This window comes from Rattus norvegicus, chromosome 1, assembly GCF_036323735.1.
Source record: "Rattus norvegicus strain BN/NHsdMcwi chromosome 1, GRCr8, whole genome shotgun sequence".
Classification (NCBI taxonomy): domain Eukaryota; kingdom Metazoa; phylum Chordata; class Mammalia; order Rodentia; family Muridae; genus Rattus; species Rattus norvegicus.
In genome coordinates this window covers 181,410,499-181,482,587 of record NC_086019.1, presented here as the reverse complement: position 1 = coordinate 181,482,587, position 72,089 = coordinate 181,410,499, and the positions used below count along the sequence as shown (strand labels likewise).

Genomic DNA, 72,089 nt, shown 5'->3' with positions numbered 1-72,089 from the left:
AGATTTTGCTTATGGTCCTGGACAGTCACCAGTCACCTCACTTATGCTAGTCCCTGAGATCTTTGCAGCATCTGAACGCCTCTGCTGTCATGTGTATGAAGAACAGAGAGGAGGAGTCTCCTGACCAGGGTCACTCCACTAATGAAGGCACATCACTCATCACGTGGGAGAACTGTGCTGCAGAACTCTGCACAACGGCTGAGAGCGGATCTGGAGCTGCACTTACCTCTAATTTGCATGGAGGTTTCAGTAGTCAAAGTCCCAATACAAAGCACGACTTCTGGGTGCTATATTTAGGCCTCTGTGAAGGCGCCTCAAGTGGGAATAAGGATCATGTTCATTGTGTAAGAAAAAAAACCTTTTTTTTTTTCCTCCTGAGATTCAACACCTGGACTTTCACTCACTCTCTATGTCACGATGGATGTTTCTTTCACAGCTCCTTCGTTTAACCTGCACTGGGAGACCAGCTACCCTGCCAGTTGCTGCTTTGGGCACCAGTATGATAATGAACAGAAGGGAGTGAGTCCCTGCCCATAAGGAGTGGACATTTGACTGGGTTAGTGAGGTGACAAGCTGGTGAGTAAGGTCATGAGCTGTTCAGACAACGGTAAGTGTCAAATCTACCCTTTGACTTGTGACCTGACACCCAAATCCCAGGATGTCAATAAAAACAAGATAGCATTCCCTAGGCATGGAGGGAAACCCAGCTCTAGAAACAGTGCCTTGATATCACAAATCGAGCATGACATCGTCTTCCTGCGACCCTCGGGTCCATGTTGAGCAGGGCACATCCCATCTTCACATCCTGCTTTCCCCAGTAGAACATCTGGAGGGTAGACAAGATGGCTACTCATCACTGTGGTAAGTGTGACTGTGTTTGAAACCATCATGGCAGCTTCACCAGGCATGTAGGGAGGGGATTTCCGAAGAGGCGAATCTGAGAAGGAAAAACCCTCCTGGAGTATGGGTGGTATCATCCCAGGTCTGGGGTCCTGGACTGACTGAAAAGGAGAGAGGAGAAAGAGAACGAAGTCCTTGCATCAACCTCTCTGCTTTTAGTGGATGCAGTGAGACCAGCCTCCTCACATCCCTGCTGCTGCAGTTAGCGGCCATCTCACCACACCTTCCTCACCTGTAGCTGAGTCTTCAAAGTGGGAGTCTGAAGAAAGCTTCCCTTCCTTAAGGTGCTTCTTATCAAGGTTTGGTCACAGCAACAAGATAGTAAAGAGCAGAGTGACCTATGAGGGACACCTACAGGGTGGCCTCCTCGGTGGAAACCAGCAGACTTCCTCTACAGAAGTAGATATAGTAACTTAGCTTTTAAATATATATTTTATTATTATTATTTTTTTTTTGGTTCTTTTTTTCGGAGCTGGGGACCGAACCCAGGGCCTTGCGCTTCCTAGGTAAGCGCTCTACCATATTTTATTATTTTTTATGCGTATGTGCGTATACACATAGTTACAAGTGGTTGTGAGTCACCTGATAAGGGCACTGAGAGCCAAGCTCTGGTCTGCTGGAAGAACACTGCTCCCTTAGCTGCCAGGCTACACCTCCAACCCAGTAGTTTAATGTTTGTGTTACTGAGTCTCTGTGGCAACCTCTCAGCTCTGTGATCATAACACAAACTCATCTCACATGATATGTAAATGTGCTGATATGGTGGAGTTCTAGCCAATCATTACTCCTGGTCTTGGACATTAAATTTCATGGAGTTTTCAAATTAGAAAAGAGTAATTTTTTAACAATTAAAAAATATAAAAATAAGTGGACTGGGATGATGGCTGAGTGGGTAAGGACCCCTCCTGTGCAAGCCTGAGGACCTGAATTTGAAAACCCAGAACCCAGCAGACCAAGTAGCATGTAATCCCAGCATTCCTACAGTGAGATGGGAGAATCTCTGAAAGCCTGTGGACTAGCTAGTCCGGAGTATGCAGCCATAAAAAAGAGACCCTTACCAAATGAAGTGGAAGGTAGGGTTGACACACAAGGTTGTCCTCTGGCCTCCACATAGGCACTGTGTGGTACATGTGCATCTGTTCACATCTATGAACATACACACAGCAGTCTAGGTTAAGGATGTGGCTCAGAGGCAGAGTAGTACTTACCTGGCATAGTCAGATCCCTCACTCCCATCCCCAGCATCACAAAAACAAAACAATATGACATGTGTGGTACATAAGTTAGTGAGATTACTATCTGGCTTCTGTGGAACTGGCGCCTGGCTCTGGCAATGTTTAGCATCCCTCCCAGCATGGGTTCCATTTGTGTGTGTGTGTGTGTGTGTGTGTGTGTGTGTGTGTGTGTATGTGTGTATGTGTGCATGTGTGTGTGTGTGTGTGTGTGTGTGTGTGCATGTGTGCATGTGCCTGTATGCCTGTGCCTGCGCGCGTACGTGTGCATGTGTGTGTGTGTATTTCAGGAGTACATGTACCTTCCTGTGTGAGAGTGTCGGATACACATGCATATGGAGGTCAGAGGACACCCTCTATGTCTATTGTTGGTTTTTACCTTGCCTGAGACAGGGTCCTCCTTGTGCTTTGCTGCATACACTGGCTAGCTGGCCTGTGTGCTTTTGGGCATTCTGCTGTCTTCACCTCCCACCTCAGTGTTGGAGCAGAGATTACAGATCCATGCTAATGCCTTCAGCTTTTATGTGGGTTGTGGCGTGGACTCAAATCCTCCCACTTAAGTGGCAAGCATTTTAGCCACTGCACCATCTCCCTGGCCCCAGCGCATTAATTATTTTAAAATATATCTATAGCATCGTACGCACCAGCTTATGCTTCAGCACACACGTCTGAGAAAGTCTGAACATTTCTACCCTGATTCGATGATTAAAGGATTAACAGGGGTTCCTTAATCTCATTAACAACCAGACATTGCTCAGATTTTCCTTACTTTCTTTCACAGTTGATTTCTTTAAATCTAGGTCAAATAAGATCCACGAATGACCTTAGTATGGTTCTTAAGCTTTGTTATTAAATATCAGGCATATTGAAGTATAACTGTCATTCAGCAAATCGTACCTATTTAAGTTGTATGTTTATCATATGTATATAACCTTGAAACCACATATGTACATATTCTCCACCCCAAACATGTCTCTGTAGCCCTTAGTAGTTCCTTCCCCCAGGTCTCACCTACAGCTTCTGTCACCCCAGATCACTTTGCCTTTTGCAGAGTATACAAAGATGAATCATCCAGCAGGAGTGATTTTTTTAACCTGGCCTTCTTTCATGGTCATAATTACTTTGAGATTAATTCTCGTTAGGTGTATAAATAGCTTGTTCTTTTAGCTGTTGAATAGATTCTGTTGGATAGGCACATCACAACTCGTTTGTCTAGTCATCTATCGATGACTGTTTGGATGGCTCACTGCATTGAACTCTAATAAGTAAGACTATTAAAGAATAAAAATAGTAAGCTATGGCCTGGGGGAAAAATATTTGCAAAGCATAGCGCAACCAAAGACAAATTCAGAGTACATGAAGAGATGCTCAAATGTCAATGATAAGAAAACTAACAACTTGATTAAAAATGGCTGCCCAAAGATTTAAGTAGATACTGTCTTAGTTACTTTCCTCCCTTCTCTGACAAAATACTTTGACAAAAGCAGCTTTAGGGAAAGAGTTCCAGTTCGGTGTACAGCCATCATGGTGGGGAAGTCAGGGCAGCAAGGGCTTGAAGCAGTCAACCAGATTGTGTCCACAGTCAGGAAGAAGAGAACAAGGAATGTTTTTTAGTGCTCAGCTCATGTTCCTTATTTTATAAATCCCAGGATCCTCTCTTGAGGGAATGATCTCACCTACAGTCAAGATAGCTTCCTACATCAGTTAACACAACCAGTCCCCCATAGGCATGCCAAGAGACTGATCTCCTGGGTTTTTCTAGATTCAAGTTGGCAATTAACACTATCACAACCACACCACCAAGGAGATGCAGTTTGCAAATGACCATAAGAAAAGATACCCAGTGTCTTTGCTTAAAAACAAGGTAGTATGGAAGGTGGCTCAGTGGTCAAGAGCACTACTCACTGCTCTTCTTAAGGTCCTGAATTCAAGTCCCAGTAACTACATGGCAGCTCCAACCTGTCTGATGTCACCTTCTGGTGTGTAGATGTACAGGCTGACAAAGTACCCATATGCATGAAATATATAAATAAATAAATCTTTAAAAGATAAGGTAGCATAAAAACTGAAATAGGGTCTACTGTTTATCTGTCGGAAGGGCTGAAGTTAATAAATCTGGCCAACTGAATATTGATGAAGACCTGGAACCACTTAGAATACTCATGCATGTGAGTCGGGATGGAAAATGGTATAGCCACTTTGGAAAACAGTTTGGTACATTTTCAAAAAGTTAAACACAATAGTTGGCAGAGTAATGCTGCTCCCCTAAGATACCTAAATGCAGGTCCTTTGGTTACTTTACGAAGTATTAGTTTATTTTTTTTTCTGTGACAGAATACATTTAAGGAAGAAGGGCATCATGGCTCATGGTCTGAGGTATACATTCCACTGTGGCACACACAGTCATGTTTATGGGAACATGAAGTAGCTGGTCATATTGCATCCACAGTCAGGAAGCAAAGGGTACTCAATCCGGGACCCTAGCCCACAGGAAGGTGCTGTTCACTTTCAGGGTGAAACTTCTCTTCTCTTTCAGTTAAACCCATTTGGAAAAATCTTTTTGAACATACCCAGATGTATGTCTTCTGGATGAATCTTCTAACCTCAGTCAAGCTGACAATAAAGATGACACGCAGCAAAGGGACATAGCCAATGTCCAATTTTTGAGACAGTAGAAGCTACTGTGGCTCCTTCTTATGGTCCTATATAATTACAAGGATCCTTGTAAGAAGGAGATGGGCCAGAAGTGGCAGCACACATGTTTAATCCCAACACTTGGGAAATGGAGGTTGATGGATCTCTATGAAGTTGAAGCTACAATTGACTGCAGAGTAAGTTCCAGGGCAGCCAGGGCTAGGTAGCAAGACCCCTGTCTCAAGGAAAGAGAAGGACAGAGACAGAGAGACAGAGAGTGGGGAATTAGAGAGAAGATATTACACTGTTGGCTTTGAATAAGATAAGAATGTATGGTAACAAAAAAAAAATAAAAAAAAAAAAAAGAATAAATCTAATAATCCATCCCATAAAAAAAAAAAAAAAAAAAGAATGTATGGTAACAGCATATGAAAGTCTCCAGATGTTTGGACATGAAGAGTATATATTCGTCCCTGGAATTTCCCATCTGAATGTGCCTCTGCCAACATCTTGATTTCATTTCAGTAAGATATAAGATATATTCTAAACTCCTCGTCTCAAAAATTGTAGGGTAAGAAATTTGTGTTGTGTTAGCCATTAAACTCATAGTAATTTCTTACAGCATCAACGAGTTAATTCATATACCCACACGGTTACCTTTCTTAATGCTATGGACCAATTGACAGAAGCAATTTAAGGGATGAAGGATTTCTAGTGGTTCATAACTTGAGAAAGCACAATCCCCTGTGGTGGAGAAGGCATGACTAAGTTCATGATGGCATCAGGGATTTCTCAACTTGTCACTGGGAAATAAGCAAGAGAGAGCTTCAGTCAAAAGCAGGATGGGGTTATAACCTTCAGTGCCCAACCTCAGGACCCACTTCATCTAGCTAGTGTTGCTTTCAATCAACCTGCATGTATATATCTTGGTGTAGTGCACATCATTCTGCCAACTATTGTGTTTAACTTTCTGAAAATGTGCTAAGCTGTTTTCCAAAGTGGCTACACTACCTTACATCCCTACTCAGATATGTGAGCATTCTAGATCTAGAAAAGCTAAAAGCTAGTACCACAACCTTCCCACAGCTGAGAATCAAGCATTCAAACTCATGTGCATATGGGAGACATTTTAGATTCAGAGACCCTCATTGCCCGACAGCTTCCAATCAGCGGAAGCTGTGAGATGATAAATGTTAATCTTTTACACAGCAATAGATAACTAGTACACATTGCTACCATGTTGAGTAAAGGTTTGCTTTCCTCTTCTGATGGAGGAGGGAGACAGATACCATTGTGTATCCTAACCATCCCATTTCTAGCTATTTATCCCAAAGAAAAAGAGAATGCACGTACACGTGTATACAAATATCACCAAATCTCTTTTAATCTGCAAGAATTTCCCTTCCTGGATTTCTGCCATTTATAACAAATCTTTATTGATTTCCCTCATATCCCTGATCCTCCTCTTAGAGATGTGCAGTAAATGTTAGTATTTATCTTGCTTTATGAGATGTATGCTTACATACCCTGGCATTCCTTACTGACTTCCAGATTAAAGAAACTGAGCTCCTGCAAACCATTTTTATGTGCATGTAAATACTATTTTAAGGGACTTTTTCTAGGATCCTTCAAATTCCTTGGGTAAAGATGACCCTATTTTAATGCAGGGCACCAATCTCAACTCACTGTCTTATGTACAGAAAGTGTCTGGCATTCATTTGATAAATACTATGTACTGGGGACTTGAATCGTGCCTTTGGTGAGGTTGCAGTATGATGGGTGGGATGATGCAATGAGAAATTAAGGGTATGTTATAAGTTGATAAAAGTATTCAAGGTTGTGGGGGGAAGGGTGCTAGAATGAGGTATATATTGATACATCCACATTGATGTAGCTCCCCCCAACCCAAAGAGGCTGTTTTGAAAGAATGACATTAGTATAGACACTGAACTAGATTGCTCTCTCTACCTCTTCTTGGATGCTTTTGGTAGTCTCTAATAAGATCCTGGACAGTGGGATTTCTATACATTTGTCAGGTTCCCTCTTATTAGCCTGAAATGACCCAGAGGGCAGACACCAGTGGATCCAGCAACTGCTCTTCATTTGACTCAACAGTTATTTCAGGGACACCTACTATGTCCCTTCATGAGTTCCCATATTGGGTCACAATTAATAATTGTGCATTTAGGGGGACATGTCTATTACAAGAATGGATATCCAGAAGGAAACCAGGATTTGTATGTGTGTATGTGAGTGTGTACATGCTCCTATATAAGCTTGCTTTCTCATGTATGGTAAGCACATATGATCTTGCCTGGCTTGATACATGGGTGCTGGGACTCTGGACTCTTGTCCTTTTGATTGTAGAGCCAGCACTTTGCCCATTGAGCCATCGACCTAGCACCTGCCTGTGGCTCTTGATTATTGTACTTGGGGACTGGATCTCCCTACTGCGATTCTGCTCTTGGTGTTTTTTAACTCCTTGTATGACATTTGTTGGCGACATCTTACAAGTTTGTCAAGCCACCTATGTGTATTCTTGAAGCATTTCTTTCCCCCTTCTACCCATTTCTTTCTCTTTCCAAGCTTCTCGCAGAAGATTGATCTTTCCTCTCATGTCTCAAGACAGTGTCCTCACCAGGCATATCCACATGTGACTTGTCAGCCAAGCCCCTCGTCGTCAAAGGCTCTGTACAGTTATCAGTTCAAAGGATTATGCCACAACAAGTTTCTCTTTAAACAAAATAAAATGTCACCACAAAAATTTTTCAGTTCAATATTTTAATTGGGAAAATGTCCATGTGTTTCTGTGGCCCAGGGTTACATTCAAACACAAGTTCATATCGCTTTAGTGGCTGAAGCCCAGGCTTCTTTGTCATAGATAATGTCATTCTGCTGCTGTTGTGCAATGTGTCTGGATAAGGATGGTTGCATTTCTTTTAAGTAGTGTAAAATTTTCGGCCCCCATCCCACAAGAACTTCCTTTGGATTGAGATGCAAAAGAGAAGCTGGGGACAAAACTTCCAGTAAAATTTTCTTTGACTCATTCTCCCGTAATGTCAACCAATTTGATGTGGCCTTGATGCATTCAGTGCTTTAAAGGGTATGTCAACACAATAAATTTTATGCCCTTCATAAAACTTGTGAGTGAGCTCAGTGAGAAATTCCAAGGTCTGGGAAGGCAATTAACGTTTGAAATATATATTGAGTTGTTTACTGCGACATTTTATGTGGTCATAGAGCTGTACCCTGGGATGTCACTGGGGAAGAATTTCCCTAGGAAATGCAAGGTTTGCTGTTCAAATCACATTAGCTTGTTGGATTTCTCCCCTAGAGCAGAGGAACCAGGAAAAGCCAAGGAATTTTTCTCTCCATGTTGAGGTGACTTTCCTTGGTTTCTGTTGTGATTGACAATGACCTGAGGGAATCTTTATGGTATAATTTTCCCTGACCATTTATGTATTTTGAAGATTTAAATGTAGAGAACACTTTATTATTTCATTTGACTTGAGTTTTAACCCTCGACTCTATCAATGTGGAACTTCTATCAGTCATGTTATATATCTGGGCTCCCTTCCTTCCTTTCCTTTCCTCTTAAAAACACTTTTTATTATTCTTTTTGAATGTCACATCATGTACCCCAATCCCACTCATATGACAAATGTGACATATCTGCCCTCCACTCTTGTAACCTCCCCATAAAAGAAAACAAACAAATGGTGGTGTGTCATGGTGTGTCACATCATATATCCTTTTGCCCAAACAATTTTTCTCACCAATGTTCATTGCAATGAGTCATTGGTCTGGTTGGAGGCCTCTGGCTTCTGTTACACTATCAATACTGGATCCTCACTGGAACTCCTATAGGATTTCCTCTTGTTGCCCTGCATTGTGGAGCTCCAACAGCTTTGCATCTGTAGGACTGACCCCTTACACACTCCAGAATTTCATAGTTTGGATAGATGTTAGAGTGGGCCAACGCAAAGCCCTGGATCTGAGACTGGGTGGTAGCTAAACTTATGTCAGCCTGACAGCTCTCTCACACTCATACCATTGGGGACAGTTCTCCTTTTTTTGTGCCCTTGAGACAGTTATCTCATGTCTAGACCATCAGAGCCTACTGTGCTACCCAGGAGAGGTGCAGGATCTAGTCTGCAGAGTGCCGCGGTTCAGCTCTTTTAAGTGCGATAGCCAGTGAGGGGTGGTGCCAGTTCTGCACAGCCCTCAGACATCAATATGGCCTCAGGTAGCTGCCTAGACCAGGTATGTGCACATAGCCTGGGTGGAACATGGTCCATGGACATTGAAACAGACCCCCAGTGCTTCAGGACCACAGGCCCAGACAAGGCCCCTAGAGGCAGCTTGGGTCAGGACCTCACCACAGCCTCCGGTGGCATCACAGGCTACTCACAGAAGACTGTTCCCTGCTACCTTTGAATCTCCAGTTCTGCCTCTCTTCATTGTGCACACATCCTTCTGCTTCTCTTTCTCTTCCATCTCTAGACCCTTTACCTGGCTTGTCTTAGGGGTGCCCAGGGCCTCTGGGTGTCTTCCACATGGCACTGGTGGGAGTCATATCTGGTGTGCTCCTGGTCTTTATTTATTATACTGATAATTGATCAACATAGCAAACTCTTGATTTCCATTTCTTATAATGTATTTATAGTTAAGGAGATCATTATTGATCGCTTGGAGGTATGAGGAGTCTCTGAGGAACATGCTGATGCATAGGATGTGAGAAGATCCTGATGCGTCTTTTTGTGTTAGTCAGTTGTTCTTGTGTCAGTGGTGTATGGCAAACAGTGCCAGCATCTCGTTTATTTTTACAACTGTGTCTTAATTCTGTAATATAAATTTACTTCTGTGTTTATTTTTGGGTCGTGGATCTATGAGTTGAATCTGCTTCGGGCTGTAGCTGGATTTAGATATTCTCTCTCAATCTCCCGAGGCATGGTATTTCATAAGCAGTGATGGCAGTGTGAGATGCCTCTGCCTCCAAAGCTCCAAACCCACATACAGTCACATATGATCATATTCTGTTGGCCAGAGCCAGTCATATTTCCAAACTCAGTGTCCTGGGACTGGGAAGTATATTTCATTAACAGAGATTAATGACAAAAGGAAACTTTGGGAAAGCAACATTGTATGCCAAACACTGTCTATAGAAGTAAAAAAAATCAGGGGCCACGGTATTATACAAACAAAGGGCCCCTGTCTTAGCTGGGGTTTCTACTGCTGTGAAAAGACACCATGACCATGGCAACTTTTTTTTTTCATCTTTATTAACTTGAGTATTTCTTATTTACATTTCAATTGTTATTACCCTTCCCGGTTTCAAGGCCAACGTCCCCCTAATCCCTCCCCCTCCCCTCCTGTGTGGGTGTTCCCCTCCCCATCCTCCCCCCATTGCCGCCCTCCCCCAAAACAATCACGTTCACTGGGGGTTCAGTCTTGGCAGGACCCAGGGCTTCCCCTTCCCTGGTGCTCTTACTAGGCTATTGATTGCTACCTATGAGGTCAGAGTCCAGGGTCAGTCCATGTATAGTCTTTAGGTAGTGGCTTAGTCCCTGGAAGCTCTGGTTGCTTGGCATTGTTGTACATATGGGGTTTCAAGCCCCTTCAAGCTCTTCCAGTCCTTTCTCTGATTCCTTCAACGGGGGTCCCATTCTCAGTTCAGTGGATTGCTGCTGGCATTCACCTATATGTATTTGCTATTTTCTGGCTGTATCTCTCAGGAGAGATTTATATCCAGTTGCTGTTGGCCTGCACTTCTTTGCTTCATCCATCTTATCTAGTTTGGTGACTGTATATGTATGGGCCACATGTGGGGCAGGCTCTGAATGGGTGTTCCTTCTGCCTCTGTTCTAAACTTTGCCTCCCTATTCCCTGCCAAGGGTATTCTTCTTCCCCTTTTAAAGGAGGAGTGAAGCGTTCGCATTTTGGTCATCCTTCTTGAGTTTCATGTGTTCTGTGCATCTAGGGTAATTCAAGCATTTGGGCTAATAGCCACTTATCAATGAGTGCATACCATGTGTGTTTTTCTATGATTGGGTTACCTCACTCAGGATGATGTTTTGCAGTTCCATCCATTTGCCTATGAATTTCATAAAGTCATTGACAATTTTCATAAAGTCATTGACAATTATATTTTTGATAGCTGAGTAATATTCCATTGTGTAGATGTATCACATTTTCTGTATCCATTCCTCTGTTGAAGGGCATCTGGGTTCTGGCTATTATAAATAAGGCTGCTATGAACATAGTGGAGCACGTGTCTTTGTTAGACCATGGCCACTTTTACAATGAAGCATTTAATTGGGGCTGCCTTATAGTTTCAAAGGTTTAGTCCATTGTCATGGAGGGAAGCATGCAGCATCCAAGCAGACATGGTGCTCGAAAGGAGCTGAGAGTTCAACATGTGGATCAGCAAGCAGCAGGAAGAGAGAGTGACAGTGGGTCCAGCTTGAGCTTCTGAAACCTCAAAGCGACATCCTTCCTCGGACAAGGTCACACCTCCTAATAGTGCCGCTCCCTATGAACCTATGGGGGCCATTTTCATCTAAACCACCACAGTTCCTAAGAAGTGAATGATTTCTCCACCATTCAAATCAATCTCCAAATAAAATGTAAGTTCTTTCTTTTCCTAGTATTTTATCAATAACGGTTCTGTTCTAGCAGTGGCTCGTTTTCTCCTAACAGAGGTGTGTGCTTAGTATTCAGGGTGCCCAGAAAGTCCTGGGCTGACCACAGGATGTCTACTACATGGAATTGCCTTTAACTGTCAGTGACCAGTCAAGGTATTGATAGTAAAAGACTTATGTGTTTATTCAGCTGATCAAATTGAGGTAGACTGTGGTGAGGGTGACAGTGGGCTGCAGGAAGAATCCTAAGGTTCTAGTTCATACTCCACCACTAAATGTGCTTGGATGAGGGATGTTCTCTGGGGATAATTATGAGAACAGAGCTGGGGATGCTCTGGGGGAAGTTATTTAATGCTAACAACCATTCATCCTTCATCATCTCTCTGTGCAGAAGTCATTGTCTAAATAAGCATTCCCATTCAACTGCAGTCTAGTGATTTTGTCTCAAAGTTGGCAGATGTGGCTGGCCCCAGGGTGAAGAACAATTTACAGAAGATGCTTCAAATGTAGCGTTTTTAAAAAAATCTAAAACAATTATACAGGTTCTTTAAAAATAAGTTTGTACGTCAATTTCAATGGATTTTACTCATTACATGCTTGTTTTCCCCATTGTTGATCTGCTAATTTTTCTTCTGAGAGAATAATCAGAGACAAGGAAATAGTTTATGAACAGGATGTTTGCCATGGCATTCTTGAAAAAAAATTAAGATAAAAAATTGGACAGAACTTAAATGTTCAATAATAAGGTTCCAATTGAGTAAATTATTCTAACACTCTTTAATGAACAATCGCACAGATGTTAAAATAATGTTGATGGTTTTTAATAATTATGATGACTTGAGAGTGTTTTCATGGTCTAATATTAGATGAAATATGTTAAAACTAGAAAACCACACTACTTTATAATCATTGGTTCTAAAAAGCAATAAGATTGGAGAGCGAGTCGAGAGTGTGAACATCTAAAGATAGTTCATTCAGGATGTAAATTATTATGATCTCTCTGCATTTCTTTCTTCACGTTTTTCTGTGTTTTCTACCTTTGATTGCATATTATTACATTTGATTGTTTAGTAAAATAATACATGTTTGAACCTAAAACAGACTGGACTCTTCATATTTTTTCCTCAGTCATTACTTTGGCCATTCCTTTCCACACACCTCTAATATGCTTAGACACTTATTATCTTTTTCTTGTTTGGGAAATTACCTATTGGCTTTTGATTAGCAAAGTAAAGGCGTTATCTCTTTCAGCTCTTCTTAAATTATCTTTCCTGGTTTATCTTCCAGTCCTTTATTGTCTCAATCCAGTATGTCTCAATTTAACAATATCAAAATTCTTGATTAAGTCAATGATAAAATTCCTGTTATAAATAAACGTATCGGCCATCTTTGAACTGTGTACTTAGATTTTCCTGCATGCATGTATTTTTAATTTCTCTAACATTGTATTCCTGGGGACAGAGATGTGACATTAAGAAGCCCTGGATAAACAAGTTAGCTTCTGCACATGTCCATTTTCTTAAAAAAATGCTTTCAATAATTTTCTAAATATATGGACATAACTCCAAACATTTTTCAGATTCCATTCTTCTTTTATGTAATAGTAACTACCTGACAACTTTTACTGGTGGTCACTCTAAGCTCATTATTGTTCTGAGACTTACCATTGTTGGTCCTCCATATTAGATTTCTTAGAACCTGTGTTCCTCATGGGGTTTTTTTTTTTTTTTTGCTCTCTTAATTTTGGTGGCATCTATTCATCATTCATCTCTCCATCCACACACCTATCTATCCATCCACACAGCAATCCATCCATCCATCCATCCATCCATCCATCCATCCATCCATCCGTCTGTCCATCCATCCACCTGTTTGTTCATCCATCCATCCATACACCCACCCATCCTTCCATCCATTCACCCATTCATCCATCTATCTATCCTTCCATTTACATATACATCCAGTAATTTTCAAAAAAATTAGTTCCTGAGAGTAAAAATATTTCACATTATTGTGAGCTTTTAAATGTCTTGATTTAGACTACCATTTGATGGATGATTTGGTTGAATATAGACCTGACCGAGAAATTTCAAGAATGTCCTATCTCCTAGTATATCTTGTTGCTGTCCTTAGTTATAGCAATGGGTTCTGACCATCATCACGCAGATTGATTTGAATAAACATAAGGAGCTTGGGTCATAGTCAAGATAGAAGGGAGTGAGGAGATGTTAGAGGAACATTAAAAATCACAAGTCACAGAGGTCAAATTCCAATTGGCTGTAGGGATGGAAGAATCAGGCAGGGAGTGCTATGAGACAAGCTTTGCAAGGGAACTCAGGAAAACAGCTCTGAGGTGCCCCACAGTTTCTGCATGCTGGGTTTCTGTGTGAGAGAAGCAAGAGTGACAGGGGACAAGGCATCTGAGATGGCCCTTCTTCTGATCAGGGACCTGGGCTACTTGTCTGCTTCGAGCTGGACACAGGTTTATACTGTGCAGCCTAGGGATGTTCCCAGAGGCTGTAAGCTTTTGGTGGAGCTGCTGAGCTTCTGAATGAGACAGACAGGCTGAGCTCTCGAGACCCAAATGCAGGCCCAGAATCTAGGTGTTTAAAAAATCACTACATTCCTCTCTTCCCAGTCCTGTCCTCCTGAGTTCTACTTGGAGACAGACAAAACAAACCAAAACCATTGTCTGCAGACTCTAGCTTCTTTTGTTCCTCTCCCCTCTCCCCTCTCCCCTCTCTTCCCTCCCTCCTCCTCCTCCTCCTTCTTCCTCTCTCTCTCTCTCTCTCTCTCTCTCTCTCTCTTTCTCTCTCTCTCTTTTTCTCTCTCTCTCCAATCCACCTTCCTTTGAGACAGAATTTCTCACTGTTTGAGAACTCACCAAGGAGACTAAACTGGCTGACCAATGAGCTCCAAGGCTCTGCCAGTCTCTGCTTCTCTAATACTTGGATTGCAACGTACCCCACTGCACACCACTGCTTCTCACGTGGAATCTAGGGGTTAAGTTCATATCTCATGCTTGTCTGACATTTGCTCACTCTCCAACCCCAGCCCAAGAGTATAACTCATACTCTGCTATTTGTGCCATTGGGGTTCAGTCAGAGGGCTGTGCACCATTCTCTGGTGGCAAAGGTTATACACATCTTGAAGTCACCATTTTCATCTTACCAATGCAGTTGTGTCCCCAGGACCTGTAAACCAGCCCAGTGTGCAGTGACACAGGAGAGAAGAACAGGCTTGGGTCTGAGGCCGTGGTGATTTTCTTACTGAAAGCAGAGTGATTTGGGTGGAAAAGAAACAACTTAACCCCCACCCCCGTTGTCTTCTTGTCCTCAAAGGACTTCAACAGAGCATGCAGGAAGTACAAGGCCCCCTTTTCAAACACAGACCTGCTTTCAAATTAGCTTCCCCAGAAGTTTGAACAAGGAATCAATGGGAAAAGAAAATGATTCCGGAGCGCAGTGGAAAGGCTAGTGATTCTCCAGTGTTTTATTGTCTTGAAGAGTAGCTACGCTTGGCTGGAGTCAGCAGCTGTCTGCAGCCAGGACCTCAAGTGCGGGAAGTGAGCACTTCTGTCTTGCCAGGGCTTGTTTTATTCTATCACTCACAGTGCTGCCAAGGTCGTGGTCACCATTTGGAGAATGATGAGGCGGTGCAGTGCTAAAGGCTCCCCTGTACATAAGTAACCACGGAGGAACTGTTTTCACTGTCCAGCTTCAACTAGCTTTGAAGATAAACCCAGGCCCCTGTGCACTATGAGAGGTACTTTAAGGTCACACAATTCAATTCCAAGTCCCTGTTGTGTACTAATTACCTAGCAGGTCTGCGCTTCCTGCGATGGCCTTGATACACAGCAATGGCTCACTTCCCGGCGCACATAGAAGCCAATACTGCCATTTAAATTTATTATTTAAATTATATTTATTTGCTTGTGAGGTAGGGCTGAATGCGTGCTGTAGCATGCATATGGGGGTCAGAGGACAATTTGTGGGAGTCAGTTCTCTCCTCTACTGTATGGGTCCTGTGAATCAAGCTCAGGTTAATTGACAAGGTCAGGAGCCATGGGCTCAGATCTGTTCCCAGGATGGGTCTGTAGGATTATCTTCAGTTCTCCTGGGCAGGGGATGGAAGCTGCCTTCTGACAGGCATAAGAAGGCAGGTGTCAGAGTTTGTTTGTTCAGGGTGGAGTTACTGTTTGTCTTCAATAGGCCTGTGTTTCTTTGAGGGAGGAATTATCGTGTTCAGTGTAAGTCACGTGAAGCTTGTGTTATGAGCAGGTTACACATGCACAGGCTCCTCCCATGCATGTCAGTTTGAAAAGCAATCCACCTGTGTTAATTGCGGTTACTAACGCATGCGTGTTCTGAACTACCATTCTGCATTCTACATAGATAAGTTATTTGTCAATTAAAAACAACGGAGAAATGGTTTCAGTCTGTGAATTCTGAAGGTTTCCCTGGGAAATAGGGTTTGTATTTTGTTAACTAAGGAGTTTGTGCCCAGGGTGTATGAGTTGAGTCGTAGAGGTTAGAAGTTGGCCTATAGGAGCACAAAGCTGAGGTGAGGGACTGGGATGTGTTGCTGGGGCTGTCCACCATCACTGTAGCTGTTACGGTTGAGCTCTTCCTCCTGGTGCTACTGAGAATGGACTATAACCAAGTAGTGTGACTTAGGATGGAGTCCATCTCAGTGACAGAGCTCTCGCTGAGTGTGTACAGACCATGCTAGTACACTAACTTTGCCAATGGGAAATAGTGATGGCTAGAGAGTCAGGGAGTATTCCCATGCCCATCCTTAAAATGTAAAGAACCACATGAAAGATTACCAGGAGATCTGAGAAAAGGGGAAAAGCAGGTTTTGTGGAGGCCCATTCAGAGAATGCTAGTTCCTCCTGGTAAAGCATGGGCATTTTAGTAACTTCATTGTTTTTGTCTCTTACTTCAATTCTTTTCATCTGTTCTGTTATGTGTTAACTGGTCCAAAGATGGGATACAATTTGAAGCTCTGGCCCTGGGTGGAGACTTGACATTCTGAATGGTCCAAAAGATCACAAGATTGCTGTCAAGCAGGAGGCTTTGTAGTGAAGAACAAAGACATTCCATTTTTCTCTCCTGTAAAAGTCAACCCAATGGGACTGTCAATCACTGGACAGGAAAACGCCTCCCAGGAAGGCTGTGTGTTTCAGAGACTTTAGAAATAGCATAAACCCTACATGAACATGTAAGGCAACACAGTGGTCACTCTGGCCACTGAGCATGCTCTCCACAATGGACCTTTGGCCATGGTCTGCTCTTACCCTTGAGAGTGCCTTGCTTTACCTCCAAAGATACTGTCTGTCTGTGCTCTGTGTCTCCTTTGAATTCTTTTGATGAGGATCACAGGGACTGCGGAGCTCATGGGAGATGAAAGTGGAGTCCTGGCAATATCCTTCCTTCCCAAACATTTCTGGTAATGCTGGCTTTTGTAACACACACACACACACACACACACACACACACACACACACACACACTCACAAATATGTACATACATAGGCACAGGTGTACCTACAAACAAATATAAACAAATACACATGTACAGACATATGTATGCACATTTGAATGACACACAAAAAATCACTTACACATACACACATCACACATGTATACACATACATACACACATATACATATGCACATAGACACAGACTCACATAAACATACACGTAGACACACAACACACACACATACACATATGTACAGACACAAAGACCCACACACATATACATGCATACATACATGTAAGCACAGACCCCTCCACATATACCCACACATGGCAGAAGTCTTATCTTCCTGGTGACTGAAATTTCCACATAAGAAAGCATGAAGAGTGAACAACTCATTCTCTCACTTTTTTCCCTTCTCCCTCTCTCTCTCCCTCTCCCTGCCTCCTCTCTCTCTCCCTCTCTCTCTCTCCCTCTCTCTCTCCACAATCCCTATTTCTCTCTCTCTCCCTCCCCTATTCTCTCTGTTCTCTGTCTCTGCCTCTCCCTTCCTTCCTTCTCCCCCACCTTCTTCCCTCTCTCCTCCCCTCTGTGATCCCCTATCTCTGATACACGCATGGGGTAGGGAGCCTTTGATTAAGCACACAGCTACACTTACCTGACCCATTTTTGTTTTAAAAGGGACACAAGCTCATGCCCTAGATTTGGGGGAAGACAGAAAAGCCCCCATTTATCTTTCTGTACATTGTTCTTATTCTAAACCCCAAAGTCAAGCTGACAATTTTTCTTCTTAATGGCCCTGGCAAAGGAAACCTGCAGGCTTCCATCTGCCTCTCCCTTCCCCCTCTCTGTCCTCTTAGCACTTTCATATAATCCATTTACTGCCAAGCAGAGCCCATAAAAAGGATGCCTGTTAATGATTCTGTTTGATAAATATGCCAAATGTGTGTCTAATAATACTGGCTGAGACTGTACTGCACATCAGACTAGACTCTTCACACTCAAAAGGCTACCCATCCCTGCTGCTGCCTACATGACAGCATTGCTATCTTGCTAGAGAATCAGATCTGAAACCTCAGGGTCTAGTCAAGTCACTAGTTAAGTCAGTTAAGTCACTAGTTAAGTCACTAGTCTGGTGTCATGAACGTTGATGCACCAGAATTAGGACATGGCTATATTTTTTAGAAAGGCAAGGATGATTTGCAGGGCATAGATTTGTGTGTGCATGGAGAGAACATACAAGTGAATGAGACTTGTTGTCTTACTCAAAGATGCTCAACATGGGAACCAAATATGGTGAGAAGGGCCAAGGTACAGATAACAGAGAGAATAGGTAGGGAACCCGGCATAACAGGAGACTAATAAGCATTGGGGACGCTGGGCTGTCTGGGGACAGACAGGGTAGCTAATTCACTGTAAAGTCTGCCAACTCCAGGTCTGGCCAGGAAGCTGATTCCCTCTATATGAAGGAACTGTTTCTTTAACCCTATAAATAAAGATGTTCTAAGAAAATGACTCCCTCTCCTTGTCAAAGGGTCTTAGCCATGAGAAGAGACAGTCTGTGGCGAAGAGATGGTGTCAGTCATCTTTCTGTCATCACAATTAACTACCTGAGGAGATGACTATGAAGAGGCAAAAGGTTCCTATTGGCCCGTGGCTCTTGAGGTTCTACTCCAAAACGGAGATGCTTTTGACCATTAGCACGGTGGATGTCATGAAAGAATTGGAAAGTAGAAAGGACGAGGAGAGATGAGCGCTTCACACTCCTCACGGACATATTCCCAATGACCTTTCTTTCCACTCGGCCCTACTTCCCAAGTATCCTCTCAATAATGATGCCCCAGTAATGAAGCCTTCCTCATAAAGACCCACTGTGCCATGTCTGTGTGTGCCTCTGTCTGGGTGTGTGTGTACACCTGATTTTCAGGCATTATAACTTCTAAGAGAGAAAGTTGCACAGAAGCATAGATAATAACTCCAGGTTCCTCACTTCCTCTGTGTGTGGGATTTGAGAAAGTGCATCTTCTGATTCCTTCCTCCTACAGCCGCCTGTCCTGTGACCCATTAACTGTCCACTCCATTCTTCACTGCTTTTGCACTAATTGCTGCTAACTGGCCCATCACAGTAGAAGCCTTTGACATTAGAAACTCACAGCCAATTCCAAACGTTCTCTTCTCTCCCTGGTTCCTTCCCATGTTTTCCGGCCTCAGATCAGAACAGAGGTTTTCTTATATCTCATCAACCATGAGGAGCACAGTGTGTGAGGGACCTTTGTAGCCTTGTAGCAAGTGGGGATAATCCCAGGGCTGGAGCCATGCCTAGGTGGGAACGTGTGGCTCTTAGACTTGTGCACCGAGCCATAGACATATCAGAACTCTGCCTTGTCAGTAACTGGGCCAAGGCACAGCAAGCAACATGCCTTTGTGTGTCAGCTTCGAGGGACTTTGGCATGACCGCTGCCTTCTGAGACTTTAAACTTTGAGACAAGGTTTCTTACTGGCCTGGAGCTTTTTGGATAGGCTGAGAGGCTGACCAGTGAGCCCCAGTGATCCTTCTGTTTCTGCTTCTCTGGTCTTGGAATTATATGTGCACGCTACTGTCACTGATTCTTTTCAAGGGTACTGGGAATCGAACTCATGTTCTCATGCTTGCATGGCCATCACTTTACTGGCTGAGCCATCTCTTCAGTTTCTAGAACTTCTTTAAAATTTCACATTTATAATAGAGTTATGCCTCCTCCATTCATTTATTCACTCAATACTGTGTGCTAGTCCTGAACAAACAAATCATGCAAGATTTCAGTAGTGTTTTGAGCTAAGAGTGAAGAGAAAAAGGCAGCCAGTAGTATCAGCTGGAGAGTATTTGTTTTTCTACAATTATTTGTCTCTGTCAGGGTATATGCACATGTGCAGGCCATTGCCTAATTGCATGGAGCTGGTGTTACAGGTAGTTGTGAGCTGATCTATGTAGGAGCAGGGAACCAAAATGGAGTCTTCTACAAGAGCAGTGCACACCCATAACCTCAGACTATGCCCTCAGCTCTGTCCAGTGATGATTTTTAATAGAATTGTTATTTATACTTTAAGCCTTTGAGCAATGAGCAGTAGCTCCTAGTTCAGATTCAGGTACACACACACACACACACACACACACACACACACACACACACCTCTGCTTACTTACTTATTTAATTTTTATTTATTTTTTAAAGTACAGGTCCCCCTCCACCCCTTTAAGACAGTCTTACCATGAAGCTCAAGCTGGCATCAAACTTGCAATTCTCCCGTCCCAGTGTCTTTAGTATTGAGATGACAGATAAGTACACCATGCATACCTTGAGCTGGGATTTGTGTACTTTGGTGGCAACAGATATCAATGTGAGTGGGTACTCTGAACTGTGAGATCCAGGTGATTCTTTGATGGACTGCATCTAGCAATGCATTCTGGGATATCACTCTCCTCCAGGAGTCTTTGTCCCCTTCAGGATTGTCATGGACTGTTGCCTCGTCTGACAGACAAAACTGAGACTTTATTCTTTTAAAAATTAGATCTGAAGAGACTTCCTGTCTGCCCTGGGGATAACACCATCCATTCACAGGACTCTGCCTTAGGTCCCATCCATACACATGTGGGGACACTGTGAGACCTCTGAGGTGAATTTGTTCTGTGTGAGCCAAGTGTGCCATGGTGATGGGTGTGAAAACTGACAATTCTGAAGTTTAGCAAAAGCCAGCAGAGTGGAAAGACTGTGGCTACCCAGGCTGTCACACCCTGCCACTCTTCTTGCTGAAATTTTGTGACTGTACCTTGTTCAAGATTAACTAAACCTGATGAAAACCCTTCACGGGGCTCTTGTTCCAAGATGTGCTGTAGAACATCTTAATGACTAAACAAAATTATGGTGCAATTTCACTTGATTAAAGATAAAACTAAAGAACCTGTGCAGTTTCCAGTGTGCCTGTTAAGACAAAGGCTTAAAATATCTTTAAAAAAAGTACAGAATCTGGATCCTGCTGGAGAGAAGCATCAACAACGGGTGTGGGGCACTGTTCATGGCATTAGTTTACTGTCTCTGTAACACTACTCTTGAGATAAACAACTTGGAAGGAGAAAGGTTTTGTGGGCATGACTGTGCACTCAGGAGATCCCGGCACATAGGGGAAGTGTGAGCATAAGGCCAACCTAAGCTGCAAAGTGGGATAGTGAGAGTCTGTCTCCAAGGTAGAAGAATGGTATATTGAGGCTCATGGGTGCAGAGTTTCAATCCCTGGTAGCCTGGCACATCGTTTTAGGCCTGAAGTGAGGCCGAACATCATGACGGAAGCATGGGACAGATACATGTGTTCACATCATGGCAGCCAGATAGCATAATAGGAGAGGGGAGAGAGAGATAGTAATTGTTTCCTGAGCGCATGCCTCTCTTCCCTCAAGTGAACTTCCCCCAACTAACCACATCCCTAAATGTCAAGCCATCTCAACATTGGCTGGGTACCATGTCTTCAACACATGGTCCAACTCATGACCTTTGTAGAGTTCTTCTGGCTGACCAGGGTTCTTTCATCCCACACCCCTGGATTCATTCAGTGCTTTTTTGTCTCTAGAGTTGAAGGGAAGCACCACAAATCCTACGTATTGTAGATAGTAGTGCTATATTTCTAGCTGTTCTCTGGCCTTCCCTGAGGACAGATTTGTTGCATTTGTCTGCCATTTCCATCATCAGATTCCTCCCAGGGATTCAGAAAGCTCTCCCTCCTAACATCCCAGCACAACTCATGGATAAGACAGTGTGCCATGATTTCTTACACAAGTCTTAGTTTCTTTCCTGGTGCTGTGATAAAATACCCAACAAAAGTAACTTAAGGGAGAAAAGGTTTATGTGGTGCCCAAGTCTGTGCTGCTGTCTATCATTGCTGGGAAGTTAAGAGCAGGGGCTTGAATCATCTAATCACATCATATCCATAGTCAAGAGCAGAGAGCACTGAGTTAGTGAGTGTGTGCTTGCATTCCATTCCTTCTGTACTCAGGATCCCCTGCCCACAGAATAAGGTCACCCACAGTTAAGTGAATCTTTCTACCTCAGCTCATGTGCTCAAGATAATTCCCCCAAGATGAGCCCACAGGCCAATTTAATCTAAACAATTCCTCACTGAGACTATCGACAGATGATTATAGATGCTATCGAAATGACAGTTAAATCTGTGGTGGTCTGACTAAGAGTAACTCTACTCCCTAGGCTCATAGTCACCAGGAATTGGCACTATTAGGAGGTGTGGCTTTATTGAAATAGGTGTAGCCTTGGTGGAGGAACTGTGTCACTGGGAGTGGGATTTGAGATTTCAATTACTCAAGCCAGGCCCAGTCTCTCTTCCTGCTGCCTGATGATCCAGATGTAGAACTGTTAGCTATCTCTCTAGCACTGTGTCTGTCTGTGTGCTTCCATGCCTCCTACTATGACCACAATGGAATCAACCTCTAAATTTAAGCAAGCACAAATTAAATGCTTTCTTTTAGAAGAGCTGCCATGGTCATGGCATCTCTTTACAACCATAGAACACTGACTAAGACACTAACCATCACACCGAGTAGAGAGCCCCAGCTTGCAATAACTTTATCTTGCTCAGTGTTGCCTATTATGAGAAAAGACAGCTTGATTTAAGCAGGATCTTCTAAAAATGGATGTTTGATTAGGACTAGACTAGAGTCCCTGGGTGATAGACCAGGACTGGTGACACACAATGGGTGGATTTTGAGGAAAGACATCAAAAGTTGCATTGTAAACTGTATTTTGTATCAAGGAATGGAGGGGTCTTTTGTGATTTCTGGTATGAACATTGGCTTACCTGGCCTGCTGATTACTGGACAAAGAAAGTCATGTTGACAGAGAAGATAGGGGATAACACAAGATCATAATCACAGTTGAGTTTTGGTTCCCTGTGTCCATGCTGAAGGTGGAGAGATGGTTTCCCTTCTTTACCTGGATATAGTCTGGAGTGTAATCCATACAAACTGACCTGGTTTCTGTCTTCTATTCTCTCAAATCCCCCCTCATTTTCACCTTGCGTCCTGCAGTCCAACTCCCTACCCTGGCCTGCCTTTGTTCATTCCTCCATCTCACGTCAGAGCCTTTTCACACACGGTATTCTGTGCCTGGATCCCCTGTCTGCTGTAACTTGTCTCGCTGATAGTTATTTATGAGGCTCAAATGTCACCTCTTCAGGGAAAGCCCACTCATCTCTAAGTCTAGTTGCTGTCACCTGCCCCGACTGTTACTCCTTACGTCTTCTTCAGAGCACCGATCTCAACAGTAATGAAATAGGTTTGGAACTAGCTATTTCGCTTCTTGCCATGAAGCCTAGAAGAGTGACATGCAGATATTAGAAGACTCAGTGACTACTGAAGAATAAATGTCAGCAAACGTGGCATGTGTCACCTTCAGTTTGATAGGTATCTTTTGGCTTTATTGAGATTGCATGTGGACTTGGATGTAGTTCAGCCATAGAGTGCTTGCTAGCTGGGGAAATTCTCCATCGTCCAGCCCAACTGTTAGGAGCTAGACATACATATGTGAAAGTCTTAACATTCAATATGTCAGAATATGGATGCATTTAGAGACAGTCTTTAGGGGGTAATTAAGTTAGGGTGAAGTTTTTACAGATGTTAATCCAGTGCGATCAGCATGCTTTTGATAAGCTAGGCACATTGGATCTGTGAAATGCCAGAGAAGGAGATGGCTGGAAAGATTCTACCACTACGTCTAGAGAGAGGCCCCAGAAGAAATTGACATCCCAAACATTTTAATTTGGACTTCTTGTCTGCAGAGCTGGGTGGAAATGAAGTTTGTATTGCTTAAGTCTGTGCCGTTTCGTTACAGGATTTCCAGAAGATGTCTAGATCCAGTTTAAACTGGCTAGGGAGTCTCTTCTTGTGGAAATGGGCTTCTGCTGCTATTCTAAAGAGAGATGGAGCTCACTTCCTTGTGCCTGGCATGTAGGAAGCATTGTGCCTGTGCCTGTGCCTGTGCATGCGTGCGTAATGACTGAGTGTATGTCAGTACTGCTGTGCCAGACTCATTGCCACTGTCAGGCACTAGCCTTGTTTCTGTATGCAAAGTATACTTTTTAAAGCCCTCGTTCCTCACAGAGCCCATATCATGCTGGGCTAGAGGGATATAACAAGGGCGATGAGTAACTCACACATCAGCCTGGTCTACCAGAAGACACTAGGCTCTGACATTAGGTGTAAAATCTGAGGCTGTGTCAAAATGTGTGTATTAGGATAAATATTTTGGTGCATGGGGAATTGGACTCAGGATTCCCATATTCTAGGCAAGTAATTTTCCCCTAAGCAAATTATACCCTAAATCAAGACAAATAGTACCTTAATAAAGACAGTTAAATTAGCGATAAAGAGAAATAAATAAAACTAGTGGTGGCAACAGGGAATAGAAGTGTTAACTAGAGAAGCCCCCAGAAGTGCGTGTGAGCAGAGTCCTGGAGCAAGGGATGAGTGACCTATGCAAATGTCTAGTGACAGACTTTCTAGAGAGAAGGCATCGGGTGAAAAAAAAGCCTACTTTAAAAGGAGGGCACCAAGGACAGGATAGGGTTAGAGACCAGGAGGGCATGAGTGGCCCAACTCTCCAACACAGAGAGAAATGCTTTACTGTAGCTCTTCTGCATCTTCTCATTTGCTTATGCTCAAACACACAGAAGCCAGGAGAAGTGATGACTTGACTGTGGAGTGCCTTCCTCCTCTCTGTGAGCGTCACACTTAGGCTAGCAGTTCCTTCAGCTCAAAGGGTCCTTAGCCCTGCCCTCTGATTCTCGACACTGGAGCACTGTTTTCTATTCTAAATGGAAGAGTACTTTGACGGACACCCACCCTCTTCATAATAGACTCAGAGCTGATAGTAGAAAGCACATTTCAGCAGCGTCTCCCTCATTAAAGTGGCTGGGAAGATAAGTAGATCTGAATTGAATTTTGATGTTTTGCCTGTGTACTTCTAGAACAACTGCTTTTGGTCTGATGAACATTATAGTGTAGCATTATACACTCTAAAAGCTTACAGATAGCAGCAGGTGAGGAGGGGTAAAAACAAGCCAGTAGAAAGTGTTGGCTACTGGGGTGAAAGCGAGAGGACCAGGAAGTACAAGAGCACCCGCAACAGGGGCAACCAGGATTGCAGAATGCTGGGGCTGGGGATCAGGGAAGCAAGACCTTTTGGCACTCAATCAAACCAGAAATCTGGATCCTTAAGTAAATATATCTCTTTTTTCCCTTTGGTGAGTGTATGTATTTGTGTGTGTGTGTGTGTGTGTGTGTGTGTGTGTGTGCAGGGGGAGTAACATGCACTTGTGTGCAAATGCATATAGAGGCCATAGGGCAACCTTGGATGTTGTTCTCAGGACCCATCAGCCTTAATTTTTGAGATGGGGTCTCTCATTGAAGTTCAGTGACTCAGCTAGGCTGGCTGGACAGGGAGCTCAGGAATTTGTCTATCCTACTTCCCCGTTATTGGAATTATATGTGTATGTATGTGTGAATATTCATATAAGTGCTAGGAACTGAGCTTAGACCTCCATGCCTGCATGACCAGCACTTTACCAACTAAGCCATCTCCCCATGTCCCTAAATGTATCCATTGCAATCTGTGTTTCTCTAAAGCCATTCATGTTCCCTAGATATAGTATGTGGGTCGTCAGACACTGGTCTCTATCCCTGGGCTGAATCTACTTTCTGCACAGACTCATTCAGCACAAAATCACTAGAAATGGACCTACGGAATCCTGGACAGGTCAGCATTATAGCAGGAGACTGCTTAGCTGGTGGTTCTGGGGGCTCGAGGGCATGCATCTTAATTTTGACTCTGTGACACTGAACAGAATGCCTGACAGAGGCAACTTAAGGGAGAAACCTTCTATTTTGCCTGCCGTGGATTGAACCTGGAGCCTCATCCATGTAGGATAAGAGCGCTACCTCAGAGCTTCTTCCTCCAGATCTGTTGCTCGTTTATTTTATTCTGTGTGTTTGTGAGACAGGACTTACTATACATCCCAGTGTTCCCTTGAGTTTGTGACCTTCCTGCGTCTCCTATCACGGAAGGGAAGGTGTCATATTCAGTTCATGGCAGGGGAATATGTTGTGGAAGTGTGATGGTCTGAATGAAAATGGTCCCCATAGTCTCATAGGGAATGGCACTGTTGAGAAGTATGGCCTTGTTGAAGGAAGTGTGACAGTCAGGGTAGGCTTTGATGTTTTAGATGCTCAAGCCAGGCTCAGTGTTACTCTTCTTCCTGTTGCCTGCAGATCTGGATGTAGAACTCTCAGTTACCTTCCAGCACCCTGTCTGCCTATGTGCTGCCATGCTTCCTGCCATGATGATAATGGACTGAACTTCTGAAACTGTACGACAGCTCCAATTAAATGTTATCCTTTTAAGAGTTGCTGTGGGGATGCTGTCTCTTCATGGCAATAGAAACCCTAACTAAGACAGTAGGTTTCACATCATAGTGGATTAGGAAGGAGAGAGACCAGGGTTTGGACTTAGGGTTAGGTTACAATATTCATAGGCCTGTCCCCAGTGGCTCACTTCTATCAGCAAAGTCCTACCTTCTAGTGACTCTACAATTTTCCCAAATTATACTGCCACCAGGGGAACAAGTATTCAGAACAGGAGCTTGTGTGGGAAATTTCAGATTCAAACCACAATAGTACCTGCTTACTAGAAATCTCATGATAGATTACCAGAATACATGCAGGACAGAGCGGTAGCATCCTAGACTATGAAATGTGAGAGAGACTGGGTAGTTAAGATCCCTTCCAAGCCCCCTCCCCCCACTGGGCCCCACCTCTTAAAGCTCCAAACACTTCCTAATACTGTCACCCTGGGAACCAAACTTCCAACACATGAAGTTTTGCAGGACAAACAACGTGCTCATGGCAACCAAATTAAGAAGGAGGGGTGAGTTCAAGATTTACCCAATTAATTGTTCTCCTATCTCCAAAGCATGTACTCCTCCAGCACATCTGTGTCATGTGACTGTTAATGTGTGAGATCCTACAGGGTGAAAAAATGGCTGCTTTCTTGTAGAAAAAGGGGGTGAAGAAGGGGATAAGAGGTTGAGATGGGGAGATGGGGAGAGGGAGGGGAGGAGGAGGGGGAGGAAGAAGAGGGGAAAAGAGAGAGAGAGAAAGAGAGAGACAGAGACAGAGACAGAGAGACAGAGAGAAGGGTCCCAATATCTTCTTTAAGGACCCCAATATCTTCTTCAAGGCCCCATCTGCTCGGATCTACCTAGGCTGTGCCTCCTACAGCTTCTTCTGTCCTCCAGAAGCAGCATCCCAGGGACCACATCTCAACACAGCAGCTCCTGCCTCCTTTTTCTTATCATATTCTCCTCCCAGATCAGCGATGCAGCTTTAAATCCCTTTCTCAGGCTCTGCTTTTAGGAGAACCCAAGCTAAGACCCAAGGGAACCCTAAGCTCTCTGGGAGGCTTCCCAATTTGGATTCCACTTGATTCCATTTGAAAATGACTGGTGTGGATTGAACCTGGGGCCCTGTCCGTGTTGGGTAAGCGCACCAGCATGGAGCTTCTTCCGCAGATCTCCTGCTTGTTTGAGTCAGGGTCTCACTGTATCTACATCCCAGTGTTGCCTTGAATGTGTGATCCTCTTGCATCTGTCTCCCAACTCTTGTGATTACAGGCATGTGCCACCATGGACAGCAGCCCATCTAACTAATTATACAAAGTTCCCTTAGTCATTGATTGGACAGAGTATAAGTAAAAACTCAAAAGGACAACACAAATACTCTCTCTCTCTCTCTCTCTCTCTCTCTCTCCCCCTCACATCCATGAGACACACACACACACACACACACACACACACACACACACACACACGATGGTAGAAATAAAAAAGACAGGGTCAAAGAGAAGCGCGTATATTCCACCAATTCCTGGGGCTGTTCAGCCAGCCGATATCAGCCGACTACAGTGCCAGGTTACACTGATAGAGGACTTTCCTTTCATCTTCTTGTTTAATTTTCTTCCTAATGACTTTAAAGGAAGAAGTCTTGGCCCTGGAAATTACTTTGGATTGTAACAAGAAAAGATCCAGGACCTTTTTCCTTCCATTTCTTTTAATAGTCATTCAGGGGGACATAGTATAATTGAATTAAGACACTTCCAGGGGGTGAATTATAGGATAATAATTCAGACCTTTCCGTTTAATAGGAGCTGCCCCATGGCCTTGGTCCACTAGATCTGAAGGGTGAATTACTGCTCCATTACTCACTAGTTCCCATTTAAAAAAGACCCTGGCTAAAGAGAATTAACATCAACAACCCATGCAGGAAGAGACAAGCTGGCAGACACCTGAGGATGAGGGACACTGGAGAGTGGGGAGCAGGGAATGAATGTGGAGGCTGAGGTCCTTGCTTCAAAGCAATCACACATCAGAGAAACATATCTGTCCCAAAGTCAAAGTGCATGGCTTCTCGGTCCATCAGCGCCCCGGGTGCTTGTCACCAATCTCTGATGCACACATACAGAAGCCTCACCCATTCCGTCTTTTAAGACCTGATGGGCCAGCTAATTACACTGTAAGTGTACAGGCTGTAAACCTGGTATGAATCAGGTGCCTTTACTGCTCAGTCAGGATGGTTGATGGCATTTGAGTTAGCCAGAGGGCCTCTGGACTGTCACCATTTGAAATCCAACATTGGATTGAACATTCACCTCCTATCTCCTCCTTCTTAAAGAGAAAGTGGCACCATATGTATGCTAAATGCCATGGCCCCGAATTCATAGGCAGACATAGGTGCACATCAAAAATCTTCAGATGTGCTGTGTTGGGGTATTGCTTGTCCTCTCTGGGCTTTATATTTCTCATCTGTAAAATGGGGACCATTCAAATACCAACTTCTTGGGGCTGCCGTGTAGCTTAAGTAGTGTTGTGGTGCTAACACGAGCTGTCCCTTACAGACTTAGGGGACGCTTAGTACAATGTTGGCACTATGTCTGGGGGTTCTGGAAGCTTTGAGAGGTGTGATCTTACTGGGGAAAATGGGGCAATGAAGGTTGCCTTTCAAGGTTGTGCTGGGCTACGATTGGGCAGATCCCTATACCAAGGGCTCCAGCAGCCAGGATGGTCTGGCAGAGTACACGGAGCCAAGCGCACATGGGTTAGACCTGTTTGAAGCATTGAACCAGAAGACATTTCCCTCCTGCAAGCTGGGTTGCCAGGCATTTTGTCACAGTGATGTGGAAAGTAACTAAAACAAACGGCTGTGGACTTTAGTAAAGTGCCCGCTCTAAGTGAGACGCCATGAAAGAGTAAACATTATCACTGACAATACCGAAAGCCAGGTGTGTGCCGGGTACTGTATAGCTGGCCATGTTATTCTAGAATGTGAATGTTCCAAAGGGGGAAAATATTAATTCAATATTATTCACCCATATCTTTTCCTAATATAGCACTCATAGGTAATTTTCAGCCTCTGGGTAAACTCAGGTTTTGTGGATCTCTGTAATCCTGAGTCGTCTAACTTGACTCTGAATATACCCATCAGTTTGGGTCAATGAAGCTGAGGAGAAAGCTCTCATTCTCGATTTCTCTCAGACCTCTTGCCCATCAGCTGCCAACCTCCTCCTGTCTGTGCTAAACTTTCACCTAACGATAAAAGGAAAATACTTTTAATTCATTACGGTTCATTAAAATAAAAATAAAATGTATTTTGCATCAAAATGGAAAAAATACAACTCATTTATTATTAGCATATAAATGGCATTTTTTAATGTCACAGGGCCTCAAAAATCACTTACATTTGCAGTGATCAGAGCACACAGAATTAATTTTTGATAGCCTTTTGTGATCTGCTGAAAATTCTTAATTTCTTTTTGTGTTTTAAACAGCAAACTGTATCCACTGCTATTCATAGCAAAATTTAGATAATGAAGCAATTAAAAATACATAGATTTGAAGATCTTATCTCATTTTTCCTTTGGCCTATTTCTGCTTCATTATTCATGATGGGGTATGTTTAATTCAGAGTTCATAATTGCAGATATAGCCAGTATAAATTGTGCCTCACACTCTTTACCCATTTCAATTTATTTTAGCAAATAGATCTCTATTTAGGGGGAAAAAGTGGTGGAGAGAGAGGAAGGTCTGAGGGAAATGCAGAGATCTGTGTTGTGTGTGTGTGTGTGTGTGTGTGTGTGTGTGTGTGTGTGCGCTTATTTGAATTGGAACGTCCAAATAAGTCTCAAAAGTATTCATAACTACATTTCCAGGGACTTCTAAGAGCCAGGGAATGGGCTAAGTTTTGTATATGACGTTTCATTTAAGACTTAAGGTGACCTTAGAAGGGCAGTGGTTAGTTAGCAGCCCTGTCTCAGAGGCTCAGAGAACTTGGAAAGAGGGCCAATGTCACCTGTTAGAGATGGCAGAGACTTATGACTGGAACGTGGCTGTCTGCCTCCAGAACCTGTGCGGAGTCATTCATTCTGTGTGCCCCAGGATTCCGCATGTCAGTGCCTCAAGGAGGTTTGTCAGGCGTTGTTGAAATCATACCCCTGTGACAGTCCCACCTAACGGCATTCCTGCTTCATAAAGGAGCTGCTCCAAGGAGCCTGGGATGTAACTGGTTTCTGTGGACCCTGCACAGATTTTAAGAACATGCATCTGAGAGAAGTAACAGAATAAGAACATAGAGATTCCAGCGGTAAGATCGATGGTCTATGCACCGGTAGAGAACAGCAAAGGAAATTAAACAGGGAAAGGGGCAAGAGAAGGAAAGAAATGAAGCAAAGTAAATGGCCTTTAAAGAGTCCAGCTGCAGACCGGCCAAATCCGGATGCATTTATTCAATATTATACTATGGAGGTGTCAAAATGATGGACGAGAATTTCAGCTTCCTGATATGTGAAAAATATTTAAAGTAAATTATTTCACAAGATAGCAGGCTTATAAAAACAATACATATAGCCTCCCTCTATTTTAACAATAACAGCAGCAGCAAAAAGAATAATAATAATGTTTGAGAAGCCAGAGTAAGTAGATCAGCTTGGTTCAATAAAGATGTAATACAAACCACACATCATTTAAAATTTTCTGATAATCATATCTTAAAATGAAATTAATTTTAATAACATATTTTACTTATCACTAAATATTCAAAGATTAATTATCCTCTCAATTATCTTTCAACTATCTGAGAATAATGAATTGATCCACTGTTCTGTACTGGTGCTTTGGAATCTGGTGTCTCTTATAGCGAATCAGAGGACTCTGCAAATCTGTGGTGGCACCGTGCCCACCCCACACATAACAGGCCTGGGAGAATATGCATGAGTGTTCTGTCCCTGGACCAGTCTCAGGCTACCGTGATTATGCTACATTTCATCCTTTCATCAGCATATTTGACATTTTACGATGTTTTAAGAATAGCTTATCAGTTTTGCATAAGGCTATTTCCTAATGGGAGACTGAGTTCTCTGGAGCAGATCAATCACTTGTCTGGGTCACACAGCTGGGAGTTAGAGTAATGAAAACCTGACTTAGGCATGTCTTACCTCGTCCTCGTGACGAAGCTGGCATGTGCGCCTTCTTGCATCTCTCTCTCTCTCTCTTCTCTCTCTCTCTTTCTCTCTCTCCCTCAGTGTGTGTATGTACTTGCCTGTGTATGTGCATGTGCATGCATGTGTGTGTGTGAGTTTGTGTATGTATATATGTGAGTGTGTATATGGGCTTGCTAGTGTGTGTAAGTCTTTGCCCCTGTGAATGTGAGTCTATGTATGTGCTTTCCTCTGTGTGTGTGTGTGTGTGTGTGTGTGAATCTGCTATGTGTGTGTGTGTGTGTATGTGTGTGAGTCTGCTGTGTGTGTGTGTATGTGCTTGCCTGTGTATGTGTATGTGACTGTGTGCATATGCTTGCCTGTTTGTGTGTGTGTGTATGTGTGTGTGAGTGTGTGTAGTGTATGTGCTTGCCTGTGTTTGTATGAGTTTGTGTGTGAGTGTATGTGCTTGCTTGTGTGTATGTATGTGCGTCCCTGTGTGTGTGTATGTAAATGTGCTTTGTGTGTGTTGTGTGAGTGCTTGCCTGTGTGTGTTGTGTGAGTGTGCATATGGGCTTGCCTAGGTGTGTGAGTGTGTATATGTGCTTGCCTGTTTGTGTGTGTATGTTTCCCCGATGTGTTTGAGAGTGTGTATATGTGCTTGTCTGTGTGTGTGTGTGTGACAGTGTGTATATGTGCTTGTCTGTGTGTGTGACTATGTGTATATACTTGCCTATGTGTTTGTGGGTGTGTGTATGTGCTTGCTTGTGTGTATGTATGTGCGTCCCTGTGTGTGTGTATGTAAATGTGCTTTGTGTGTGTTGTGTGAGTGCTTGCCTGTGTGTGTTGTGTGAGTGTGCATATGGGCTTGCCTGTGTGTGTTTGAGAGTGTGTATATGTGCTTGCCTGTTTGTGTGTGTATGTTTCCCCGATGTGTTTGTGAGTGTGTATATGTGCTTGCCTGTTTGTGTGTATATGTTTCCCCGATGTGTTTGAGAGTGTGTATATGTGCTTGTCTGTGTGTGTGACTATGTGTATATACTTGCCTATGTGTTTGTGGGTGTGTGTATGTGCTTACCTGTGTGTGTGCCTGTCTTGGTGTTGCCTGTCTCCCTCTACCACTCCTCACCTTAGTTTTCTTTTAAAGATTTATTTATTTATTTATTTCCTATATGTAGCTGTCTTCAGACACAGAAGAGGGCATCAGATCCCATTACAGATGGGAGCCACCAGGTGGTTGCTGGGAATTGAACTCAGGACCTCTGGAAGAACAGTCAGTGCTCTTAGCCACTGAGCCATCTCTCCAGCCCCTCACCTTAGTTTTTGAGGCAGGGTTTCTCAAACCCAAGACATAACTTTCCCTTCTCCAGCTCTGGGATTACAGATGTGTGTTTTACAGAGAGGCTGGGGATTGAACTCTGGTCCCGAATGTTTTCTCATCAAGCCCTTCACTGACTGAGCCACATCCCCAGCGCCTGGAGAATTATATTTTAATTTGGTTTGTTGTCAGTGAGTGTTCCCAGTTGCTTAAGTCTGATTTTCAAACTGTTTTTAAAGTTACACTCAGAGACAATTGTGAAGTGCACAGCGGAAGAGTCTTTCCAAATGGCCTTTCTTGAGTAGTGAATTTCCTTGCCATACATAACACGGTCTGTGAGACCGAAGACAGCCTGGCTTATAAACCTTCCTTATGCCACATAGATGCAGAAGCAAGGATCGGTGGCTCTGCAGCACACTACCCTTGCAAATGGCTGCTCCATAGTTCGTTGTGGCTTGCACTTGGAGGCTTGCAGACAGTACAGTGTCCAATAAATAGGTGGGACTTTCTCTGCTAGTTGTCCACACTGCCAGCAGGCAGTGCCATCTGGATTGCATCCGGTGACCTCCTGCCTTCTCCCTAAGTAAATCTCTATCGCCTGACTAGGCATGTATGGCACAGTTACAAAGTCCCAGTCCTGGTTGGCAGCTGACTCACTTGGGAAATTTACCAGAAACCCCCAGAGTCCCAGTTTCCTCTCCCCTAATTATTGGAATGAGGATAAACAAGACTGGGCTGAGAATCGGGTGAGTGTTTAGCAGAAATCCTGTATGGTGGTAAATTCTTAATAAAGGTTTGTGAGGGTCAGCACAAACAGCAGGGCTATCGGCAGACAGCTGCCCATACTTTGTTTTATTTCATCTCTCTCCTCCTTTTTCCTAGAGGAGAATGACAGGGATCGGCTTTCTAAGAAACCGTGTGCTATTCAGTGACTTCTTGTCAAGGTGGCGGTGCTCCACATTCTACTCTTGGTAAGTATCAAATGGGTCCATGTCAGACAAGTCATGGCTTTTAATCTCCCTTTACTTGCCATGTCACCTGTCAGTGACCTTGACTGTCGCCGGCTGCCTCCTGTTCTGCAGTTTCCTGATAAGTGTGTTTACAGCTTTTGAAGTCGTGTCTGCAGAAAGCCGCATCTGGTTCGCTACGGCCTTAACAGACACAATGGAATACAAAGCCTAATTCAGCAGAGCACACAGTCCAGGTCCATTTCCCAGAAGAGCGGGATGGAGGAAGTCAGTGGAGATGGTTCTCCTACAAGTGAAGGTGCTGGGAAGAGGAAGTACCTGCTGTGACCGTAAGTCTTCCTGGAACTGTCAGGAACACTCAGATGCAGACTCCGGGGTAGCAGGGTGAGCTCAGCCCAGGGAGGACTGCAATGCTGCAGTCCCACCAAGACCCACATGTTGATCTCTTAAATGAAGCAACAAGGTGGAAGGCATGACTCAATAGTCGAGTGCTTGCCTAGCATGCACAAAGTCCCTGGTTTGATTACCCAGAATTCCATAAAACCGAGTGTGGTGGCACATGCCTGTAATCCCAGCACTCAGGATAGAGGCAGGGGGATCAGAAGTTCAAAGTTGATGCAGAGGAGTTTGAGGCCAGCCTGTATCAAAACCAAACTAATCCACAGACAACAGCACCCTCAGAATCAAGTGAAGCCACACTCCTCACCTTGAGGGTCTCTAGTCACAAGCACCATGGGAATCCAGAGGTCAGAAGGAATTTATTACATGGGAGAAGAGACATTTAGTCCTTTATATATGAATAGCAGCATTGTTGTTTTAATCCAAACAGAACTTTACCTACTGCTTATGAGAACCTGTGACACACTAGGTATTTGCCCGCTGTGTTTTTCTTCCTGGATTAGCTAGCTTTCCCCCACCCTGAAGCTACATGTATGAGCATTAACGCAACTTGCCTAATGATGGGTGGTCTTTAGAACTTGGGTTTCTCAAATGTTTTAGATAATTACATGTATGCCGTTCATGTTGGGCACATGCCATGCCCTTCATTTGGGTTGTGCATATGTGTGTAGTGGTAGAATCCATTTCCAAAGTCATTAGATTTGTGCATTTTAAATTATTAAATTTTAATTATTAAATTATTCCAGGTCCACGTTTGCTGATAAACCTAAAGCAGATTTGGTTAATTAAGGCTCAATTATCCTTCACCAGTATAACACTTCATAGTTTTAGGTGACAATAACATATATGTATATGTATATATAAAATAAATATATAAAAACATGCATATATATGTGTGTGTGTTAAGCATACACAGTTGCAAGAAGGTGCAGAAGAATGTGTGTGTGTGTGTGTGTGTGTGTGTGTGTGTATGTGTGAGTGTTTAGCGTGCACACTTGCATGAGGGTGAAGAAGAGAGTGCATTTCCTATTAAAAATCCCGCTGAGGTAAGGTTAAATAAACACAAGATAACATCATGTTTTGCCTGTTGTTTTGGAAACTATCTGGAAGCTTGGCAATGCCCAGTGTTTGAGGATTGAATAGGACAGCCTGTAAGAGAAGACACACACTGAGTGGGCTCTCAGAAGGACAGACAGGAAGTATCTTGAAGTATCTGGGGAGAACTTGCCATGCAAGCCTGAGGAACGACATAGGAAGCCTGGCCATGCCGTGCAGGCGTGCAATTCTGGAATCCTCTGCAGCTCCATCCACTCCTCCTCCTTCCTCACTTCTTGCCCTCTTCTTACGATCCTCCTGTTTCTCCTCCTCTCTCCCGCCTCTCTTCTCTTTTCTTCGCACCCCATTTTCTTTCTGTGTTTATTATAACAAAGATCCACAGACTTGGTAGATTTAAGGAAGTCCAGAAATTTGAGAAACCCTACATTTAAGTCTTCCATCAAAGGCCGGGAGATGGTAGAGTCAGTAAGTTGTGGTACAAACATTAGCAACAGACTTGTGACCCCCAGAACCCATGGGAAATCCAGGTCTGGTGACCTTTGCCTGTAATCCCAGGGCTGCGGGAGTAGAGACAAGCGGGTCCCTGGCGCTCTTTGGTCAGTCAGCCTCACTGAGTCCAGTGAGCTCTGGGTTCGGTGAGACCAACCAGAGAACCACAGAAGGAGAGAAGTGACTCCACAGAGCGGTCATCTGACCTCTGTACATGCGCTGTGGCATGCAAGTACGCCGTGCGTGCTGCATCTCCCTCACATACAGCAATACACTCCCCAGGATGTTCCCTGCGTATCCTCCGAATGTCATCTGAGAGTTAATAGTGGCTGATGAGACATCTGTTACACCTTGAGACAGAAGCACCCATCAGAGACTGGTGTTCTGAACTCTCATTGGAAGCACTGGACCCGCTTGGAGGTGGGGCGTGGCTTGGGGACATAGGCCACTGAGGCAAGCCTTAGAGCCCCGCTGGATCCATCCATGCTGTCTGCCACCTGCTCTGGTGTCCATGAGCAGATTAGTCTTGTGCCTCTACCGTGATAGTCCTACACACTCCGGGGCTGCCTTTAGACAAAGCTCTATAACCATGAGAAGACAATGAAACTTTCTTCTCCTAAATCCGTTCTGTCAGGTATTTTATTACAATGTTGAGAAAGTAACTAATATGAAATTTATGGGAATACTTTAAAAAGGAGGAAATTTAAAACCCTGCTCATCAGAATCTAAAGAAGAGCCCCAAAGACAGCCATTTTCAACACTGCTTAAATTATAAAAAGTATAAAGCTTATTAAACTAAAATGTATTTATTTATTCCCTTGTACCCAAATAGTTTTAAAGTCAAACTACAGTGTATTGAGATACAGTGTAGTGATAGGAAACCACATTAAAAAAACAATCCAGTTACAGGGAAGTTTTTTATATATATATAATTTAAGGCAAACATTTTAAAGTGAAGGGGCTGGTTCTCATGTGAGAAGAAGTTTTAATTGGCTGGGAATATGATTCAGTAGGTACAATGCTTCCTGTGTAAGCCTGAAAACCTCAGCCCAACCCCTAAGCCCATGTACAAAGGTCAGGCGTTGTGGCACAGGCTTGGTTTTTCAGCACTGAGGAGGCACACTCAGGAAGATGCTTGGATGCTGCTGGCCAGGCAGCCTATCCAAGGCGGTGAGCCCCAGGTGCCAGTGAGAAGCCCTATCTCAATATACAAGGTCATTTTCTGAGGAACAACATTCAAGGTTGACTTCTGGCAAATGCATTCATCCACATACAAGTGCACCTCACTCACATACACGCACACGCTGTATCCTGATGGACATGAAAACTACCTGTGTCAATATATACATAAACAAACCCTTAAAAATCCTATGCAGATAAAACACTAGGAAGATACTTGCAACAAACATAGGAGACCATATTAAAAAACTGTATATTCTCAATACACTGTAGTTTGACTTTAAAACTAGCATGACTACCCTTAATATGTAAAGAGATGTTTCAAATTGATATGGAAAGAAACAATAATAGAGACAACTTTGAAAAATAGAGTGAATGTAATTGATACACGGACATGAATACTAATATATATCAATGGGGAGAAAGTGTGGAATAAATCGAAATATAAATATGGGCAAAGAAAATCAGAGAAAGATTTGTCTTTTAAAAGCCTTTCAACAGATATATGCCTTTTGGGGAAGGGCAGGATGGAAGAATGTTTGGAGGGGTGATATAAACTAAGGACTATGAAATAAGCATTGGAAACCTAATTTATAAGTGTATTAAAATGTAATATAAAACATGGGCTGGAATGGGGTTACCCTGCATGGACTAATGAAACTCTTCACTGAAGCCACAGGTATAAGGTGTTAGATGCCTCTCTGTGAGTTACTGGTCTGGGGCCCTAGAGGCCCTGAAAACAGTATGGTTTATTGCCATTTCTCTTGGTTGCCTCCCAGAACTCGATAGGAAGGTCTTATTACTGAAAGTGTCAACCATACATTTTGGGTACAGAATGCAGAGAAATCACACTGGAACTCAGCTGGGAGCTTCCTCCAAGCTGAGCAGTTTTCTTAATGTTGGAGGGTGTTATGCAAGCTTTTAGGGGAGAAAAGCCTTCAAGTCTTGCCTAGTTGTGAACCCTGTGAGATACAGCTAGGCAAAATATGCTCACTGGAGCAATAGTGGTGCAACTGTTATGCAACATTAGATTGCTTTTTGATTGGATTGCAGGCCTGCTGGGAACACAAACCAGACACTGTAACCTGGACGAAAGCTGGCAGTAGAGGTCATGAGCCAAGAGAGAGAGAGAGAGAGAGAGAGAGAGAGAGAGAGAGAGAGAGAGAGAGTTTTGTTAAACTACCTCCCAATGCTCACTAATTTTTATATCCATGAGCTAGTGCTTCTTTTAGCCCTTGTCAGAGAAGCTTCCTATAGCTGAGGTGGTGGTTAATTCAGAGCCTCAATGCTAGTTCAAGTTGTAACAGTAAGAAATGGTACTCAGCCCTCAATAGAACACTGTCTCTGAGACTTAGGGAACACTGAGAAAGGGGGGACAGAAAAAAATTTAATCTTCATGATTCTCACCTGGAGGATAAGGTTGTGTACCTCACAGTGATGGCCCCTGAACATAACATGGCTGTTACACTCATGAACATACTGCATTGGGGTTACCTTCCCAAGACATGCACAAGATTACATGTACTAACTTTTCATCACAGATGGGAGAGGGATTCTTTTTTTTTTTTTTTTTTTCGGAGCTGGGAACCGAACCCAGGGCCTTGCGCACGCTAGGCAAGCGCTCTACCGCTGAGCTAAATCCCCAACCCGGGAGAGGGATTCTTAAAGCTACACATCTCCCCGAGGGAGGGACTACTGTCAGTTAACGTTGGCTGAGAGAAGAGGGTGTCTTTTTGTCAGGGCTATAGCCACTGAAAAAGTAGACCATGGTCCAGTAAATAAACCCCAGCCCAGGCTTACGCAAACAAACGTTATTAAATTCAGTGGGGCATGCCCAATACACACAAGGCATGAAAATTGGAAGATGTCTTGAGAAGGGTTTCTGGAAGAAGAGGGGATGAGAAGGAATAATAGGGATGAAATGACTTAAGCATCTCTGTGTGTGTGCGTGTATGCATGTGTGTGCATGTGCGAGTGTGTGCATGCATGTATCTGCATGTGTGTGTGGACATGTGTGTTGTGAAATTGTAAAGAATGAATGAATTAATAAAGCAAATATGTGGTTTTGACTCAATAATTCAACTTCTAGCAATCCATATTGAAAAACGTAGGAAGTAATTGTGTAAAACACGAGCTTCAAACACCTTTATCACAAACTTGTACATAGTAACAAAGAAAACTATGCATACATATCTAGACCCATCATTAAACATAATCTATATTCATTCAGTAGACTAGGATGAAGATTACAGAAATGATTTAATGTCTTAGAAGGATGGTCACAAAAATCAAGTGGAAGGGAACAGATAGAAAATAATATCTATTGTATGACCTGCCTTTCTATAAAAGTTATACTTCCTGTCCATCAGACAGATGTACGTATGAGATGCATTGGAAAGCTGCACATGTGGTGTGTGTGTGTGTGTGTGTGTGTGTGTGTGTGTGTACAGTCTTACGCATGTGTGCAGTTTGCTTTAGAGCTCTCTTCCTTGTTTGAAATTTTACTTTTCATTGTTTCATCCATCTGTGATCAACCATGGTCTGAAGCTATTAAAATAGAAAATCCCAGAAACAGGCAATTAATCTGTTTTCAATTGTTCTTTTTCTACACAGTGTGGTGAAATCTTGTGCTGTACGGCTCCCGTTCCCTTCCCTCAGGCATATGAAACATCCTTTAGTCAGTGTTTCCACACATGTGTATACCCACCCATTAGTCTCTCATTCATCATTGTGGTTATCAGGTTAACTGCCATGTTAACATCAGTGTATGGTTGCAAATATTCTATTATTATTATTATTATTATTATTATTATTATTATTATTATTATCCCCCTACTGTGGATAATCTGTCACATTTTTATCCTGGGTCTGTGTGTATAGGACACACATAGAAGTTTTAGGGTTGCTACAATCCAGTTTCAAGTTTCTGGTATAGGGTGGGTACTCTTCCTAGATCCCTTGAAGATGAATGGGGAAGATATTACAGTGGTAGGATCAGGATACTTTTCATTTTCTGATCATTTATCTGTATGTTTACAATGAGGAAAGTGTTAGAACAGGCTTTTGTTGGAGCACATGGTCCTTGGGGGGGCCTTCTTGTTTCCACCCCTGTATGCTCTCCCCACAGGCCTGAGTGATGCCTATCTGGTAAGATCAGTAGGCTGCACTCTAAGCTGCAGGTGCCTCATTTTTCTCTAGTTGGACTGAAAATTCCTGGAGGAAAGGACAGGCCATGCTTCCTCCTTGTAATCTCAATTTTCACCTCAGAAGCTGTGTGGCATGGTGCATTGAGAGGATCTTATAATTTGGCTCTTAAAGTCACTATTTGCCAGCTTCTCAGCCATCAAATTAAGATTTTATAAAGTAGAAAAATCACATATGGTCTAAGCTGGGGTGAATAATTTCTCCCAACTCTGAATTTGCAGGTAGAGAGACGGGCTGGAAAAGCTCAAGTGAGGACCAGTGCCACATACAAAGCAGGCTCAGGACAGGCTGGACTCTGCTATGTTTCATTGGTTTCTGTCTAGGGCTTTTTATCACTCCGGATTGCTTAGTGGGCCTCCTGATTGCCCTTTGTTATCTAAAGACATCTGACACAGGAGTTTGGAAGGAAGATTGATGTTTCTGTTTAGGGCAGAAACCAGGCAGTGAGCAGGAAGGAAATTTGGGTGTCAATGAGAGACAAGCTTCAAAGATTGATTTTGTGATGCTCTCTCTCTCTCTCTCTCTCTCTCTCTCTCTCTCTCTCTCTCTCTCTCTGTGTGTGTGTGTGTGTGTGTGTGTGTGTGTGTGTGTGTGTGTGTGTGTGTCCCTGTGTGTTTATTAGGAGTAAGATACATGAATATTTGGTGCAGGGTAAATTCTACCCTGCAGCACCCACCTTAGGAAACTGACCCGGTGCCTGCTTCCTTCTTTCTCCCTAATGGACCAGTCTTCAGACTTAATCTCCTCTCTAGGTACACAGCCTCTGAGCAAACAACTGGAAAATGAGTTGAGTCAGCCAAGTGGTTGATCCGCATGGGGCTTTCTACACCACATGGATTTTCTTGCTTAGCATACAGCCAGCCAGCTACAGGAAGTGAGCATGCTCACTCCCATTTCACAGGTAAATTACTGAACCTCAGAGTAGAATTTTCCCCCCAAGGTTACCCAGAAGCACATGGCTAATGGCTGAAGCTGGCTGGGAGGCTGAGGATTTTGGTTGCCAGGGAAGTTAAATTTCTTCTTTCCTTGTTGGCAGGCATCAAATACAGTGAGATGGATAGCTGGAAGGAGAGCTTGGTATGTGCATGGCACTTAAGTCATGAAAACGAAGTGAAAATGAACTTAGTGTGTTGGGATGTTGGGAGTGTTTTGAAACATGCATGTTGTGAGGATCTCAATATGTGCACGACACTTAAGTCATGAAAATGAAGTGAAATGAACTTAATGTGTTGGGATGTTGGGAGTGTTTTGAAACATGCATGTTGTGAGGATCTCAATATTGATCATGCTTCTTTAGCTGGGGCTGCAGGGGGAGGCAACAGTGTGCTTCATTCTGGGTGACTCAGAGGTACTTCTCAGGTTGTCTCCCTGGACCACAATCTCTACCATACTGATATTCTTGAGGCATGGCTGGAATCATCACAGTGTTCCAAGTTATCACATAGCTCTCCAAACACTGTACCACCCATGCTCCTAGTCTTGACCCCACCCTAGCACTGGTGTAACATCATTTGGATCTCTAATGTCTCCTGAAGGTTTATATGCTGAAGAATCTGTCCTTAGCTGGGTCCACATTAGGGAATGTGTAAACTTGTGGGCCGGACTTCTTGGAAGAAAGTGGACAATGGTGGAACATGTCTATGAAGGTTATAAAGGGACCCAGATCCCTTTTCCTATGGCTGCCATGAGATAAGCAACTGTTCTCTACCACACACTCCACCCACAACTGTTTTACTATAGACTAGAAACTGAGCTCAGTGACTACTCACATTTTAGCATTTTGTCACATCTTAATGGACCAATGAGTTTAATTGAGGAGTATGTATGAGGGGTTGCTTACATAAGCAGAAATGACTCCAGGACGACTGTATCACCAAAGCCCACCCTAACACAAATGACAACTCAAAAAAGCTGGAAACATGGAGAATGCTGCACAGCCTAAAGGCAGCTTAGTTTATTGAATAGTATCCCTTCCGAGGACTCAGTTTATCTAATCCTATTCCAGTTGGCTTGACCAATTTCTGCTTCTTGCAAGGTATGCTCTGATTTCAGAGTCTTTTTTGCAGCTTGGGTTAGCCTAGGTTCTCTCTACTACTGTTACACTACCCTTACCAGTCACTGCTCAGTAAAACCATCCAAACTCCCAGGATAGTTAACCCTGATCACCCTGGATACACGACTAAAATTCCTTTCTTATACTCCTTCAGTTTCAAATTCTGAAGCATTGTGTATTTGAAGTATAACTTACATACTGTAAAATGCACAAATTTTAAAATATAATATTGTCAGTAATCCTTTGAGAATTTCTTAGAATGCATTTTAATCATACTTATTTTTCTACTCCATCAGCTCCTACCAAATCCAACACACACCTCCCAACCCTCTCCCAACATTGTGCCTTGCATTAAAAGCAACAAAGCAAAGCAAAACAAAACAAAACAAGCTTCTTCCAGTGTGCACCTGTGCCTGGATCAGTGCCTCTGCCCTGGATCCCAACCCACTCAATCCACACTCTAGTAGCAGCTCGACCCCCTAAGGGTTCTGACTCATCCAGGATCACAGGATCACAGGTTCACAGGTTCACAGGTTCACAGGCTCACAAGAGGGACAGGTTCTAGTCAGAGACAGCAAGGCAAGTTAATGCCAGAGATAATCAGATGGGGAGAGGCAAGCACGAGAAAATAAGCAACAGAAACCAATACTACTAGGCAACATCAGAACTCAGTTCTCTCACCACAGCAAGCCCTGGATAGCCCAACATACCTATAAAGCAAGATTCAGATCTAAATTCTCATCTCATGAAGATGATAAGTGACTTTAAGAAGGACATGAATAACTCCCTTAAAGAAATATAGAACAAATGAAACTCAAGACGGATGATCAAAATGTGAATGCTTCACTCCTTCTTTAAAAGGGGAACAAAAATACCCTTGGCAGGGAAGAGAGAGGCAAAGATTAAAACAGACACAGAAGGAACACCCATTCAGAGCCTGCCCCACATGTGGCCCATGCATATACAGCCATCCAATTAGACAAGATGGATGAAGCAAAGAAGTGCAGGCTGACAGGAGCCGGATGTAGATCTCTCCCGAGAGACACAGCCAGAATACAGCAAACACAGAGGCGTATGCCAGCAGCAAACCACTGAATTGAGAATAAGACCCCCGTTGAAGGAATCAGAGAAAGAACTGGAAGAGCTTGAAGGGGCTCGAGACCCCATATGAACAACAATGCCAAGCAACCAGAGCTTCCAGGGACTAAGCCACTACCTAAAGACTATACATGGACTGACCCTGGACTCTGACCTCATAGGTAGCAATGAATATCCTAGTAAGAGCACCAGTGGAAGGGGAAGCCCTGGGTCCTGCTAAGACTGAACCCCCAGTGAACTAGATTGTTGGGGGGAGGGCGGCAAGGGGGGAGGATGGGGAAGGGGAACACCCATAAAGAAGGGAAGGGGGGAGGGGGATGTTTGCCCAGAAACCGGGAAAGGGAATAACACTCGAAATGTATATAAGAAATACTCAAGTTAATAAAAAAAAAAAAAGAAATATAGGAGAACACAAGTAAACAAGTAGAAGCCCTTAAAAACACATAAATCCCTTAAAGAAATACAGGAAAGCATAGTCAAACAGGTGAAGGAATTGAACAAAACCATCCAGGATCTAAAAAGGGAAATAGAAGCATTAAAGAAAACACAAAGGGAGAAAACTCTGGAGATGGAAAACTTAGGAAAGAGATCAGGAATCACAGATGTGAGCATCACCAACAGAACACAAGAGATTGAAGAGAGAATCTCAGGTGTAGATTACCATAAAAGACATTGACACAACAGTCAAGGAAAATACAAAAAACGAAAAGCTCCTAACTCAAAAATATTCAAGAAATTCATGACACAATGAGAAGACCAAACCTAAGGATAATAGGTATAGAAGAGAGTGAAGATTCCCAACTCAAAGAGCCAGTGAACATCTTTGACAAAATTATAGAAGAAAACTTCCACAACCTAAAGAAAGAGATACCCATAAACATGTAAGAAGCCTACAGAACACCAAACAGATGGAACCAGAAAAGAAATTCTTCTGATCACATAATTAAAACACCAAATGCATAGAGCAAAGAAAGAATATTGAAAGCAGTAAGGGAAAAAGGTCATGTAACATATAAAGTCAGACCTATCAGAATTACCACAGACTTCTCAACACAAACTCTAAAAGCCAGAAGATCTTGGGCAGATGTCATACAGACTATAAGAGAACAAAAATGCCGGTCCAGGCTAACATACTCAGCAAAACTCTCAATTACCATAGATGAAAAACCGAGGTATGCCAAGACAAAACAAAATTTAAACAACATCTTTCCACTAATTCAGATCTACAGAGGATAATAGAAGGAAAAGTTCAACACAAGGAGGGAAACTACTCCCAAGAAAAAGCAAGAAATTTAACTTTTCACAACAAACCCAAAAGAAGAGAAACACAAAAGCATACTTCCACAAACAAGAATAACAGGAAGTAAAAAAATCATTGGTCCCTAATATCTCTTAATACCAATGGACTAAATTTCCCAATAAAAACAAGTATGCTAACAGACTGCATACATAAACTGGACCCAGCATTTTGCTGCATACAGGAAACACAACTCGGTGACAAAGACAGACACTACTTCAAAGTAAAAGGCTAGAAAGATTTTTTCCAAGCAAATAGTTCCAAGAAACAAGCTGGAGTAGCCATTTTAATATCCAATAAAGTCAACTTTCAACCAAAAGTTACTAAAAAAAGATGGGGAAGGGCACTACATATTCATCAAAGGAAAAATCCACCAAGATAAGCTCTCAATTCTAACCATCTATGCTCCAAATGCAAGGGCACCCACGTTTGTAAGAGAAATGTTATTGATGCTGAAAGCACACATTGCACCTCACACAATAACAGTAGGAGATTTCGACATCCCATTCTCACCAATGAGCAGATCACAGAAACAGAAACTAAACAGAGATACAGTGAAACTAAAAGACGTTATAAACAAAATGGATTTAACAGATATCTACAGAATATTCTACCCTAAAACAAAAGAGTATACCTTCTTCTCAGTGCCACATGGTACCTTCTCAAAAATCAAACATATAATCGGACACAAAACAAACCTCAACAGATACAAGAACATCAATTAATACCATATATTCTATCAGACTACCACAGACTAAGGCTGGTCTTCAATAACAACAAAAACAACAGAAAGCCCACATACACGTGGAGGCTGAAAAACTATCTACTCCATGACAACTTGGTGAGGGAAGAAATAAGAAAGAAATAAAAGATTTTTTTAGAATTTAGGGAAAATGAAGGCACAACATATCCAAACTTGTGGGACACAATGAAAGCAGTGCTAATAAGAAAACTCCTAGCCCTAAGTGCCTCCATAAAGAAATCGGAGCGATCATACACTAGCAGTTTAACAGCATATCTGAGGAAAAAGAAGCAAATACTCACAAGAGAAGTAGACAGCAGGAAATAATCAAACTCAGGGCTGAAATCAACCAAGAAGAAACAAAGAGATCTATAGAAAGAATCAACAAAACCAGGTGCTTGTCTTTGAAAAAATCAACAAGATAGATAAACCTTTAGCCAGACTAATCAAGGGCATAGAAACAGTATCCAAATAAACAAAATCAGAAATGGAAAGGGAGCCATAACAACAGAAACTAAGGAAATTCAAAAAATAATCAGGTCCTACTACAAACATTTATATTCAACAAAACTGAAAAATCTAGATGAAACGAATGATTTTCTAGACAGATACCAGGTACCAAAGTTAAATCAGGATCAAATAAACCATCTAAATAGTTCCATAACCCCCAAGGAAATAGAAGCAGTCATTAGAAGTCTCTCAACCAAAAAGAGCTTAGGATCAGATGGGTTTAGTGCAGAATTCTATCGGACTTTCAAAGAAGATTTAATACCTCTTCAAACTATCCCACAGAATAGAAACAGAAGGAACACTATCCAATTCTTTTTATAAAGCCACAGTTACACTGATACCTAAACCCCAAAAAGACCCAACAAAGAAAGAGAACTTCAAACCCATTTCCCTTATGAATATCGATGCAAAATACTCAATAAAATTCTCAAAAACTAAAAAAAAAAATTCTCAAAAACTGAATCCAAGAACACACAAAAATGATCATTCATTATGATCAAGTAGGCTTCACATGAGGAATACAAGGATGGTTCAATATATGGAAATCCATCAATGTAATCCACTATATAAGCAAACTCAAAGGAAAACACCACACAATCAGATGCTGAGAAATCCTTTGACAAAATACAAAACTCCTTCATGTTAAAAGTATTGAAGAGATCAGGAAATCAAGGTGCACACCTAAATATAATAAAAACAATGTATAGCAAACTAATAGCCAACATCAAACTAAATGGAGAGAAACTCAAAGCAATCCCACTAAAATTAGGGACAAGACAAGGCTGCCAACTCTCTTTCTACCTATTCAATATAGTACTTGAAGTTCTAGCCAAAGCTATTAGACAACAAAAGGAGATTAAAGGGATACAAATTGGGAAGGAGGAAGTCAAGATATCACTATCTGCAGTTGGTATGATAGTATATATAGGTGACCCCAAATATTTTACCAGAGAGCTCCTACAGCTGATAAACAACTTCAGTAAAGTGGCTAGATATAAAATTAACTCTGAAAGACCCCCTCCCAGAAAGGGAATTGTACAAGCCCAAGGCCCTCAACTATAGAAGTAAAAAGTAAGTTTTTAGATATGTGGGACAAGCTGACCCAACATTTAGACAAAATAGCCCAGAAAAGAAAACAAAATGCAGAAACCAGACTAAATTATGGGCACTGCTCCATGGGCCACCTGGCAGGAAAAAGAAAAAGTCCCTGACCCCCCGGAAGCCCTGACCACCATGTACTTTTTGCTAACTCATTGTTATGATTATAGCCAAAATAAGTAACATACACGTATGCCTCATTTACTCCACCAATCACATCCCTGTAACCATGCATCTGCTTCTGTAAGCCTGCTTCTGCTCCCCAAAATACTATAAAAAGCCCACCCTGGCTCTGCTAGGTGCGCCAGTCTTCCGAATTGACTGGGACGCCCACAGATACCTGTGTATCCTGATCAATAAAAATCCTCTTGCTTTTTGCAGCCTGTGGACTCGGACTGGTCATTGGGCTTGAGGATCTCCCTCCTGAGGGAAGATTCTCTCTGAGAGTCTTACATATGGGGGCTCGTCCGGGATCGGAGATCCTCTGCCTAGAGACCACCGACCACCCACCGGGAGGTAAGCTGGCCAGCGTTTGTCTTGTCCTGTCTTGTCTTGCTTTGTGACTTGTTCTGTAAATGCTTAGTTACTTGGCTTGGGTCTAGACCGTTTGTATTTGGGCAGGCCAGAGAAGGAGCTGACGAGCTCGGACTTCTCCCCCGCAGCCCTGGAAGACGTTCCAAGGGTGTTTAGAGCCCGGTTTTTCGGGGCTCAGCCTGTATCGGAAGGATACGTGGTTTTGGGTTGGAGGAGAGAGGAGAGAGCCGGATCCACTGAAGGATCCGGACCCTTGTCGCCTCTGTCTGAATTTTTGGTTTCAGTTTGACACCGAAGCCGCGCGGTGCGTCTGTCTGTCTGACTGTTGAAATTGTTTGTCTTCTTTGTGTCCTAATTTTCTTTGAACATCTGTGGAAATTGGTTATAGGATGCTTTGTCTTGGTCTTGTTTGTCTGGGTTGTTTTCTGTGGTATTGTCCAGTGTCTTTTTGGCTTTTGTTTCGTTTTTGGACTTTGGACAGACAACTGTGTTTAAAATCTTGGACTGACGACTGTGTTTAAAATCATGAAACTATTTGCTTTGTTTGTCAAGGAGTTTTACTTGATCCTCTTGGTGCTTAACTTGGAAATAATTTGCTTGAGAAAAATTGTTTTCTGCCAGGGAGTTTTATCTTTCTCTCTTGAGCCTCCTCCCCAAGGAGAGATGCCCCTCCCTTTGCTCCCCTTGTCCAGTTTAGCTGCTGTTAACCGTTGTGTATGAAGAACTCCAGGTTAGCGAGTAACCCTGTCTGAAGCAGGTATTAACAAGAGCCTGAAAGCTTTACCTTAGATCCTGAAGAAAAATTCTCCCTGTTGCTTAAACATTCACAGCTTCTAAGGAAGGGACAGCACAGAGTAGGAAAATATAGGGGCTGAGGGTGACAAGCATGCAGGCCTGCTAGCAAGCTGCAGGCTGCGCGTGGGCAGTGGTGCAGCTCTGGCCAAGTCAGCGTAAGAGGAGTTTCAAGGTGATGAGGCCGGCCGGGGTTGACACTTTGACAACAATAAGATAATATAGAGTTAGTGGTTGTTTTTATGAGACTTTTGGCCCTGAGAAAAAAAATAATAATTCCAGTTGCTGCTTTCAGTGGCCAGACCTTCAACACTTGCTCACAGAAGGAGAGTGTTCATTAAGAGAAGTTCTTTAAGGGAGCCTGCCATATCTGCTGGCCCTATTCCAAGAGAGGAGTTGATCTCCAACATTAAGTAACCTTCCCTGTTAGTCATCATTGACATGGAGAGTGCCTTTGATCCTATCCCCACAGCAGCCAGTTCCTGCCCCTGTGGTCAAAATGCCCCAGGTTGGGGGACAGAGAAGCCCCTGAGATAGTTTCGAAAAGAATCTGCAACAAACTGTGAAGAACTTTGTTTTGCCAGTCAAAATTTAGAATTCAGGCTTTGGCTGTGGCCAAGGTCAGGATTAATGTTTTCTTTTCCATGGGCCTTTAGCCCACTGAGACAGTTTGGTAAAGGGCTGCTACTGAGCTCCTGAAAGTCCCAGGAGAACTGGTTACAATTCTTTTGTCAGCCACTTGGTATCTAGCACCCAGGTCCTAACCATCTCTCCATCCTTTTGTTATTAGTTCTTAAGTCCAGAGAGATGGTCGGTAACAGATCAGCTCCCTCTCTGCTTGCCGTTCTGTTTCACAGACACAACGCTTGTGCTTATTTTTACAACAGCCTTTTTGTCCCAAAAAGTCCTCCTGGTTTAGCTGTGTGACTAAATGCTATTTGTCCTCTTCAGTGGACCTCTATTCTCAAGATTCTCTTGTTTTCTCACCATCCCATTTGAGATGCTTGTTAGTAACTGTTACAGGTCTTCTTTACCACTGAGGAAAGACGGAATCCTACTGGAGGCCAGAAAGAATGTTCCAGACATGGATGGAAGACCCTCACTCCTGACTGTTGACTTGAATACCCCTGAAGGTAGGGAGTGCTCCGGGTCTGCCACCAGGCTCCAAGGGTGGGTCTCTGAGGGGCTGGAAAATGCCCCACCAATCTGGCTAAGATAAGGAAAAGATATAAAGAGAGAAAGTTACAGAAATTTGAAGGGTTAAGCTAAGTTGCTGAGAGTTAGTGTAAGTTGCAGAGAAAGTAAAGTTGAAGTGTAGTAAGTGGACAGCATCTAATAGCTGTAGAGGAAGGTGCAGATATAAGAGAGAGACTGAGGAAGAGAAAGAGGAAAGAAGGTAAAAAGAGCAGGAAGCTAAGGAAGAAAAGAAGAAGCTAGAGAGCTAAAGAGAGATAAAAGACAAGAGAGAAATATATACTGGCCACAGTAGTTAAGGAACCTAAGAAGACAGTACCCGGCAACAGAAGAGAATTCCTAAGCTAAAGATCAGTGTGCCTATCGCAAGGAAAAAGGACACTGGGTCAGGGACTGCCCCAGGAAGAACAAGAGAGGCCTCTCCAGCAGCCCGGAAGGCAAGCCTCTTGGTCCTAGAGTGCTGGCTATGCGCTAAGATAGAAGGGAAGCTCGCCCAGCTGTTTTGTGAATATGGGGGCCCAACACTCTGTGCTCCTCCACCCAAATGGGCTAGTGTCCAGCAAAAGACCTTGAGTACAGGGGACTACCGGCAACAAATGATACTCATGGACTACCCGAAGAACAGTGGACCTTGGCGTGGGCCGGGTATCCCACTTGTTCCTTGTGATTCCAGACTGCCCCTACGAGTCTAAACCCTGCAACCCTGCTCCCGGACCCCGACCTAGACACCCCCCTTCATGACTGTCAGCAGGTGCTCACTAAAGCACAGGAGTGGCATAAAGATCGGACTGATCAGCCAACAGATGGGGTAGATGCCATCTGGTTCATAGATGGGAGCAGCTTCTTAGAGAAGGAAAAAGATGGGCTGGGGCAACAGTGGTAGATGGAAACAGAATCATATGGGCTCAGGCCCTACCAGAAGGCACTTCTACTCAGAGAGTAGAGCTCGCTCCCCTCACCAAAGCCCTTGAACTGAGAAAAAGACTTAACATCTCTGTGGACAGCAGCAGAGGGGCCTGCTGACATCTGAGGGCAAGAAAAAAAAGAGATTCTGGCTCTGTTAAAGGCCCTACATGACCCAGCCAGGCCGAGGAAGAGACTCTGGTACACCTCAACGAGAAAGAAGATCCTGCTACAAAAATAGGCAGAGGCCATGATAAAACAAATGCATCAATAGACTCACTTAGGGGTAAGCAAACTCATCCAGATGTTTTCAAAAACTAAATATTATGTCACAGGTCTCAAGTATCTCGTGGAACAGATAGTGCACTGATGTATACCATGCCAAAAGGTAACTGTTTTCAGGAAAGTTGACTGTGGTAGGAGGCTCCGTGGGGAACGGCCTGGATCCTACTGAGAAGCGGACTTCACAGAGATAAAACCAGGAAAATATGGGTATAAATGTCTCCTAGTATTTATAGATATCTTTTCAGGAATAGGTAGAAGCTTTCCCCACCAAACAAGAGACGGCCTCTACAATCATCAAGAAGATACTGGAAGAAATCTTCCCCCGATTTAGAATGCCCAAGGTAATCTGGTCAGACAACAGCCCTACTTTCGTTGCCAAGGTAAGCCAGGGTGTGGCCAAGTATTTAGAGGTCAATTGAAAATTACGTTATATTTACAGACCTCAAAGTTCAGGACAGGTAGAATAAATAAATAAAATTTTAAAAGAGACCCTGACCAAATTAACCATGGAGACTGGCACAGACTGGGTGACACTCCTTCCCTCTTGCTCTCTTTAGAGCAAGAAATACCCCTTCCAGATTCAGCTTTACCCCCTTTGAGATCTTATATGGGGCCTCAGCTCCCCTGACTGTATTAGATGATGTTACTGAACCAACATGTCATAGTAATAATGATTTGTATGCCAGGCTAAAAGACCTACAGGTGATATAGAAAGAAATCTGCTCACAGCTGACAGCAGCCTATGCCCCGGGGACCCCCGAGACATGTCGTCAGTTCCAGGTTAGAGACTACAGCTACACTGAGCCCAGACACTCGAGCCTCGCTGGAAAGGACCATACCTGGTGCTGCTGACCACCCTGACAGCCGTCAAGTCTCAGCCCTCACCAGCAGCGTACTAGCTGTTGGGGCTGAGAGCTGGGACCTAGAGGGACACTCAGATCTTCAAAAAGCTCCCTAGACTTAAGTGATTGGGAGGTTGCTATAATGCTCACTTGAGGAGTGTGTTTTAGAAACAAGAATTTCATGTTTGCCTGTTTGCCCTGGGTTCCCTCGGAATAGGTGTAAGGATAGGCTTGATTTTTATTACAAATGATGTAACATTACATATGTTAGTACTCCTAACACTTCTTGGGACTGTGCCTCAGGGATCACAACCTATATAAGTTTAGAAGTTCTAAAAGACCTTGGTGTATAGGTTCAGATAGTGTCCAGATTAGAATCCTGATGCTAAAGACTTAATAAGACACAAAAGAGAGTTGAGAATTATTTAAGGCTATCTAGGTGCTACAAGGACAGCACAAGGACATCTGCTGTTGCCCTACAATGCAAGGCTTATAGAGAATTCAGAACTGCCATTGACTCAGATATAAAAAGAGTAAAAAAGACTTTTTAGCTGACCTCCAAGAATACCTAACCTCCCTCTCAGAGGTAGTCCTTCAAAATAGGAAAAGATTAGACCTGATATTCCTTAAAGAAAGAGTCTGTGTGCTACACTAAAAGAAGAATGTTGTTTCTATGCAGATCAGACAGGAATAATAAGAGATACAGACTTTCAGTCATTCAAACTTTTGTGCTGAGACAACAGTATCAGATGGTGAAACAACAAAAAACAGAGGTACCTTAACCAAGTTGAGTGGAAGATTCCACTCAAGGACAAAAAGAAAATGGGGGAATGAAAGACCCCCTCCCAGAAAGGGAATTGTACAAGCCCAAGGCCCTCAACTATAGAAGTAAAAAGTAAGTTTTTAGATATGTGGGACAAGCTGACCCAACATTTAGACAAAATAGCCCAGAAAAGAAAACAAAATGCAGAAACCAGACTAAATTATGGGCACTGCTCCATGGGCCACCTGGCAGGAAAAAGAAAAAGTCCCTGACCCCCCGGAAGCCCTGACCACCATGTACTTTTTGCTAACTCATTGTTATGATTATAGCCAAAATAAGTAACATACACGTATGCCTCATTTACTCCACCAATCACATCCCTGTAACCATGCATCTGCTTCTGTAAGCCTGCTTCTGCTCCCCAAAATACTATAAAAAGCCCACCCTGGCTCTGCTAGGTGCGCCAGTCTTCCGAATTGACTGGGACGCCCACAGATACCTGTGTATCCTGATCAATAAAAATCCTCTTGCTGATTGCAGCCTGTGGACTTGGACTGGTCATTGGGCTTGAGGATCTCCCTCCTGAGGGAAGATTCTCTCTGAGAGTCTTACAAACTCTAACAAACCCTTCCTCTACATGAAGGATAAATGGGCTTAGAAAGAAATTAGAGAAACAACATCCTCACAATAGCCAGAAATAATATAAAATATCTTGGTGTGACTCTAGTGAGGCAAGTGTAAGATCTGTATGACAAGATAGTCAAGTCCCTAAAGAAAGAAATTGAAGACCTCAGAAGATGGAAAGATCTCCCATGCTCATGGATTGGCAGGACTAATAAAACAAAAATGACCATCTTACAGAAAGCAATGTAATCCCCATCAAAATTCCAACTCAAGTCTTTATAGAGTTAGAAAAAGTAATTCTCAAATTCATTTAGAAGAACAAAAAACCCAGGATAGTGAAAACTATTCTCAACAATAAAAGAACTTCTGGGGGAATCACCATCCCTGTCCTCAAGCTGCACTACAGAACAATAGTGATAAAAACTGCATGATACTGGTACAGATACAGACAGGTAGATCAATGGGATAGAATTGAAGACCCAGAAATGAACCCACACATCTATGGTCACTTGATCTTTGACAAAGGAGCTAAAACCCATCCAGTGGAAAAAAGATCACATTTTCAATAAATGGTGCTGGTTCAACTGGAGGGCAGCATGTAGAAGAATGCAAATTGATCCATTCTTATCTCCTTTTACAAAGCTCAAGTCCAAATGGATCAAGAACCTCCACATAAGACCAGTTACACTGAATCTAATAGAAGAGAAAGTGAGGAAAAGTCTTGAACACATGAGTACAGGGGAAATTTTCCTGAACTGAACACCAATGGCTTATGCTCTATGATCAACAATCGACAAATGGGACCTTACAAAATTGAAAAGCTTCTGTAAGGCAAAGGACACTGTCAATAAAACAAAACAACCTATAGATTGGGAAAAGATCTTTATCAACCTTACATCCAATAGAGGGCTAATATCCAAAATATACAAAGAACTCAAGAAGTTAGACTCCACAGAACCAAAAAACCCTATTAAAAATGGATTACAGACCTAAACAGAGAATTCTCAACTGAGGAATCTTGAACGGCTGAGAAGCACTTAAAGAAAAGTTCAACATCCTTAGTCATCAGGGAAATGTAAATCAAAATGACCCTGAGATTCCACCTCACATCAATCAGAATGGCTAAGAGCAAAACCAGAAGGTAACAGCAGATGCTGGGGAGGGTGTCAAGAAAGAGGAACACTCCTCCATTGCTGGTGGAATTGCAAGGTGGTAAAATCAATCTGGCAGTTCCTGAGAAAATTGGAAATAGTTCAACCTGAAGACCCAGCTATATCATTCTTGGGCATATACCCAAAAGATGCTCCAATATATAACAAGGACATATGCTCCACTATGTTTACAGCAGGCTTATTTGTAATAATAGTCAGAAGCTGGAAAGATCCCAGATGTTCCTCAACTTAAGAATTGATACAGAAAATGCGGCACATTACACAATGGAGTACTACTCAGCTATTAAAAACAATGACTTCATGATATTTAAAGGCAAGTTGTCAAAACTAGAAAATATTCTGAATAAGGTAACCCAGACACAAAAGAACACACATGGTATGCACTCAGTGATAAGTGGATAATAGCCAAAAGCTCACAATGCCCATGACACAACCCACAGACTATATGGAGATTAGTACCAGGGTGTGGATGCTTCAGTCCTGCATTTAGGGGGAGATGGAAGGAGGGGGGCAACTTGGAGTGAGGAGGGGAGGAAATAAGGATGGCGGTATCAGGCACTGGGTGGGACAGGAGAGAGGTACAGAGTGTCAGGAAATCGATTGAAAATATGTATGGGGGGGGTGATGAGGATCTGGGGATAAGTCACTGGAGGGTCCCAGATGCCAGGAAACAGGAGGCTCCTTGGGTGCAACGGGATTGACTGAAGCAGAGAAGAGAAGATAGAACCTGTAGAGACTACCTCCAGTAGATAGGCAGGGCCCCTGGTCCAGGGACGGTGCCTCACACTCCTAACGTTTTTAATGTTCCTGTCCAAAGGAAGAATAGGGACAAAAAAATGGAGCAGAGACTGAAGGAAGGGCCATCTGGGGACTGCCCTACCTGGGGATCCATCCTGTCAGCAGAGACCAAACCCAACACTGTTGTCAAGAGGCACTTGCTGACAGGAGTCTGGTATAGCTGTGCCCTGAGAGGCTCTGCCAGCACCTGACCAATGCAGATGTGATGCTTGGAACACGGGACCCTGGTGAGGGAGCTGGGCAAAAGACTGGAGGAAGAGGGGAATTTCAACCCCTTAGGAAGAGCAACGTCAGCTGGCCAGATCACCCAGTGACTAGACCCAGGGACTAGACCACCAACCAAGGAGTGTACAGGGAGGGGTCCATGGCAGACATAGGTAGAAGAGGATGGTCTTGTCTGACATCAGCGGGAGGGGAGGCCCTTGGTCCTGTGGAGGTTTGATGCCCCAGCGTAGGGGGATGCTAGAGGGGTAGGGAGGGAGAGGGTGAAAGTGGGGACCACACTCATAGAGGCAAGGGGGAGGGAGAAGAGGGAAGTCGTGGAATGGGGAGCTTGTGGAGTGGTAACTGGGAAGTGGGATATCCTTTGAGATGTAAACGAATAGAATGATTGATAAGAGATAAATTAAAATAGAAACAATTTCTTTTTCAAAACATATTTTATTTTTATTTTAAGTGTGTGTGTGTGTGTGTGTGTGTGTGTGTGTGTGTGTGTGTGTGTACGAGTGGTGGAAGGTGAGGAATGAGTCACAGTATATTAATGACTTTCCATCACTGTAGTGAGAAACCTGAGAAAGTCAACCTTGAATAAGAAGGGGTCTTTCACAACTCACTGGGTCATCTGGAATAAGGGAAATATCCCCTTAGCACCCTATGGCATGAACACTGAGACTGAGGTAAAATCAGGTTTTGAGTCGCTCCTTTGACAACTGAATGCTGAACAATTCTGCAAAGGCCACAGAGATAAGAAAACCAAAGACACTGAGTCTGCTTCCAGGTGCTCGCAAGCAGTGATCCGCCGCGGCAGAGACCAGCATAAGAGCTACTGAGCAGTAAGCAGTTCGACCCGTTAAGCTCATTTTGTGCGGCAGAAAATGTGCCAATTGCAAAGCTCAGACAGGTGAGGACAGAGCCCAATTTTTCTGTAACTGAACTTAATTTTCCTCTCAAGCTTCTGCTTTTTACCCTGGAAAACTGAATTAGAGGAAAGGTCGTCACTTTGTCTTCTAAATGCAGGGTTTGGGGGACACTGCTCAGCTGACTTGTGTTTCTCTCCTTCTCATGCTTCTTGCTCCCCTGGTTGAATGTCCTGGGTGAAGTGCTGGGAGAAACATCACTTCTGCCATCCTACCCGCCTTTGCTCTTGCTGTGCCTTTCCTGGGGCTCTACAGCAGCTCTTGGTGTTCTTGAAGATTCAGTCCACGCTCTCAACACCCTAGCACAGGGTGCTATTTCTCACCACAACTTCTGTGTCCCCCCACCCCAAGTTAAAGGGCCCCTACCTGCTTCCTCAGCACCACTAGGCTTTGAGAAGAATCTACCCAGCTGTCTTCACCCATGCAGTCCTCTCTGGCTGGATGCCATGTTGTATTGGTAGTTTCCATAGAAGACAGAAGAAGTTTCTACTCTGTCTGGAATCCCACTGGGTTTATCAGTGGGCCCTTCCTCATGCTGGACCACATTTATTCTGCTCACATATGGTCCATTTGCACAAGCCAGATGTTCTTCCCCAAACAAACCAGAACCCCTCTGTGAAAGCCCAGCCCATCTGAGGTCTGGCTGTGGGTGAAAATTAATCAGTACTGTTTGGCAGGATAGGTAGTAATGGTGCAAGTCCAGGAGTGACTCATCAGCAGAGCCCTGAAGCTCGAGTCAGCCTGAATTAGGATTCTGTGTCCATGTTTGTCAGGAAGGCTGATCAGTTGTTGGCATTGAGCAGAAGACTCATGCATTGATTAGAGCTGCCTATGCTAAGAGTAAATTAAGCCAGGCTGAGCATCACCAGCCAGTTTGAGTTTGAATTTCAAGTTCCCTGAAAGCAGAGTGTGGCTAAAACTAGAAGTTTCCTCATATGCAGATGGGAAGAGCTAGACAGTTGGTTGATCTCAAAGTTCCCTTCCAGCTCAGGGAATGTTTTCTTCCACACCAGGAAGCTAAACAGAATCTTAATTCATCTCTCTATGACTTAATTTTTCTGCACCAGGAGGGAACAGCAGCCCATGATGGTATTTAAGAAATAAATATGTTGATAATGCATCTATAGACAGTCATATATAATAAATGTAGGTCCAAAGGATACCTTCCTTAAAAGCAAGTGAGGATTTATGGGCTCGCTTTCACCCACATTGCTGCCATTACTTACCTCGTATTAACGGTCTCTCTGTTCAGCAGACAGCTCCATCTCTATTATCTGCTGTTTAAATGGCATCTTTAGGATTTGGGGTAAGCCACTAGCCTCCGAACTCATTTGACAATCTCCCATTGCTCATGATGATCTGATTTATGTCACGGGGATAGAATGGGTCATTCACAGTCACCTTTTGACTCCTACTTGGATCTAATACAATTAAAGATGCCTTGTGAATCCAACAAGGACCTACATGAATGAACTGACTTTCACGATGGAGGCAGGCTTGTATGGAGCCAGGAGGATGTTGGTTTGTTAAAGAACTCTGGCTCTGCAAAAAGACATCCTCCCCTAGTACCTGCGTGGTGTTGGGGCCATTACTTCAACAGTTAGGGATCTTGCTTTTGTATGCCTACTGAATGAAGGTGGACATTCTGAACCTTTCAGTGGTTTTCAGAGTTTGATGCAGTTTTGCGTGTGAAGGACTTAACTTTCCGCCCTGAAAGAAGATGTGTTCTATATATGTGGTTTCTGTTATAATTACTATACCATACCTGAAGTTTTCACTGAGAAGGGCTGCAGGAAGAAGAAAAAGAAGTCATTTTTATAAGGGACAACATGCATTGTTAAGGTTGGCTCTGAAGTCCTGGAGTTTATGTTTGAAACCAAGAGCCAGGTAAATAGGAATGATGGCTTGCGACTTCATTCATCTTTAAGCAGAAGGATTTTAGAGGAACTTGGGGTACGCTTTTCAGGGGACCACATTGGTCTGTCCTCCTGCTCCCCTCCTTGACTAGGTTTAGGCAAGGCATGAGTAAGGACTTGTGAATGGTGCCTGCATCTGTCAGCACGAACTCCTTTGTACTCAAGGTGAATTCCCTGCTACCCTTCTGGTGTTCAGACCTCTGTTATTTTCTCTGTTGTCCAATTACCCTCCACGAAGGTTCCAGGCTCTGCAAGCCCAGAGAGAAAGTTTCCGGGGAGGAAAAAGCAGTTTTCCCAGCACTCTGATGGGGATGGATTACCACACAGGTGCTTTTCATTCACCTAACTGGGCAGACTTCCCCCTCCCACCGGAGGAAAGGATGGCAATCTACACATGCGCTGATGATGTATAATTACCGTCGCTCCTGCACATCTGGTCTAATGGCTACAGGGTTCCGAAATGATTCACATATTTTACCCAGTTCTCCACTTGAACGGTCCCATTCTGCCCATGGCAGCAAGAGCAGCTGGCTACCAGGTAAATCTAACTGCCCTGGCTTGAAAACACCTGATTTATAACATGCGAGGACACTGGCAATCACTATGTATGTTTCAATTTGGTTTTGTTAGACGTTGAGTCGTCTTTAAAAACCTCACATGGCAGAAACATTAACTTTAGAAATTAATGAGCAGTGCAGCCTCGAGGTCAAGACAAAGGAATCTGTAGTCAAATCCAGCCTTGCTTGTCACAGCAGACAAGCTTGGGGAATTGGTAAGCAGGCAACAGGGAAAGCAAAGGAGAAGATGCTTCTTCCATTAAAGTAAATGCATTTTGGTGTTCATATGGGATGGTTTCCCACAATTCTGAATGTAAGAGATACAGCTCTAGGTATGGAGGATGCCAGTGTTCTCAGGCTGGGATGTAGCTCAGTGATGCAATGCTTGTCTAGCATGCAGGATGCAAGAGACCCTAGGCCAATCTCTCCTTCTCCCTCCCCCCTCTCTCCCTCGCTCTCTTTCTCCTTCTCTCATTCTGTCTCTGTCTTTCCCTCTATCTCCCTCTCTCACTCTGTCTGTCTCTCCCTCTCTTTCTCTGTCTCTCTGTCTTTGTTTCTCTGTCTCTCTGTCTCTGTCTCTCTGTTTCTCTGTCTCTGTCTCTCTCTCACACAAACACACACACACACACACACACACACACACACACACACACACACACAGCATTCTTTTCATTTCTTATTTCAACTTAACTTCAAGTCCCCAAACAACTAAGTTGGTTTAAATACATTTCCACCATCATCAGCTGGTGAGATGGGGCTCAGCAGGTCAGTGTTGTGATAAATTTTATTTGAGGGTTTCTACTGCACCTTAGATAATTTAGTTCCTGTGATAGCTATTCCTTGTTGTCAACTTGACTACATCTGGAATGAACTACAATCCAGAAATGGAGGGCATGTTTGTGATCCAGCTCTTGAGGCTGAAAGACACATGTTTCTGACCTGGATCTTGACATGGACATCTAGAGGCATAGTGGCCATGAAAAACTTAGGCCCAAGCAATGTAGTACACACCTTTAATCCCAGGAGACACAGGCAGTCAGATCTCTGAGTTCAAGGTCATCTTGGGACAAAGCAAATTCCAGAACCAGGAGTGGTGGTACATACCTTTAATATGGGTCACACCTTCTGCTGGAGACCTACATAGGGACATTGGAAGAAGGAAGACACTCTTCTTCGACTGCTTGCACTTACTTGCCAGCACATCTGTTGGAGCCTACTTCTTCAGGTTTCTAGCTTATACAGAAGACCAGCTATAACAACTACCCTCATGGGACTGAGCAACTACAAGATTCTTGGACTTCCCATTCACAGCTGCCCATTATTGGGCTAGTTGGACTGCAGACTGTGATTCCAATAAATTCCCTTAATATAGAGAGACATTCCATAGGTTCTGTAACTCTAGAGAACCCTGACCAAGACAGTTTCCAAATAAAAGACACAAAATCTTCATATTTATAATAAGTCAATAAAGCACTAGAGCTGAGCAGATATCAACCCTCTATGCTATTTTGTCTACTTCCCTGTCAATAACTCCAAGATATCACTTGTCATGTTCTCTGCCGGGGCTACTGCTACTTCAACTGGCTGGCCCTCATGGTCATTCATTCACAATCCACCTATCCTATGGCAACTTCTTCCCTCTTCTCTCCTTCATTCTCTCTGCATGAGACCCCAAGCCCAAGAAACTCAGTCCACCCCCCTTCCCATTGTTCTGCCCTGTCTAGCCTATAGGTATCTTAATGGGGGGGGGGGCGGGGGCAAGATTTATACAACCGAAGATGGCATGCATGAGGACTTCCTCTTGTTGGAGCAGACAGATCTTGGGATAAAGAATTTAGCATGTGAATACATAGCAGCACCAGACCAATCCACTACAGTCAAGTGCTTGCCATTGAACTGACCACCTGAATTGGATGTCTGGAACCAGCAAGGTGGAAGGAGAGAACGAACTGCTCCACGTTGTCCTCTGGCATTCACATGTGTGCTGTGGCACACCCAGGCACACGCACTAATACGTGGGAAGAATTTAAATCTCCATCAACAATGAACTTCCTTATTCCCACAATAGCTTAGCATTTATTAGTTGAATGTTCCAATGAGACTTTTTATTGTAAAACACAGGGAGTGGAAGCAGGCAAATCTTCCTTCATCCTGAGCTCAGAGCTCAGAGCCCTTCCGTGAAACTACTGTTCTGTCAACGTGAGCTCCTTCCTTCACAGGGGTGCCTTAGAGCCTGTCCTGGGATCTAATGTTCCCGAATTATCAGAAAAAAACAGAGTTTGTCCTTTTTAGAATATTCCCCCCATCCTCAGATCCCTGGATCATTCCTGCTTCTTTCTTCTTGTTCCCCCTCCTGAGCCTCGTTGGTAAACACAACCCACCCCTCTCTTTTACTCAGAAGCCTGCTCCAGGCCAAAAAAAAAAAAAAAAAAAAAAAAAAAAAAAAAAAAAAAAACCTACAAGATCTCTTTGGGCTGGAAAAAAAAAAATCCAAACACACAGCAAAGAAAATAGATTAATAATTCAAAAAGTTATCTGCCACAGGTAGAAAAAAAATCAAACCATTAATTTCCCTCTCTGCTTTTTCTCGCAGCAGTGAATCTACAGGGCTCAGGTTGTGTGGTAATTGGGCCGGCTCTGAGAGCTGCCTTCCATTTTTTAATTGGGTCGTTAGTGCTTCTCCAACCATCTTATCTCATGGGTTTCCACCCTACTTTTTATAGTTGGGGTGGATTTTTTTCTCCCCCTCTTAGATCTTAATTTTGCAAATAAGGATGGAGAAGTGGCATTAAGATCAGCCTCATTATCGCATCGCAGTTTGGCTTGGCAGAGTATTCCTCTCTCCATCTCTATTAGCAGAGCCTCTGATTTTTAAGCTAATTTGCATAATTCCTAGCATCCTGGGTTTGTTCGGGGGCCTTTTGAAGAAGGCAAGAAGGTCCCCTTTATACCCAAGTGCTCTTCATTAGAAGGTGCCCTGAGACAGCAGCAGACAATGCAGACTCTGCTTCGCCACCTCCCGACAAGTCGGCCGACTTTCCAGTCTTAGTTTCCCTACAGTAAGAATGAGGGAGGGGGCTGCTCCCTCCTGAGATGAATCCATCCAGGAGGAAACTCAGCTTGTACGTAATTTGGATGCTGTAATCATGTACGTCTCTATTAGGGAGGAATGACTGGCATGTACGATATCGGAGTGGGCATGAGTCAAAGAAGAGCTTGAGGAGTTTGCAGATAGTCGGCTGAGAACTGAACCTGGACCAGCAAACCCATATCAGCCGCACACACTCCAAGGCCTGGCTCACAGCCCTGTCCTGCCATTCACCCCATTCCCTGGGGGGCTACCCGCCCTCCTGGCTTCTAACACTGCAGCTTAATTTTACCTATTTTTAACTTTCTATAAATGGAGTCAGACAGGATGCCCTATATTTGTCTAATTTCTTTTGCTTAATATTTTAGCATAAGTTGTTGTCTACTTTAGTAGCAAGAATCCCTTTTCCTTTGCTACACTGTGCATATCCATTTGGCAGAGATGCTGCAATTTGTTTTTCTTGTCCACTTTAGGTGGTCATTTGCTTTATTTCTGGTGCTTCCCACTATGAAGAAGAGTAGAGGTAAATGATCCATTTTAAGCCACACTCTTTGGAGATTGTGGTGGTTTAAATGGGTATGGCCCCTATAGACCCATGTGTTTGAATGCTTGACCCATTCAGAGTGGCACTATTAAGAGGTATGGCCTTATTGGAGGAGGCGTGGCTTTGTTGAAGTAGGTGTGGCCTTGTTGGAGGAAGTGTGTCACTGTGGGGGTGGGCTTTGAGGTCTCCTATGCTCAAGCACCTCCCAGTGTGGAGTCCAGTCTCCTCCTCGCTGCCTATGGATCAAGACATAGAACTCTCAGTTCCTCCCCCAGCATCATGTCTGCCTGGACACTGCCATGTTTCCCACCATGACTCTCATAGATTAAATCTCAGAAACTGTAAGCTGGCCTAAATTAAACATTTTCCCTTATGAAAGTTGCATTGATGATGCTTCTTCACAGCAATGAAACCAAACTAAGACGAGATTTACAGAGGTGTGCATTTTATAAGTATGTGTTCTGCATGCCATTGCTGGTCAGTCAGAAGAGCTAGAGTAAGCACCACCATGGTGTGCTTCCACATGGCTATAACAAGTTACCTTCTTCTCAGCCATGAACACGAACCTGAATTGTTTGACATCCTGACTCCTGCTCATGACGTGCAATCCTGTCTCCTCATATCTGCCCAATGAAGACCTGATACTTCATTGTTTCAGTTCTTCACCTTGGAGTAGTTTCAGACCTACAGACAAGCATTAAGCCTAGTACAAGATTGAAAAAAAAATCTCACCCATATTTACCAATTATTCTACACTGTACACACACACACCTGTTGCTTTCTTAAAACATGACCATTTCAGACACCACACCCCATTTACCATGAAATATTCCAGTGTGTTTGCCAAGAACCAGTCCTTAAAGAAGCATGGCAGAATAATCAAAATCATAAAATTCAACATTTGTGAAATATAGTTGCATAATCTATGGTCATTCTTTAAAGGTCCCAGATACTTCTATAATGTCTCTGATAGTTTTATTTTTCCAGGCTCAGAATTCAGCCCAAGATTCAGTCCTCGCTGGCTCACATTTAGCCTCCACTTTGGTTTGGAATGTTACTTTTACAGTCTTTCTCTGTCTTTCAGGATAGTAACACGTTTTGATGAAGGTAAGAACGTGCTACGTGTTAGTAGCAAACACCTGTGATACCAGCACTCAGTAGACTGAGGCGGGAGGTTTGTGAACCACAGATCAACCAAGCTACACCGTGAGTTTCAGATTGGCCAGAGCTTTACAGAATGATCCAGACAAATGAGAAACAACACAACGTCTGTAAATTTGATTTATTTATGTCTTCTGGTGACATATATCGTCATGGTTTTCCTGGATTATTGCCTGGGTGATGTTGTAGGCTTCTCCTGGCATCCTTCAGAAGTCTAGGCATCAGGATAGCCCAGGGCCAAGGTGCTGCCTGATTTGCTGCCCAGTCACAAGACTACCCTGACTTTGGGCAACAATAGGATGTCTGAGATGAGGCTCAGTGATAGTCCAGCATTTATGGTGCTTCAGAAACCTTGAACCAGACCAATGGCTCATTGCAATACTTACATGCATGTAAAGCTGTTTGGGCAAAATAATATACTGTGTGACACACAGCCGTTGGCAATGACATTTTAATAAATGAATGTGCAGTGAGAGATGGGAAAGATGGCAGTATGGTGGAGCAGGGAGAGAGAGAGAGAGAGAGAGAGAGAGAGAGAGAGAGAGAGAGAGAGAGACAGCAGCAGTGATAGGTGTGGGAGCACAAAGGGATGTAGCAAAGGACCATGTCATTGGTCATTGCCAAGCAGGGCTGGCAGTGTTCTGTACAGAAGCTTGGAGCTTGGGTGGGCTCTGCTCCTGAGTGCACTGTCTAACTGCAGCAAAATCACCCTGACTCTCAACAAGAAGACCCTGGAGATGAAGAACAGTTCATTTTCTGGTTTAAGCATTCTCGAAAGACTTCCGAGGTCCATGCTTCGGCTGGCAGCTATGTTGGTGTCTATGGTCCATGCTGATGTTTGTGGTTGGTGCTGCCACCAGAGGCCATGTTGATGTCTGTGATCCGTGTTGCCTCTGGAGGGCATGTTGGTGTCCATGATCTGTGCTGCTGAAGGAACCCTTACGTTGATGTCATGGTCTGTGCTGCCACATGAGACCATGTTGAGGTCCACGATCAGAGCTGCCCCAGGAGACCATGTTGATGTCTGTGGTCCATGCTGCCTACAGCTGCTATGAGTAGGGATGCTTCTTTTGCAGTGGTATTGATGACTACAGACTCAAAATGAGAATGAGAGACATTGACAGTTTCTGTGACAGGCTTCCTCTTCCCACCCTACCATGCAAAGGAAACAGTCCAGAGAGGAAGCTATTGAAGAGAGTCCTTAAAAATTGTGATTAAAATGCTAAAGGTCTTTGCAGTTCATGTCTTCTGGTGCAAGTGGAGTGGGGAAGAACTCTCTTTTCTTTACGGGGCTGGCCACTGTAAGGGGTTGACCATGTTCCAAAAAGTATATGAACAACACAAATTGAACTTTGTGCATTTTGTCGTTTTTGGGGGATGCAAAGGTGGGAGGGTGGACCTGGGAGGAATAGGAGTGTGACTGGGGTGCATTATGTAAGATTCCCAAATGATAAAAATGTTATGTTGGGGGATGAAAAGAACAGGTATTGGTGGGCTTTCTCACTGTTGATGTTAACTTTGATACTTGATTTGGTGTGTACCATGCTGCTTCATTAGAAAATGACCTTTTCCATTTATAATTGATGATTAATTTTAGGGGATAGACTCCAAAGCTGTGTGACTATTAGATAACTCATCCAATCCCCCACCCCCTCATTTTAGTATCTAGTGATCGTTATTGCCTGTACTTCTTACTATCTTTTGGGAATGGTGATTTTTCTGAAACCGTGTGCCCTTCATCAATTAGCTGGTCTTCTACGGAACATTTCTGTGTCTCCAGAAGTTAAAATTTCATCACAAAGTAAGGTTGCTAGAATAACCAGAGATATCAACATTGCAACATCCTGGATAGTTGGCATAGCATTCCAAAGAGGCAACGTTTCTGGCTGAAAAGTGAAAGCTGGGGAATCAAGAGGAACACAGAAAGGGAGGTGGCGAGAATGCTGGGAAGGCTGGGGTCAGCAGAGCTGGGCAAGCAGGGGGTGGGCAGAGTGAGTGGCTGTGCAAGAGTCCTAGGCCCCCATTAAGATCATTCATGAACCTTTATTCATGAGGTTTCCCTGCCTGGGAGAATTTTCCCCTGCAGTGTTTCATCAATCAGGCATATCCAGTAAATCCCAAACATTGTGACCTAAACAACAATAAGTTAGCATCTTCAAGCCCATGTGGATCAGGAATGGGGTCAGGCTTAGCAGGGCAGTTCTCCTACTCCTTGTGACACTGGCTGACATCTGTCACCCATCCATCTTCTCGTTGGCTGGCATGGGGATCCAAAGTCTAGGAAAAAAATGTTCATTTCCAGGAAATTGGAACTATTTTCTTTCTCCTTCCCTGTGATAGTCTACCCACTCTCTGCTCTAGTCACACTTTTGTTGAAGTTATGTCTGGTTCTTTCTCCCAGCCCCATGTTCCCAGAAATAAGACTCAGACTCAAAATATATTTACAAACACCTTGGCCATATAGCTAGGCTCTTTTCTGAGTAGATCATAACTAAAACAACCCATTTATCTTACCCTACATCCTGGCACTGTGTCTGGTTACCTATGCAATCTTTCTGCAATGTCTCTGTAATCTTCCAGGGTGAACCTCCCAACCAGCTCTATCCCAGAATTCTCTCTCCTTTAAGATGTTCCACCTTCCATTTCCTGCCTAGCCTGTAGGCCATGGGCGTTTTAATTGACAGGTAATGCATCCATACAATACACAAGATATTCTCTCTACACACATCTTTATAGCATGGCAAGTCACAAGAAAAGTAGTGATTCCAGGACTCTCAGCGGTTTTTTTCCACGGCTTGCCACTTCTGTTGAGTCCATTTTATGACTAAGGTCAACTTTACTTTGCTGGAAGGAGATAAGAATTTACCCTCTTGGCATGGAAAGAAGCTTTGCTGACAACCATTTTAGGAGACTGTCAGGTCACTTCCCATGGAAAGTCTCTGCTAACTTCTCCAGGCCCCTTTCCTAGCAACTTACACAATTATTAAATACTCCTTAAGAATTTTTAGTTAGTGTACAAATAATCAGTTTCATTATAGTAGCTTATGTATGTATATAACCATATTTATTAACATTAACTCATTTATTTCCAAGTATCAATATTTTAGTTTCCCTGGTCATCAAAGCAAGCACTGATTTATTTAAGTGAAGTAATTAACTAGTAGGCAGTTCTGGTAATAGATTGGCATCTACTGAGAACGTGGAAGATCTATGAATTATAATTTACACAATTCTTCTAGACCTACATTTGGTAAATATATAACTAGCTCATTTTTTAGGTAATGAAAACCAGGACCCAGAAATAAGAACTGCTTAAAACTGCCTAAGTTATAAACAGAGCCTCTCAATATTTGCAGAACGGTAGACATTTTCAAACTCCCTATCCCTAGAATGGCCATTAACATTGCTTCTCCTCCCTAGCTATTGGGGACCAGTAAACACAGTAGCAGCAAACACAGACGTGTTATTGCCCTTGCAGACTGCTGACTTAGACGCCTTTGCATACTCATCAAGAGTCAGGTAGCTGAGTTGGACAGTAGATTATTATTGATTATTTGAAAAACCTCCACACTGGTTTCAGTAATGGCTACACAAGTTTACATTCTTACCAGCAGCGAATAAAGGTTCCGCTAACCCCATCCTCACTGGCATGGATGAGTCTCAACAGATGAATGGATAAAGAAAATACACTGTGCATACACGGTGGAAAGATAAATAAAATAAAGGCATTTTTTCAAGAAAACGAATGGAGCTGCAAATCATTATGTTAAGTGATGGAAACCAGACTCGGGAAGACAAACATTTCTCTCTTATGTAGAAGTTTTATTTTAAATCACCATGCACGTGCGCACGCACACGTGCCCGCGCATGTGCAACACGTTTGTATACATAGGTGTGGGTCATGAATTGAAAAGGGGATCTTGAATGGGGAAGAAGAGATCTTAAGGGAGAAGAGAGAGTTAAAAGAGGGTAATGGAGTGATGGAATTCATGTGACATCAAAGCCAAAGGAGAAGAGAAGAGGGACAGGGGACACAGGGAATGCAGTGTGTTGGGGTGTGTGTGAAAATAAGGAATGGCAGGGGCACACACTTTGTTCACTAACCCAAAACACTGTAAAAGGGGAAACAAGATGGGCACTTTTAAGGCACACATTATGTGCTAGGCCCTTCGCTTGGTGCTGGATCCAGAAATGTAGAAACCCCTTATTCTGCCTTCCCTCTGATGAGTGTCGATAAACCACGTCAGTGTGATACAGAAGGGCACAGCATATTAAATCCTAGAGCGGAGGAGTGGGAAGCTGGGTACGCAACCCTACTAGAGAAGTGGAGAGAGACTGACCTTGGCAGAGAAAGTCTGCCATTGGAAGGATAAATAATAGCTTGGAAGGAAGAGGGACGATGGGAATTATGCTTCAAAAGTGAAGGCAGGAAATCTGTGCTGGGCTCCTTGTGTTTTCACACCTCTCTCCTCATGTTCCTCCCACAGTTACATTCTTCTGAAGAGACAGCAAAGGTCAAGTCACTTGCCTGGCATTGCTGAGTAATTTGAGTAAGTAATTTGGTTCAAAAGGGGATTTTCAACATTGGCCTTGACCAGACCTACTGGGAAAGTGCATGCTGGCGCCACCTACTGGTAATAAAGAGTGACTAGCAGTTAGTGATGGAGATATCTGTGAATTGCCAAGGAGCCTAATGAATGGAAATGTGGGATGAAGTCCCTGCAGTATTGTGAGGCATAGGGACCGAGACGGAAGGATCGGTCACGTGTGTTGGTAAAGAAGAAAGGAGAGCAGTCAGAACAACTCAAACATTCACTCTGAAAGACTCCCTGGTGGGAGGTTTTAAAGCAGCTATGAGGGACCAAGTAGTTCAGCTCTTGAGGAGATAGGGGGTTGGCGCCTCGGTCTCTCATTTACTTAGTTACTCGTGGCTTCACTGCCGTCTCACTTTCCCACAGTGAAGTGAGGGGATAAGTGCACAGCCTCCCTCTTTAGTAGTAGGTGATAAACTGCACAGGGATCGTGCTCTGTGAAATCTTATCTCAAGGAAACAAGTGCTGGCTCTCTAGTCCGGCCACTTTTCTGTTGCTGTAACAATGCACTGACCAAAAGCAATTGAGAAAGGTTGAGTTTATTTTGGCTTACAGTTCCAGAGGACTGGAGTCGGGAAGGCTTGGAGCAGAGGGAGGAGCAGGAAGCTGGCTGATCACATTTTATTTCACAACAGGAGGCAAAGAAAGAGAACAGGAAGTGGGGTGAGGGTAAAGCCCCCAGAGTCTGCCCCCAGTGATGCTTCCCCTTGCTAAGTAGCGGTTCTCAACCTGTGGGTCGTGACCCCTCTGAGAGGGCGGAATGACTCTTTCACAGGGGTCATCTAAGGTCCTTGGAAAAGAAAGATATTTACATTACAATTCATAACAGTAGCAAAATTACAGCTATAAAGTAGCAACAAAAATAATTTTATGGTTGGGACTCACCCAAACACGAGGAACTGTGTTCGAGGGATCTCCTGGGTTGGAAAGATGTCAGAACAGTTTGACAGGCAGGTTTGGGCAGTGAGCATGCTTCTGAAGCTGCTGGGAGGTTAGGGCAGGGCAAATAGATTACCATTCTAGGGTATAGCATGTCTTTCAGACTAGCTCCTTCTTGCTGAGGAAGTTTCCCTGCCTATCACCCAGTGTGCCAGTGACTGAAGTCTCAGACAGGCATTTCCTTGGAGTTGCCAAGACCAGCACTGTGATATTTTTAAAAGTGTCACATCCTCCATCCCCCTTTCGATTTGAGTTGCACATTTAATTAAATTTCCACTTGCAGCCTCAGTAAAAGGAGGGGTGATACTCTGAGGAATTGGTCCATTCCTGTAAAGTAAGAATTTCAGTAGCTGCCCTGGTCTCTCTCAACCTTTGTCCCAGCCTCCTTCTCGTTCTCTTGCCTCTCCCCTCTACCCCTGGTCATTCTCCATTGCCCGTAGCTCTCTTCCCTTCCCTCTTCCTTTTCCTTCCCTTTTCTCCTTCCTTTTCCTCTTTCTTTTTCCCTTCCTCCTCCTCATTCCTCCTTCCCCTTCCTCTTTCTCCTTCTTCCTCTTCTCTCTTCTCCTGCTACTTCCTCTTTCTGCTCTGCTTCCTGCTTCTCTTTCCCTTACTCCTTCATTTCCTCTTCCTGTTTCTCTTGCTCTTTTCTTATTTTTCTTTCTATTTCTCAGCTTCCAGGGACATCTTCATTCTGCAGTCCAGGTCAGCCTTGGGAAACATTGAGAACCTTTTATGAGAACATGCAGAGCAAGCAGTGTCCTTAAGAACTCAGAGCTTTAACACTCACAGATGCTGGCCAGCTAAATGCCTGGTGTGTTACTCAGGGTAACCATTGCTATGATGAGATACCATGACCAAAAGCAACACGGCTTATGTTCCTCATCACTGTTCATCTCTGAAGGCAATTGGGGAAGACACTCAAGCAGAGAAGGAACCTGGAGGCAGAGGCTGATGCAGGGGCCATGGAAGGGTGACTTTTGTGGTTGCTCAAGTGGCTCTACCCACAATGGGCTGTGACTTCCTCTATCAATCACTAATTAAGAAAATGTCTAACCAGCCTACCTACACTCTTACCTCATGGAGGCATTTTCTCAATGGAGCTTCCTTCCTCTCAGATAACTCTAGCTTGTGTCAAGCTGATAGGAAACTAGTCAGCATACAGGGTGAGGTGTGGACACCCACATCCTCTGCTTGGTTGGCCCAGGTTCATTGTGTGCCTTCTGGCAGAGACTCTGCTCTTCCTTCAGTAATGGAGTATGATGGTAGCCTTATCATGGGAGTCCCTCATGAACACTGGATGAGATTAGGAGCCTGAGGTGTGGAAAGTGCAGTGCAATTTTCCATGTGAAGTTGTCTCTTCCAGCCCCTCTATTGCCCTTGCTGTGTCCTAGCCTGGTTATGCATGACTCTGTTACTGCAGCCCCCTTCAACCCCACTGTCGGATTCCCAGTACTGTCAGGCTTCGCTGTCATCCATATCTCCCTCCACCTCTCTCTAACACAACCTTAGTGACACTCCAAGTGTATACAGATGTGTGTGCACCACTTCTCTGATGCCACCCACACCCATCCTGAGCCTCAGTCCCATCCTTGTGCACCCAGAGCCCCCAGTTCACTCCCACCTTTCCTGACTGAGGAAGTCCCACTTGCATCAACCACACAGCATAGCCTTCCTGGTATTTCAAGTGCATTCCAGAAAGTTTTTGTCCCAAGGCCTCTGCATGTGCCACATGCCTTCTCCCCTCTCTGTCAGAATTGTGTCCCATGCCCACAGTTCAAGGGGACTTTTTCCAGTGACCCTGGCACAGATTGTCACTGTCCCTAACAGGAGCACCTAAGACAATGTTCGTGGTTTTCAACCCCAAATTCTCATGCTTCTTTATTTAAATGTTTATTTTTATCCCTAGTGTCCATGACTTATGTCCAAAACAATTTCAATTTGTTTAAGATTCCTTTGAAGGTTCAAAAGTCATCTAATCGACTCCCACAGGTCAAACCAACTATACTGATAACCATTATCCAACTTTAACTAACAACAAGTTTCCTTTTACAGGCAAACTGCAACTGCTTATCCCAGATACATAATTAACACAATGTTTCCTTCCTCAGCCATCCAAAGCAGACTTAAAGGATGCCTTCCAGGACTAAATTCCTCAAACACCCTTTCTTTTCTAGGATTGTAACAGCAGATCCATGATGTGCTCCCAAGCAAAACATTACAGGCTTAACACATGCTACCCAACCTATGCAGACATCCTCCTGCTGGGGTTCTGCTCCTCTGTTGTGATTAATATATATATATATATATATATATATATATATATATATATATACATACACACACACACACACACACACACACACACACACACACACACACACACACACACACAGGTACAGACAAGACTGACCACCATCTCCTAGGACCTGCCTGGGACAACAAAGCTGCCTTCCTTCAGATACCTCATCTGACTGAAGACTCCCGAGACACACACTGACATCCACAGATAACAACCGAGACCTATAGAGCACAGACTTGGGACCTTCCAGCTACAGATGAACTCTCTTGCCAAAGCCAAATGGCTACTGAACTTGGGGAAAGTCACATGATAGTAAGGAAAACATGATGTCTATCTAGATTAATCAAATGTTTTTTTCTTTTTTCTTTTTTCTTTTTCTTTTTTTTTTCAGAGCTGGGGACCGAACCCAGGGCCTTGCGCTTGCTAGGCAAGTGCTCTACCACTGAGCTAAATCCCCAACCCCCAAATGTTTTTTTCAAAAACTGATGTTAATACTCTCACAAACTGTACAACCCACAGAATAATTAATTGGCTCAATGATCCCTTGTCTTCCCACCCCCAACCCCACCTCTCCGTACCCCTCTGGCTTAGTTGTGTTACCCCTTTGCCCTGTGTAGTACTTCCAGTCCACCCAAAATTTTCACTACAAATGACAGTCACTCCAGTGACACCTTTCCTTTAAAAATGAAAAAGGGGGAGCTGTGGGACTGTCAAAAGCAGCCTGGTAACTGGTTGAGCTAAGTCTCAAAACCCCAGACACCCTGAAGGGACAGTAGATGTTTCACTTGATTCCCAGGCACCAGGCTCTGCCACTAGCCTCTGACCTCCATAGATTTGTGGCTATCAGTCACGTATGGCAACACCCCAACCCCCTCCACAGATAGAAGATGTGACCATGGTAGGCTCAAGACAGATCTCCATTCTAATGAGGTTCCTAAAGGCCTGGAGGGCTTAGCCAATAAGCTTCCCATCCCAGACACTCCTCCCTGCAAAATGTATTTAACCTCAGGCTCAGCCTGAGAAGTGGAGTATCGTTAAAACTCATCCACTTTCAGCCATGACAATAAATACCATAAAACCGTGGAC

The 72,089-nt window shown here is 43.5% G+C and overlaps 2 long non-coding RNA genes across 2 annotated transcripts; both read left to right on the top strand.

Moving 5' to 3' along the window:
- The first annotated feature begins 29,432 nt into the window (after positions 1–29,432).
- Positions 29,433–64,518, top strand: LOC134485168 (uncharacterized). The gene is made up of 3 exons (XR_010063139.1): positions 29,433–34,068; positions 55,769–55,891; positions 63,097–64,518. It is a non-coding gene; the product is annotated as an uncharacterized LOC134485168 (long non-coding RNA).
- Positions 41,412–52,716, top strand: LOC134485169 (uncharacterized). The gene is made up of 2 exons (XR_010063140.1): positions 41,412–47,380; positions 49,202–52,716. It is a non-coding gene; the product is annotated as an uncharacterized LOC134485169 (long non-coding RNA).
- Positions 64,519–72,089: the final 7,571 nt, after the last annotated feature.